Below are 72,089 nucleotides of genomic sequence, written 5' to 3'. Positions count from 1 at the left end.
TTAACTTGAAAGAAATTGCAGAAAAGAAAATGGACATAGGCAGATTCATAGTCAAATCAAAATGGTTCGAGTAATAAAAAGTAGTGGTTCTACAAGTGGTGTATCAAAATGGCATTTTTGTGCTAATTGGGTCTGGGCTGTGTCACTCAGACAACACCTCTACCACCATCACCACCCCGTATCGCCTACAGCACGAGGACATCCAAGACTAGCATGGTTTGAACAAGTTCTTATGGATCTGAGGACACTGGGTGTTAGAAGCTGGAGAACTGTTACCGAGAATCCAGATGCATGGAAACGAAACATGTCTGAAACTAAAGCTCACCCCGAGCTATAAAGCGGCCCGATGATGATGATTTTAAGTCGGTATATCCTTCTGTAAGAAATATGTTTAGACTTTGCGCGCATATGATACAAGAAAGACTTATTTATTGAGGATTTAAAGGGTTAAAATTTTACACAGAATTTTTTTTCCGTCCTTTTTACATAGAACTTCTGAACACATCATAAATCTAAAATGTGAAGATCTCAGAGTTTTGTATGCTGATTTACTATAAGAATGGTTTTTTTTTTTTTTTTTTTTTTTTTGTTTTTGTCGGGACAACCAGCAAGTGCAGCACTCAGACATTAATTGAGTACATTGTACTACACTTGGATTCCCTTTTAATTTTCTTTAAATCTACCTGAGTAGATCTTGTGGTGCCAAGGAGCCAAGATGGTCGCTTCTTAGCACATCAGTGCCAAAGATCTCAAACCTGATTCGAGCGAAGGCGGGGCAGACACACAGGAAGTGGTCCGCCGTCTCATCCTCCTCTTCCCAGGCTGGGCAGAGTACACTGTCTGAGATGCCCAACCTTTCCATGTGATTTGCCCACAGATAGTGGCCCGTCATCAGTCCAACCAGCCTTCTACACTCCCCTCTGCCTAATGACAGAAGGGTTTGCGACAGTCGATCGGACATGACAGGTAACATCAGTTTTGTCCATCTGCAGCCTCTCTCAGCCTGCCAAGCTCGCTTGTGGGTGGTAGTTACCCATTTGCTAACCGTGGCCGTGATGGCCGCAGAGGGGAGTGGCAAAACTATAAGAATGTACAGAACAGTGAAAACTTTGATCCCTGCAAAAATGAAACTCAGACGTAAACTTTCAAATAGCTGATACACGCATACATTTATTTTTTTGGGGAGTCCCTCTACCACAATCCATTGCTAGAAATTTTTACTAGGGAACAAGTTTGATTTTGTTGTTTAGTGTAATAACAAACAAAAGGAATTTCTAAAATTGTGTAATGACTTTCAACATTCCCTTCATTCATTACGATAAGGCTTTGAATTCAAATTTTCTAATTTTCCATCTGTCTAACTTGTGCAATGACAATCGATAAGGCATAATGGCAATAACGGAAAACTGCAAGAGTTTACATAGAACTCTCACATAAGTGTGACTGTTAGTTGAAGCATTACTATTCAATTTGGAATGATTGTAAGAATTCATGTTCATTGTTTCCACCAAAAGTTTTATAATCTCACTTCATAAATAATTATATGTACAAAAATGTACAAAATGCGTCTATTGGTGAAATTTTTAATTTTTAAATCAGCAAATGGGCCGTGTGTCATAGCTGAACGGTTGCTCTGTACAGTACAGTCCATGATCATAGCCATTGTCGATACTTCGGGTTAAAACTAGAAAGCATACATAAGACAAAAAGAAAGTATATCCCGTTTACCATCGAACACAAATTTATGATTTCAGATAAGCTTTGGAGTATACAGTAAACTCATCATTACATTGGAATTATTAAGGTACTAGGCTGGCGTAATATCATGAGACGTAATATTTTCGATTTTTATTTCACTTCTCTCTGTGTCACATTAATATACTTAAGCCTCAAATGACCTTCAAAGCCTCCAAACGGTTGAAGACGCAAAATGCCGGTAGATGTGACAATACGTCTGAAGCAGCAGCAGTAACAATCTGGAGCGTCAGATAACTTTCGCACTCGCCTTTCAGTGTGGGATACAGGATATGAATATTGTAGCCGGCAGCACTCCTTGCTTTCAACGGGCAATTACATATGTACATATATATAACTAGTCTATTGATAAAATTACTCCCATTTTTACTGCAGGGTAAATACTCGTACATATAGTATATATATATTTATATATATTTGTATATATTTATATATGCATACATTCCATATGCTTTAGTGCATTCATGGCTAGCTGGTCTGCAATGCAACAAGTAACCACAGGCTATACTAAGCTTAGGTGACCAAGAGGCCAATATTGAAATTGTCCTTAGTCAAGAATGACCTCCATCAACACTATCACACTCTAGCCTAGATCAAATCCTGCCTGTTGGGCCTTCATGAGTGTTAAATTGTGAGTAAGTGCATATGTATATAATCTGACGTTGTGTGATGTATGCTGTCAACAGGATTGTAAGGAGTAGCAAAGGTTACAAATGACTTAGAATGCATTTAATTTAAACGATTTCACTTGTGACTGCAAAATCATGAAATAATGCATACAACAAGCATGAGCAAGCGTGTATACATACATAAGTACATATGTATAGAGTGTATGATGTGCCAGTGGTAGGAGACACAAGAAAAATGTAGCAAAAAAGAATTAAGACTCTGGTGTATTTTCAGAAATAACATAACCTGACTAAGTTGATACAATAAGAAGATTTAGAAGTGTGAATTAATTCAATGCACAAACATTGCACGCATGTTATGTATGTATACAATAAAATATTGGGTTAATGATGGCTACTTTTGGAAATAACTAAGTAAGATGAATAAGCACTAAGTGGAACATTTGTAAATAGTTTAACTTTATTTTGTGAAAGTTATGAGTTTTCTTTTTAACACACTTTTATTAGCTCGGGTTGTATGTATGTATGTAACGGAATCTTTGAGCTTAATTTTCACTGGCTTCTAAAAATCTGATCAACTTGGAATTTTGCACACCTATCAAGGACCGATGACAATGCAATAATTTGATAAAAGTTTTCCATTATCCTTATTAGGATTGCTAGGATTAATATTTTCTTTTTTTACCTGTGGGCAAAAAGTAAGGTGAATTTGGTTGTAAAATGAAAAATCTTTATTTCTAATGAAATCCGTCTTTTATGCGTATTTAACCCCAACATCTACCGTTTCTACTAAAAGTGTCTTATATTACGTTCACATATAAGTAGATGATCTACTTTTCCGCGCTTAACTCAAAATCTGTAATTAAAAAGCGGGATTTCCCATACAAAATTTGTCTCCCAAAATCTGAGACTATAAAATAATCCTAGATAATAACGATATTTTTTGGCATACAACCCTGTGTTTACTGTGTTATCGATAATTATTATTACGAATGTAAGGAGAAACATCAAAATAAAAACTAAATGAAATCGATGCCGGGAAAGAAAGCAGGGATGCATTTTACTTCACTTTCATAACCTTCTGTACATAGGTAGTTGCCAATAGAATGATTGTAATATTTACTATATCAAGCATCCCACGCTTTTAACTCTAATTTGAATTATTCTATTTGTATCTTAATTTTTGTTATAATTCTGTTCTGAGGTAGTTGACTATGACTGATCGTTCGATTTGCTATTACTTCATTATAGGTCCCTTTGTCATTAAAATTTATTTTCTACTTTTTCGTTCGATTAGCAATAAAAGCGTGTTTTTTATATTAGTTTTTTTAAACTATTTTTTATTTCAATCAACAATAAAATAAAGATACTTACTGTTAGAACAAGACCAGAATTGGTATCTAGAGCAGCCAAGTGATTGTTACGGGTGTTTTTTTAGCTGCATGAAGTTCTCATCTCTCATCGATCTCGATAACTACAGGGTCCGGCACCCAAAGTGTACCCAAATTCAGACCACTCGCGCAGCTGATGCATGGGCATCAGTTCTCTGTTAGTTGGCTAAATGACAGACGAGAATATTGTTTACAAGCGCGCGGAAGCATTTTGATATAGATTTCAAACGTAATAGTGTGATTGCATTATATTTGACTGGAAAATCACAACCAGCGATTGTTCGTGAACTCGAGCACCTTAAAGTAAATAAAGTTTTTGATTATCGCACCATTACTCGTTGCAATGATACTGGTAGCATCGCGAACCCTCATGGAGGTTCAATGGATTCCAATGAATGTAATGGATGTTCTTGAATTGCTTCGGGTTGCTCTTCAACCCAGATATAGCAATTTTGCTTTCCAAAAAATTAAGCCAAAAATTAACCTCATCGCTGAACAAAATTCGGATACCAAAATGCGGATCTTCGGCGAATTTTTCAATAGCTCAACGGCAGAAATTATAATGCTTTGGAAGATCGGTTGGCTTCAAATCGTGGACTAGATCAGTATTTTATACTCTTTCAAATCAAAATATAATATTTGCGTAAAATGGCCCAATAATGTAAAATTATTCTCAATTTTGCTGCTGGTTTGCCGAATAGTGTGTTCGGGTGGAGAGCTATGTACACCATAAGTTGGCCTGACCGCACGAGAAATACGTTTCACAGATCGTCGATTTTCGTAATACAATTGTACGATTTTTAAACGATGTTGAGACGTAGTCTTTTCATGATGAAATGTCAATGAATACTGAAAAACTATGTATTTGTAAGTAGTTTGACAGTATTCACGCGTAATTTGTCAAAAAACCCTTATTAGTGAGAGTACCTCCAATCTGATTACCATTTATGTCATAGCTAAGACTATAAAACTTAACCACAATACCAACCACAATAAATAATAGTATATAATATATATATATATATGCCAAAAGTTTCAAAGTTTCAAGATATCGAGGGGGATGTCCTACAATGAGCCTCCTCTATTATGTCCTGTACTTTAGCGGGGGGATATCTTGACAGTATGTGCTATATTTGTTGACTTTAGCCAAATAGCTCCAGCTCCTTACTGATACCCACTGTAACCTTGTTTCTGCAATGAGAGTTGTTTTTAATAAGAATACAACCATTAGTCCTACCTTTTTCCCAAATTCAATTTTAATAAGAGGCTCTCGTTTACATAAAACTGTGTCTACTACTGTCATTTAGAAATTAAATAACTAACAAATTAAATTTATAACCAAAGTCAACTCTCATTGGTATAAAAGTGTTGCATACAACCTCGCCTAATAGAGAATTGAAAATTTTGTGCGCGCACCCCCCATTAAAGTTAGTTCTGCAATTCGTTGTGAAATTGATAAGCAGCGTTATAAAACTATTCAGTAACCAGAGGATAGGCTTGTTATCGCTTAAATCATTAAAACATTCAGCGATCGTTATCTCGAGTCAAAGTAGTTGAAACAAAGTAGCATTCGGTCTTTTCTACCTTAACGATAACAAATAAAACGTCACTGAGCTGTTCGTTAACATAAGACTAAAACACATTTTAGATATTCACATAGTCTCATAAAATGATAAGCCATAAGGCAGAGTCTTAAAAAATTAGCAAAGTGTTGAAAACTGCTCTAATTTTGTTTAGATAAATCAACTTCTGGAACTACACCTGCATAAGGAATTGTTTCACTACTCAGCAGAAAGGCATTGAATTGAAGTAAACAGCAAACCGTTACAACACAACACTCACAGTTGCAGTTTTTCGTGCCTTTTCCTGAGCAAGCGAGCAACAAATATTATATAAAATATAATATTATGATTTTACGACGTTACAGCGTATTACGATACTTGGGAATCTCCTAAATATGAATATGAGTCAAGGCCCTAGAAAGAATGTAGGACAGTTGCCAAGGAGCTGTTTTGACATCTACATACTAATCTAACGAATTTAAGGCATATTGCTTGCAAAATTAACAACAACAAATTACACTAACGAACTTTGTCACATTTGCGTATTTTACTGCAGTTTATGATGAAAGCTTCAATACTGCAAAAAAGGCGCAAACTGCTACTTTTAATTTCCACAGATTATTAGCCTAATGTGCAGAGATTATACTAATTCTAAAATTATAATCCGCACTCAGACGCGAAAAATGTACTCGTATGTCCATTTATATATGCAAAATACGATATTTTTAGCCTCCTTAACAAAGCACGATTAGAAATATTAACGCACCTATTTCTCAAATCAGTTGTGAACTAAACACACTTAACATACCTGAAGTTGAAGGTTCCATAATACTATTTACGATTTTCTTTGAAATCTGTGAAAAATTCCACTTTATGCATTAGTACAAATAAAATTAAGCTAAATTTTGTTGCATCCAAATATTGTCCTGCACTCATCCTATCTACAATAAACACCAAAGCGCTTATTCCTTTGCTGGATATGATCCCCACGCCAGGACTGAAAGTTTGCCAAAGTTTACTGTCGGTATAACATTCCGTTTTTATAGTGGTTTTAATGGCTGCCCCCACACATTAGTCTTCTCGCTGAATTTCACATAATCCCAATAGCTAAACACACGGACAAATTTTTAAGGGACAAAATTATTCACACAAATCAATTTCACAAATGAAATATGAAGTTCAATGAAATTTTAATATTTAGTAGGCATTCCTTTTTGCCTGATGAGTTCATTAAGCCTATTTGGCATAGAGTTGACTAATTTTTTAGGCACATTTGAACTAAAATTTCGCTATTCCTGTTGGGGTACCTCTTTCAGTAGGGTTTTTCTAGGCACACCTACCAAGTTCATCCCACAAATGTTCGATGGGATTCAAGTCTGGAAACTATGATGGTGTTGGAAGAATGTGAGGCTCATGATGCATGATCCACATATAGTACGCACATCGTAGGCAGAATGCTTCGGTTCATTATCTGGTTGAAAATAAAAGTTGAGAATAAAAGTTATTTTGCAAGTTTTCTTTCAAAATATTAAGGTCAAGTGATTTATCAATAGAAGCATCAATAAATATTACCCACGCTTGCCGTTGACATACATCCTCACACCATTACAACCGCACCACCATGTTTCACTGTATTTACTGAATTGCTTTTTTTTCAATTTTATCGCTGCCTGATGAGTGGTTTCCTTCGAGCTATTCGCAAGCCAATCCGGCACGTTTCAAGGTTCTGCGAACTGTTTTCGGATGGCCTTCTTTATTAATCTCTTCAAGTACTTCTGCTACCACATGTGTTAATATAATTTTTGGATTTCTTTTTATTTTTCTTAATATATGGCGTTCATCACTGAGGGTCAATTTGCAAGGTCTTCAGTATGAGGTCGGCTCTTAAAATTAGTTTCCCCTTTAAAACGCTTTATTATGCTATAAATATGATAGTAAAACGACTTCTATTAACCGTTTGAGCGATTTCTGCACATGATTTGCCTTCGTTATGCATCTGCAAAATTATTTTTCTTTCAGTTTCAATTGTGCCTGCTTGTCTCCGACCCATGATGTATAATATTAGGGCCTTCGCATACGGGTCGTATCGTCACTGTATTATTTTTTAATGAACACAATGCAACTAACTATCGTACACGTATTAGTTGTCAATATGTTGAGCAATGAAAAGTAATTTATTTTATTGTAAAGGGTTTTTCAATTGGCGCGGATCGATTTTGGCGCCCTGTGGCAGCCATTTTGTTTTGGTGACATCTGTCAAATCGTTTGTTTATTATTCAGTTGTTTGTGCCAAATCATCATGGCAAGTTACACGATTGAACAGCACGTTCAAATGATAAAACTTTATTATCAAAATGAGTATTCATTAACGCAAACGTTGCCCGCATTACGCCCATTTTTCGGTAAACGTGGTGGCCCATTTTCCAAGACGTGGTGGCCCAATTTCTTATGGCCCATATTGAACCATATGGACCTAGACGACAAGTGGTTCCAGCAGGACGGCGCTACGTGCCACACAGCAAACGCCATTTTATTCCATTTCAACATCTACCCGCCCTTATTGAAAAACCCTCTATTGACTTCTCCATCGGAGCAGAAATAAAAGGAAAAGGAGACACTGGGTGCTTCCGTACATTAGGACTAACTTAAACAGCAGATTATTCATTGCCACAAGGGAAATACAAGAGGATGATTACAAATCTCAGACCTTTGCTTACACAAATGATTACAATGATTATACATTTTAGACATTTTACAGGATGCTTGTAGAAATTTTGAAGCCGACTAAAACAAAATACTAACACTGAAAATTCAAAACAAACTACAGGCGTACAGAATATTTGGCGACTGTGCTGTACGATAAGCGTCATGCTGCATGCTTGCTGTAACGAGTGCTCATCTCTAAGCCCTCTACCAGGATTTCTTGTCCAACTCTGCGGGTTTGCGGGTACTTTTCTCAACAAAATATGTTCGGCGCGGTCAGAGTTTTACGTGGTTTTCCACATGCAGATTTTGACTCGAGCCTATTTTAGTTTTTTGCACGATTTATTATGTTATAAATAGTTTGCCGGGTTAAGTTAAACATTTCTGATAACTGTTGCACGCTTTGTTCTGTTGTATAATTGTAATAGACCGACTGAGTCAGGTCAAACAATGTCCGATTCAAAATCAGTGCACATTGTATTCGGTCTGAAAAAAACCATTTACAAGCCAGTCTACATAAACAGCGTAAATAAACCGTACGCTAACAAGGCCCTTGATTCCAAACTGCGTTGGAAGGCGCATGTCAAGAAAAAGCGTGAAAAGCTGGAATTAATGCTTTATCTTATTGGCAAACTCTCTATTCTGCAACGAACAACACAATACTGCTATATAATCAAATTCTTAAACCGGTCTGGACGTAGAATTCAGCTATGGGGATACTCAAGCGAATCTTGCTTGACTATATGAGAAATCTCGACCTCCATCGTGATCTTGGTATGCTGACGCATCCAGCCAAATACTCATCGTTGGCGCCTCAAGCGTAAAACAGTTTTATTCCAGATGGGCACCCAGTAGCAGTTGTACCTTATATATTTATACATTCATAATGAATTTATGAATATTGAGGCCTCTAAGTTTTCCTTTTTTTAATATACATATATGTTCAATAAAAATTGCTCGTTAGAATCTTGATTTTGTTGTACTAGTTGTAATTTCTAAACATTATTCTGTTTATACTTTAAGATGTGTTAATAAAAATAAAAACATATTTTTTGCTTTTGCAAAGTTTACTGTTAGGAAGTTCTGGTAACTATGCGAGTTAATGAAGTAATTTGAAAGGTTCTCCAAATTCAATAAGAAGTGATGGTTAAAGAAGTCCAAATGACTTGAGCATTTTAGTATCTTAAAAGATTTTCTTGATAAACTGTATTTGTATGCGGGTAATTTCTAAAGAAATTTTTATTTTAATTATAATATTACAATTAAAAAAAAATCAAAAATAGCACGAACGATCCCAATAATAAACTACCAGCAAATTTGTTTTTTTATTATTGTAAGCCGTTTTATTTGCTCTTCTACCGGTATTTTCTTCGAATACCCTATTTATTCGACACCAATATTAGACACTTTAACAACAAAGAAAATCCTTGCTTTTATTTAAGAGAAAATCAAACAAAACCGCAAACTTAGAAAAGACTGGCAAAGCTCCAAACACCCAGCCGATAAAACTAAACTAAACAAATCATCAAATGAACTCAGAAAAATTCTGACAATCAACTGAAGAAGTACCTTAGCACCCTCGGCTACCAACTATTCCCTATGGAAAGCATCTAAAAAACTTACTAAAACAACCATACACAAACCTCTAATAAAAACAAATTCCCCTATAAAAAAAATACGACAAAAGAAGAAATAAAATATTATATAAAGAAACTTAAAGACGAAGAGGCACCGGAATATGACCAAATAAGCGGAAAAATACTAAAGGAGCTGCCCGATACTATAATAAACTACATATGAGACCTCTTAAACGGAATAATTAGGCTACAATACTTTTCAAAAGCATGGACAGTTGCTCAAGTTATAGCGATCCCCAAGCCAAACAAGAACGCCACTGTTGCTAGCTCGTACAGACCAATTAGCTTGTTGCCCGAGCACTCCAAATTATTTGAGAAAATACTGCTTGACAGAATTGACCCGATTCTAAAACCAAAAGATCCTATCCCCGCACACCAGTTCGATTTCCGAAAACAACATTCAACTGTGCAACATATTGTCAGAGTAGTAAACAAAATTACAGACGACTTCGATAAGAAGAAATATTGCATTGCCGTGTATTTGGACATCGCGAAAGCTTTTGACAGAGTATGGCACAAAGGTCTTCTATACTATATAAGCTAAAAACATTTTACTACTTAACATATTTAATATCCTTAAAAGCTACATAACTAATAGACACTTCTTCATAAAATACGACGATGAGGCTCTGAAATCTTGACGGCGACAGCTGGAGTACCTCAAAGAAGCGTACTGCGCCCCTTATTATACTTAGTATACACAGCAGATATGACAATGCCAACTCGAGGATCAATGATAGCTACATTTGCAGGCGACACAGTTTTAATGCCAGCTGACAACAATGAAGACAACAAAATACTGCAAGATACGCTGTCAGCTACAAAATAATGGTTTGAAAAATGGGGCATTGAGGTCAATAAAGGCAAAACACAACATGTAATATACGCGAACATGCGAACAATGCAAATTAACAGAGAGGTCATAAAAATACACTCAAGTGCAAAATATTTAGGCATCACGATTGACTCAAAACTCACGAAAAAACCACGTACTGAACCAGAGAAACGAGATGAAAAACAAATTCCGACAACTCTACCCGCCCTATCGTGGTTGGTCTCCTTGCCGCGGGGATAGGGCTTAAATGAAGGCTAAATTCCTTCTTAGGAATTTAACCTGTCATGAACTAAGAGGGAAGCTCTGTATGAGGATTGGTAGAACACCCTTACACGCTACGGCGTGTGGGATGCTCGTCCAATCATCTATACAGAGAGTACCGTACCAACACATTCCCAAGTCAAGGTGTGCTTGGAATCGTGCCGAGGGCTGAATGGTGCAGGGAATTAAAACGTGTGCATCGCGAACGGAGTTTCCCTCTCGAATACCTGGCCGCCTTCGAGAGTAACTGTGGCCTTACCGCGGTAAGGGGCGCTGCCGCGGAGGACCCCATTACTTCCCCTAAATACTCGTTGGTTGTGGAGCTTGACGTAGTCAGGCGAAGCAACCGTAAGAAATAGATGAAAATGAACACACAACAAAATGAAAAAAACAAAAAATATGTGCCGCGCTGCGACACAATACCATCCTCCGAAGAGGATACCCTGCTGGCCTCTAGCCAAGATACGGCTGAGTCAGCAAAGAGTAAGGGAAGTACCAGCCATAGCACACCCTTACCAATCAAGCAACAACAACAACAAACAATTCTACCACAAGCATCGAAAAAGGCGGCAGACGGCACTCAGAGAGAGAGTCAGGTCGCTAAAAAGCACAAATCCGAGGGTGCTCTCATGAAATCTCGCTACACGAAGGCGAGGTTCATTCTAAGCAAGATTGCTAAAAATGAACTCGCTGGAGCGACTGACGAGCGCGACGCGGCTGACAAATTAAAATACCAGCAGGTGGTTAAGGAGTATGAAGACTTCTTATCCAAAAAACCTAAAGAAGACGACAGGAAAAAAGGCGATGCGTTGAAGAGAAACAGGTCACAGGACGTGATCGATCAGGCACCGAAGAGACCTAAGGTGTCCAGCAGCATCGAAGAAGCAAAACAACGACCGTTCAGTGAGGTGGTTAAGGATAACCTCCTCTATGCACTAATCGATGAAACCACAAACAGTGGCAAAGTGGTCCTGCAGAAGTGGGGGCAAGTGGAGGCCAAACTGTCCAAGCTCGTGCTAGACAAGCATGTGGTTGGAGCACAGGGCGGAACTCTCCCTTCCTTCGATTCTGCAGGAGTACTTCGCGGCTGCAGGGTCATCAAGTGCGACGACGACTTTTCAAGGGTTGTCTTAGAAAGGTGTGTTGCTGAGATCAGCAGCACACTGGAAGGCTTAAAACTTAAGCTAATTCCGGCCAAAGACATTCCTTGCCCTCCTCGCGCTCGCATTTGGCTACCAGTGATGGACTTGAGCGGTGCAGAAGTGCTGAAATACCTCAAGTCACACAACCCTGCGGTGCCGATGGACGACTGGGCAATCGTGAAGGCAGAAAAACCGCAAAAGAGCAGCATGTCGTTCGTTCTGCAGATCAACGACGAGTGTCTACCAATACTGAAACAACAAGACAACAAAATGCGGTTTGGTCTAAGAAAGGCCAAACTGAAGATTTTCAAAGCAGACAGCAATGAAAATGAGGAAGATCCAGACGAGGTCGACAACAACATACAGCTAGAAAGGCTAGAAAAGCTGGACCTAGCTGAAGACGACAATAAATCCGATGCCTAGAGCCATACAGGTGAATCTGCAGCACTCGAAATGTGCTACAGAGAACTTGGATGTCTTCCTCAGGGAAGGGGACATCGACATCGGTTTCATACAGGAGCCCTGGGTCAGAGACAACGAAATTAAGGGGTTCCAAAACAACAAGAGCATCAACATTTTCTACAACAAAGCAGACGGTAAGCCACGGTCATGCATAATCACCAAAAAACACCTAAAAGCTTTTCTGTGTTCTGATTTCAGTACTCCTGATTTTACGGTGGTGAAAGTGGAGCTGCAGAAATCGGCGATATACCTGGCATCGGTGTACATGCCACACGAGAAACCGGCGCCGCCAGACGAAGTGGCTCGTTTCCTGACAACACTAAGCAGCACTGACAAACTACTGATGGGCTGCGACGCAAACGCTAGAAATGAGCTCTGGGGCAGTTCAGAGACGAATGAAAGAGGTGAGTCACTTTTTGAATTCCTATTAAACACCAACCTAGACATATGTAATGTAGGGACCACCCCAACCTTCACTTTTCCGAGCTCGGCAAACTTTCCTGGCTGGGAAGAGGTCTTAGACGTTACCCTATGCACAAACAATAACTCCCAAATAGTCACAAATTGGAGGGTATCCGACAAGAGATCCTTCTCGGACCACAGCTGGATTCTCTTCGATATTAATCTCAAGCTTGAGAAACCTCTCCCATATAGAAATCCTAGAAGAACAAACTGGCACACATTCCGTAGAGTGGCCCAGTCTAAACTTCAACACTTAAACAGAACCATAACGTCAAAGGAAGACCTAGATGAGAAAGTAAGAGCTTTCGAAACTTCCTTGACGAAAGGACTTGAAGCTTCATGCCCTGCCACATATGGTAAAACAACTTATCCTACCTGGTGGAATGAAGATCTAAGTCAACTCAGGAAAATGACAAGAGAAATCTTCAACATCTGCTACAAACACAAATATTTCAAACCCTACAAAGACTGCCTTAGGGAGTACAAGAAAGCAATCAAAGAGGCTCGGACAGAGGCTTGGAGAGATTTTTGTAGTTCCATAGAATCAACCAAAGATACGGCCAGACTAGGCAAGCTTTTATCCAAGGAACACTCCTGCCCTTCCTTCTTGAAGAAAGACACCGGAGAGTGGACAAAATCATCGGCCGACACACTACAACATCTTATAAATACACACTTCCCAGGCAACACAGAATACATTGAGAACAATACTGACAGTGTTCAAACATCCAAAATACCACCCATTATCATCAACCACATCGTATCCCAAGATAGAATATTATGGGCGATAAAAAACTTTGAACCATATAAGGCAGCCGGTCCAGATGGGATATTCCCAGCCATGCTGTGGAACACTCGAGAAACGACGATTCCCTGGCTGGAGGTCTTTTTCAGGAAAAGCCTTATGCTAGGGCACATACCAAAGAGCTGGAGGAGGGTAAAAGTGATATTTATCCCTAAAGCTGGTAGACGCGGTCATGATACAGCGAAGGATTTCAGACCCATCAGCCTATCCTCCTTCATCCTCAAAACTCTCGAGCGACTGTTGGATGTATATCTCAGGGAAAAGATTACAGACTCAACGATTTCACCATCTCAACATGCCTATCTCAAAGGAAAATCCACAGAGACAGCTCTTCACGAGGTTGTAAGTGCGATTGAGAGGAGCATAGAATACAAGCAATACTCACTAGTCGCTTTTCTCGACATAGAGGGGGCCTTCAACAATGTCACCACAAGATCCATAATTGAGGCTCTTAACATGTTAGGCATAGACACAGGTCTCAACGAATGGATAGAGAACATGCTCAAAACTAGAATAATCATCGGTGAGGTAGGCAGCAGCACGATAAAACGCTCTGTCAACAGGGGAACCCCTCAGGGAGGAGTCTTATCCCCTCTACTGTGGTTACTAGTCGCCAACAACATCCTCACCAAATTTAACCAAAAGGGAATTAAAGTGGTGGCGTACGCGGACGACATAGTGCTTATGGTTTCAGGAATGTTTCCAACCACAATCAGTGAGATTATGGAAGGAGCTCTGGTATTACTCAGCAATTGGGCCACGGACTGTGGTTTAAGCGTAAACCCGAGAAAAACTGAACTGATGCTATTCACCAAGAAAACCAAGGTGCCAAACTTTAATCTCCCAAAACTAAACGGCGTCAGCCTCACGCTAACCAAACAGGCCAAATACCTAGGCGTTATCCTGGACCCCAAACTCAGCTGGAAGTCCAACGTAGAGTACAGGGTAAAGAAAGCGAACATAGCACTTTACACATGTAAGAGAATGTTGGGAAAAAAATGGGGTCTCCAACCAAAATTATCCAACTGGTCCTACACAGCCATTGTAAGGCCAATACTAACATATGCGGCACTAGTTTGGTGGCCTGCAACAGAAAGGAAATACAACAAAACTAAGCTGAACAAGATACAAAGAACAGCGTGTATCCTAACTACAGGAGCGCTTAGCACCAGTCCTACTGAAGCGCTCAATGTACTAACACATCTATTGCCATTAGATTTACACATTAAAACAATAGCTACTTGCAGCGCGGTGAGACTCAGAGACATAGGAAGCTGGACAAGAAGGCCGTACGGTCACAGCAAGATCCTCCTACAGGGACCCCCGCTGCTCAAAAACGGATCAGACTACACAGTCCCCGACCTAAACTTCAAGAAAGGCTTTATGGTACGCTTCCCACCGAGAGCCGAGTGGAGCAAAGGAGAGGTGATTGGAAGACACGATATCGAAATCTATACCGATGGTTCTAAGATGAACTGTGGTGTGGGAGCTGGCTTCCATTCGGAGCCACTCAACCTATCTCAATCAATTCGTCTTCCTGATTATGCCAGCGTGTTCCAGGCAGAACTTTTAGCGATCAGAGAAGCATGCAAATCCCTAGAACTCTACAAGGTAGTTGGTGCAAGAGTAGCTATCTTCTCAGACAGTCAAGCAGCTATCAAGGCCTTAGACTCCAACTACATTTCATCCAAACTGGTCCTACAGTGTAGAGAGAAGCTGAAACTGCTCAGCCATTGGCTTGAAATTACCCTGATATGGGTTCCCGGTCATAGGAACATACGAGGCAATGAGATAGCGGATGAGCTAGCAAGAAAGGGCTCAACACTAGACATAGCAGAGGCGGTGGCAGTTTCCACCCCACTGAACAAACTTAAAGCATCTATTGCTTCACACTATCATGCTTTAGCCGAAAGAAGATGGAAGCAAATACCTACATGTATCACAACAAAAAACACATGGCCGTCATATAAAATCCAAAGGACGAATGACCTGTTAGGATGTTCTCGGCCAAACATTTCACGTATCACTGCAACCCTTACAGGACATTGGAAAGTAGGGGATCACGCAGCTAGACTCAACCTACCCTTTAATCCTATCTGTAGAAGCTGTCAAACGGAAGGGGTGAAGGAAAGTCTGTTCCACTATTTATGTGAATGTCCGGGACTAGCCAGGGCACGACTCCGATCCTTCGGTAAGCCTTTCCTACAGCAAATTAAGGAGATCTCAGTCATCGAGATAAAGGATTTGCTTGGACCTCACTAAGTGGATCTGACCCGGAAACACCAAAAAAAAAAAAAAAAAAAAAAAAAAAATGCAACAACAACTCATCATTTCACGAGATAGTGGTATTAAAACGGTGCTGGTCACTAATTAGGAGCATTTCAGCTAAGAAATGTTCAACCACCTCAACAACAACAACAACAACTGGCTACTAGGAAAACAATCAACCCTAAGCTTATTTAATAAACAAATGATATGTATATCAATAATTAGACCGACATGAACCTACGGACTAGAAATTTGGGGGACTGCCGGAAAATCAAACCTACAAATTATACAGAGAAGATAGGACAGAGAAGATGCTAAGGACAATCACAAACGCAAATTGGTACATAAGAAAAGACGATATTCTCCGCGACCTCGGCATAGACACTGTCACTGAAACAGTAAAAAGAAGCAGCAGTAAGCATATCTTGCGACTATTAGAGCACAAAAACTATGAAATGAGACTGATACCGGAAATGGAAACTGTAAAGCTATTTACGTACATGTTTGGTTTCGATTCAGTTCAGGCATTTTTAATGTTAAAAATGTCGGTAAAATCACAGATATAACCGAAGTTGACCAGCATATGTATTAGTAGTCGTAACGTCGTTCACGAGCTAAAGATCGATCATAAAACAGTTTTAAACTATTTGCGCAAAAATTTTACGCAAAATAATGGATTTATTTTCCCACAAACCAATATTACATAATAAATAATTTTATAGGCCATGTGCACTCTGTTTTGAATGTCTGATTTGCCTTTAACACCCTGTGGATATAAAAGTTAAAGCATTACTTTTTTTTGTATCTCTGTAGCTGGTAATAAACTAAATTAGCTAAGTTATTTTCATTATTTTGTTCGCATCTACGAAAAGTTGAAATGTAGCAAGCACTACAGAAATTTGAATTACCATAAAGATAGCAAAGACACAAACCTATAACCACCATGCTACCAAAATTCGCCTACAGTAAGGGCAAAACACATTAGTACGAAACCTGCTGAAGTCATAATTTACAACGAGCTACGGAAAAATGGATTTCTTTTTCCCCAAACAATTATTTGCTTTCACGACAAGAGTATCTGTGTTCTTGTTTCTTCATTGTGGCACTAACGGTACTTTTTGCATGTCGCAACGGACCCACTGTGAGAGGCCTATAAATCAGACCGTTTTACTTTTCTTATTGCCCTTCTGGAATTGGTACACTCTCACGCCACCAGCGCTTATCTAAATTTATAATCTCAACTCTACCAGGCAGGCAGGCAGACGCACATCAGATCGGTGTTGTGGAGAGTCTAAAACCTCATCTAACGCTCTGTAAACTGCCTGTCGAGAGAAACGCGCTCAGTTGTGGTGTGTGATTCGATGTAAGCGTACACGAAATATTTATTTGTTAAAGAATTTTGATTTTCAAACAGGCAGACAAATCAAGGGCAGTGCAATACAAGCAACGCGACGTTTAATCGAGAAGGCAGAAATTAGAAAAAATTTTAAATTAAGTGAACTCTCACATACAATGCTTATCATGTATTAGAAATAAATCAAATACAAATTTTAAGTTCATATTAAAACAAAAAAAATCTTCTTAGAAAAAAAAATAAATATTAATCGCCTTTGCACTAAAAATATACAAAAATCAAACTAAATAAAAAATATTTCGAAGTGATTATCAAAATCGGATTCGTGAGCTCGTGAACGCGTAATTGAAAAAGTTTTAAAATCAATAAGGGCAGGAAACAATCGAAGTCGGATCGTATGACTTTAAAGGATTTAGAAATAGTAGTGAGCGATCTAGGGGTGTGTGACGGCTCATCCGGCAAAATGATGTCCAGAACTTTTAGGTGAGTCAGAAAAATTATCGGAAATTTATGCGCAAGCACGTGAACATGTATATGTACTTACATACATATGTATGTAGTTGTGTACGCACATATGTATGTGTAAGTAATCAGTTACGTATTTAAAGTGAGTAGCCAAGCAATTAACATGCGAATGATGAGCATTTTTTAACAATAATATTCTTTCGTTTCAAGGCACTTTGATTTATTAAAAATCATTATCCTGTTTCTTTAAACAATTTCGATATTCTGCATTAATCCTCCTTGTTTTCTATCATCACCTCTTATCGGAGGCGTCCCTTGAAGTGTTTGAGAGAAAGATTCTGGGGAGGGTTTTTGAACCTTTGCACGTTAGCGACGGCGAGAATTGCAGGCGATGAAACAATGAGCTGTATGAGCTTTACGACGCATAGCGCAGCGAATAAAGATCAAGCGGCTTCATTGGCTGCGTCATATCGTCCGAATGGATATAAACGCTGCGGCTTTCTAAGTACTCGATGCGGTACCAGCTGGTAGTAGCGGAGGAAGAGGAGGCTTCATTTGCGTTGGAAAGATCGATTAAAGAAGGTCTTAGCTTCACTTGGTGTGTCCAACTGGCGCCGGTTAGCACGAGAAAAAATTGACTGGCGCGCTTTGTTAAACTCGGCCAAAATCGCGGAAGCAGTTATCACGCCAATCAAGAAGAAGAAGTGTTAGGAATTAAAGCAATGATTTTAAATACTATCAGATACCCGCTATAGGTATGTGATCCGAAAAGTTTCCAGGGCATGTCAAAAGAGGTGAAAAAACACACTCGCGTAATTTCAAGACCCACTCATATTTCTAATTATTTATTATATGTTCATACATATATACGAATATGAATATTAAAAAAAAATAATTTTTAGGAATTACCTAATTTCTTTTTACCACGGTATTACTCATACATACTCGTGCCAACCAAAACGGTCGCATCGGATGCTAAGGAGCTTTGCTGTAACATGGAATCCATGGATTTTTTCTCACATATTACAAAATACTTACCTATGCTCTCAAGCAGTAGCTGGAATACGACCAAATAATAGTCTGTATTGGCGGCTAGATCTCTGTAACGAGATCATGATACACGAAAATGATGGAATCCCGCCTCGAAGGCAGTTTGGTTGACACTTGAGCGATTCCATGTCAAGTCAATTTTAGTTTCTTTACCACCTTCAGTAAAGTATTTGACATCATCTGTTTCTCACGGTTGCTTTTCCTGACGCACGTCAAGCTCCTCAACTGACAATTTAAAAATGGAAATGATGGTGTCCTCCGTGGCAGCGCCCCATACAACGGTAAGGTCACAGCTACTCTCGAAGGCGGCCAGGTACTCGAGAGGGAAGCTCTGTTAGCGATGCAAATGTTTTAATTCCCTGCACCATTCAGTCCTTGGCACGATTTCAAGCACACCTTGAATTTTGAATTAGTTGTGTTTTAGTTTTCGGAATCTTTCCAAGAACCTACCCAACACGGTTGAACCTGGCATGGCATAGCTCCTTGGTTCATTGACCCAACTTAAGCCCTTTCACCGCAGCAAGGTATACAACCGTCGAAAGGGCCGAGTAAAGTAAGAAGTAAACCGAAAAAAAATGTAAAACAATTTAATAATTTTGAGATATGTTTAATGTATTAATTGTTTTTTTTAAGTGAAATATTATATATTCCGTTCTTTCTAAAAAAATTTTAAATATAAATTTTGTTTTTAATTCTTTAGGGTAAAATATAGGGGAGATCGGGGGGTTATGAGACGGGTTTTGTTTTTTGACCATAAACATAATATAACCTATCCATTTTTCTGCACATTAAAATTTTTTAATTGTGATTAAGTATAACAACACTTTGACAAAAGATTAATTTCTTAAAATTATAGAAAAATCTCTAAGTTTTGCCTGCCTGCTCAAAAATCATTTTTTTCGGATTTTCGCATGTTCGGGGGGTTGTGAGACACAAATTTCATCAGAAAGAAAACGGCCTGATTTTATAAAAATTTTTTATTTCAATCGTTAAAAAGGCATATATTGGCTTCTACAATATAATTGATATGAACAATATGAATAATATACCTAATCAATCAAGTCAATGAATATCCGAAAAAGAAAATATTAGATTAATCAGATTCACAATGGATGCAGGTGTAATAGCCGGCTGTTAAATTTGCACATTTCAAGTGAACAGGTCTATCGCAAGTATTACAGTGAATCGAATTGTTTCGGTTTAATTTTTTGGGCATTACACCTTTGCAGATAATACAAAAGTCTTCATCTTCAGAGTCCGACATATTTTGAATCGTCATTACAACCGAAGATTTTCTAGGACGTCCGCGCTTCGATGGTAATGCTTTTGCTGCCTTGTTCTTCTGGTTTTCTTTATTCTGAGAATCTTTTGCTTTTTTTTCGTCAGATTTTCGGCGTAAATTGGCCACGTTAACTTCCGAAGTCAAAATAGTGCTGCCCATTGATTTTCGACCTCGATTAGATTTCTTGATCGGAGCGCTGTGTTTCAGAGGACCAACCTCTTGTAATATATGCTGAATTGGTGTAAATAAATAAATAATAGTGTAAATAACACTAAACGTAACACAGAAATGCGAGATACGGCTGTAGAATACTATTAAATGTTCCTAGATTACGGAAATAGCATGTCTCATGACCCCCCGAATACGCTGTCTCACGACCCCCCAATTGCTTTATTTTCAATGTGGCCACTGTTTTATGGATGCATTTAATATTTACGCAAAACTCTTGTTGTGGGTCAAAAGGCTACTCACCAAGGAAGGTTTTGATGCATGCACTTTTATAATTAGCTTGTTCAACAAAGTGTAAGAAACAACAAAAACGATTATCAGCAAAACTTTCAATCACACAAGTGGAGTCGCGGTATGAGGACACACAAATAACCTGCATGAACAAAATATTTGTCATGTAAATATTATGATTGAAAGCTAGCAAGAAGTTACGCAGATACCAGACAGATGCCGCGCTCTTCAGTTCAGGGCTGTGAGCGTGTCTCATGACCCCCCGTGTCTCACGACCCCCCGATCTCCCCTACTTTTTTATTTTTTTTTGGAAAAAAAAATTGTTTTTTTAGTTCATGAGAAACTTTTTTTTCTTGTTTGTTATTTTTGAAAAATACCCTTCGCAGATGTTTGTCTGTTTTTAATAGTTATGATTTATTCTAAAAAAAAGAAAATTTTTAAATATTGTAAAAAGAACGGAAGATATTTAATTTTAAAAATTCTATACCAAATCCCTTAATATCAAATAATTTTAGAAATTATTAAGTTTTTATTATATTCAAGTCTACTATACCAAATTTAGAAGAATTTATTTATTTAATTAATTAATAAAAATCTTTTAATACGACAATACCTAAAGTACCTCGATCACTTGTCATGGAATCGCTCACTTGTAAAATTGTATATTATATTATTACTTTCAACAGGTGATAAACGAAATGTGGGTGCACTTATGTGTACATACATATAAGTAAATAAATACCTTTGCACACACAAATGCACATTTGTGACGTTGCTATCGCGTGTTTTCTATTCAGCTAGACTCCAAAGTCTATTAGTGAACCACTTGAATTTTTGTTTCGATTTCTTTAACCACATTTTGAGCTCTGTGATGCATTCTTTTATTGCGTACTCATTCTGAGGTTATTACAGATACTTTTATAGTATTCAAGCACATTTTTGTGACGATATTTGGAATAATTTCTTTCTTTTGCATTTAAAAGTTTTAGGGGGATATTGTTATACGTTCTAATATCCTTTAACTGAGGGGTATGAAACTTTTATGATGTAACATTTTCCAGGCTCTGAAGCTATTAAAAGAAATATTCTTCGTTTTTAAACCTTTTAGAGTTACCTTTGGCCGATAGTCTTATTTATTTACATTATTTATTTTTTTATTAAAAAACTTTAAAAAACCGATTTTTAGAGTATCAAATTCAAAACCGCGCCATTTATCCATTTTTTTATTCTAGTACGGGTACGATAGTAGATTAATAATTTTTTTGGATTTTGTAGGGGAGAATGGGGAGTTGTGAGACGGGTTTTGTTTTTGGACCCGTATTACTCAAAATCTTAATATTCTGCATATGTCAACGATGGAATCTTTAGTCAATGAATACTGGAAGCTATTGGTATGGCCTATTTAACAAAACTACAATTTTCCTTAAAATTAAAATTGTATATAATAATATAAAATATAATAATATACAAAATACAAAATACAAAAATGTGGGGAGTTGTGAGACACCATGGTTTAAATCAATAAAAATGACTTATTTTAGTTGTTAATTCTTTATTAAGATGAAAAATAAAAAAGAAAAGACAATTGTTATAAAAAAGTGTATAAAAAATGCAATGCCATCAATCTGATGATTCGCAGTGAGAACATGTATAATAACCAGTTCGTAAATTGGCACACTTTACGTGCACAGCTCGATCGCATACATTGCAATGAAAAACAATAAAAACTCAAATTTATCCAAAAATTTCATGATATATGGCCTACCCTGTATATACAAACAATGCATGAATATTGCGAGGTACTTATGAAAGATGCGGTAAAACGTCGAAAAAAACGGTGTCTCACAACTCCCCACATTTGTTGTCTTACAACTCCCCGCGTAGTCATAAACACATCGAACGTTCATGCCCAAGTGAATGTGTAAATTCAAAGCTAATAGGACAATTAATAATTTGTATATATTAACATTTGCAATTTGCTTCAACAACTGATCGAATGTATCGCAAAACAAATGATGAAAAAAACTTACCGAGAAATTCCAAAACACAGTAACTGGAGAGACGCGCCGAATGCGTGTAAATATGACCAATGCTAGCTGAAAAGTGAGATCGCATTGAGAACACTTGTTGACACTTAAAATCGAATGTAAACAAATGAATAATGCCAAAAGGTAACAATGTCTCACAACTCCCTGTGTCTCACAACTCCCCATTTTCCCCTACTCATACTGAAAAAGTTACGTACTAAGGTGAATCTCGACATCCAGATTACGTTAAAATATCTTGAAATTCCTGAATACAAATTTTCCGTTAATATTGGTATCCGTAACAATCACGCATATACTCGCATATACCTGTCTCGTAGTTTGGGTTGCAATAAACACTAAGTACTGAGCGGAGCCATTTATTTTTTAACTGCATGCAGAGTTCAAAGTTCCCGCTGCGATAGTGCCTTTTGTCAAACTATGCTTGTATGCATGTGGCAGTGCAGTAAATATTATAAATATCAAGTCGAGTCAAACGTTCTCCAACACATGTGTACGAGTATGCGCCTAAAATCCTTATCAGTAATATATTTATATTTTTTTCATAATTTTTTGGTTGTTTGTTCTGTTTGAAGCATTTTGTGCTTGGCTACAGAAGTATGCGCATTTATTATTGTACAAGCATAATTGCAGACACTTTTTCCATTGATTATTTACGCTCATTTATCTCTCTCTCTTTCTCTCCCAATCACATGTTTTCCAGATACTTCAAACTGATGTATATTGTGGCGGGTATTTTAATGAGTAACGAAAAAGTTTGCCAATCTGTCGACCAAATGCAAATCACGCCTCGTGTCGAAGTGAAGAAGATTCTCAAGCCACAGAAAGTATATAAGGGAGTCGAAAATGTATCCAGAAATTGGTTCCGTAGTTCCTATTGTTTCATAGTGAGCCGAATTAAACGGCGAGTTTCGCCATTATTAAGCATCTTCAACATATGGACCATACCCAAATACTTGGTGGACTGCTCGACAAATTACATCAACAAACAATTCATTGGCAACGATTGTGATATGATTTATAATAAATAATTTATCTAAGGAAAAATTAATATTTAATTATTTAATTAAACAAAAAATTGGTACACCTCTTGATTACTAAAGGGATATATCAAATCTAATTTTTATATATTTTTCCTATCATATACTTACTTGTGAAAATTTTACTTTTAAAACACTATACAAATATGCATGATAAGCATAGGAAGTTAATTAAATTTAAATTTAAATTAAGTATAAATTATTAAGAACCCGTAGACGATTGGAATGCTAACTTTTCTCATATACTTTAAGATTTATTTTCTCCAACATTAAAACATTTCCAATTTGTATGTGTGTGTAGTTTAATTTTATTATTGCCAAACTATTACATAAAGACGGAAATTTTTTAATAAATTCTTCTATACATACATACATCCATTTACTGAGTAATTTTTATTATCAAATAAAATTTCTCTACGAGTAATAGGTATGATTTTTATTTTTGTTTTTCTTTTCGTTTTTAAATTTTAGTGCTTTCCCTAAGAATTTGTCCATATTCAAACATACATACTTTCATCGTGATCCATCGTTGCAGCCATTTTCGCATAACATTTAACGTCCTCTATTCACCTACCGAGTGCTGCGAGTTATCTGAATTATCTGGACTTACATTGGAGCTGCACGGAGTTCTGTCACCACGCACATTTAGCGTTGTCTGCAGCATATTAGCAATGCTATCTACGTCCAATTGTTCGTCGTTTGCCGAAATCTTACGCATAGCTTGACAAACCAAGCTCAAATCGCCCTTGAGCTCACTTACAAACGCAGTGATCTTCTGCGCATTCGATAGTACCTCCACCTCTTGAGTATATGGATTATAGCGCACGCCGAAAGGACGCTGGATGCTGTCGGCAAAGTTTCTGCAATACATAAAATTCGTGTAGTTAAGTAAAACTCTGAACTGTTTAATGATGGTTTTTCATTGCGTCATCTATTTAACAACAACACAAAAAAACACACACGAAATTCTAACGTTTTGTATCACCATACCTCATCTGCTCTTTGGCCTCCTCGAATGAATCTGTGTAGTAGTAAGCATTTTGATAGGATGTTATAATGCACTCCTCTTGACAAGTAGTATCCGGATCGAATTTTTTTATTTTATCTTTAGCAGTTATAGCATGTTGTAGTTCAGCCACAGAGCTCAATAGACCAGCGCCATATACCTTGAAAGTATTATCCTGTTGCTTACACAGTCCAAATTCAACCGTGAAGAAATATAACTGGTCGAGAGCACATAAAAGGGAAATAAACATCTTAATGAAAGTGCACACTTTGAAGCGCAAAAATAAAAGAAAGTAATATTGATGATAGTAAGCCAAATAATTACAAGCATTAAAGGCCCAGCTCATTCAATGAATTAAGTAAATTTATAATTAAAAAAAAAACTAAAAAAATGTACATAAGTAGTTATTATAAAGCTTTTGTTTTGTGGAATTAACTTACTACCACCACCAAAGCCTCTAGTATTTACTTCAATCAAAGGCAGATGTACGAGCAGACTGACTAAGCACATCATCGTTATTTTCAGGGACACAAAAAGATTTTAGACAAGGTTCCCGGAATTTGTCGGTGAGCAAAGAGCGACCATGAAAAATTACATTCTACCAGTTATTTAGATTGCTGAAAGAAGGCGTTTGCTCGCCGTATAATGATTTTAGTGCATCGATTAATTCTTGTTTTGTTAAGCCATGTCGAAAATTGTAAAAAATAATCGGGCGAAAATGGTCACGGTTCAATTCCATTTTTTGCATGATGAGTTTTTAAAAACACTGTAAACAACTCTAATAGGGACTACACAACAGAAAGTTTTGAGTGCGTTTATGGTAAATTATGTCAAACTTTCGGATGAAAATGTCGTATGGCGCTTGAAAACACCAGAAGGCCAAAAATATAAATAGCGACCATCGCATTAAATATGTATTTTTTAACACTTCAGAATAGGATATCAATTTCGTACTCAATCATAACGCAATTATTTAATTTGTATCGCGTATGAATTACGTTGTCGATCGCATTGGTATTGAATTGGAGTTTTCAAAATATTTGTGGAAGATATGGTTGTCTGTAAAAACTCCAATAGATTTGGCCCACAGGAGTGTTTTTTAATGTTTCTTAAGTAAGCTTCTTATTAAATACATTTAACTCGGCGCAATTATTCTAACAATTTTTCATAAAATTTTGTATTTTCGGGCATTATTCATTTTTTTTATTCAACCAAATCGCGCTGTAGTATAATTTTTCTAAATATTGGGTGTTTTTTAGCTGCATGAGAACTATCGATATCGACAACTATGGTTTGACAGCTGAGAATGGCAAACTGCGTTGGCATTTCGATTCAGTAAAGTTTGGCAGATCGTCATAAATCGTTTAACGCCAGAACAAAGCTTTCAAATTGTGCAAATTTTGTTTGTAAAAAAAAACATAATAAATCCTAATTTTTTTCGAAATGAAGAAGGAGCTGTCGCTACGGTGAATGGCAAGCGCTATCGAGCTGTACCGACTAAATTTGTATTTCCAAAAATGAATCAGCTAAACATCGACGACATTTGGTATCAACAAGACAGCGAAACTTGCCATATAATGGGTCTTCCAATAACAGGTGTTAGATGTTAAACAGGAGAGATGATTAACGATTTTTGGCCGGTATTGGATGGTATTGAACTGGACAACGTTTATTTGCACAAAACGGTGCTACGTGCCATACAAGTTACGAAACAATTGATCTTTTACGGGAAAAGTTTCCGGACCGTGTTATCTCTCGAAGAGGTGATCACAATTGTCCACCGAGATCTTGTGATTTAACACTTTGTGACTTTTTTCTTTGGGGTCACGTAAAAAAGAAGGTCTACGCCAACAGCCCAGGGTCGATTCAATACCTCAAAGATGGAATTCGTGAGGCTATCGAGGGCATAGGGCAGCCACTTTGCAATTCGGTTATGGGATATTTCATGAAAAGGATATTGTCCTGTAAGCGTGGTCGTGGTGGTCAATTGCCTGATGTTATTTTCCACTATTAACGGCATAGATACCTCCCTCTTTATAATGAAATAAACATCCCTTCATCAAAAATTGAGCCGATCGAATGGTCCCTGTAACTTGTAGTCGCGACGGACATATGCCGGATATCCAAAATAAATGTCACGAAATTATCAACTAGATTATAATAAAAACATTTTATCAGGACAATAGTTCTGGTTTGTACTATCATTTTAAGTTCTCAATCTCTTTAAAAAACACCCGATATCTCGAGCCCATCGTCCCATAGCGAATTCCAACGAAATCGTAAACTTTCACGGGGTCTTATCGCTCTATTTTCACGTACATATTATATATTGCTTATTAATAAAAAGAAAAAAAAAACAACTGCACTTTGAAAAATAGAAAATAGAATGCCATTTAAGTTTCGATCTCCTCTTGAAACACATTGCAAATAAATTTAATCTTTTAATCAGCAATAAATATGAATGCAAGTTTGTTTTCTAAATTAATTATAATAGACGTAAACGTAGACGGGAATTGAAATTTAGCACGACCGCTTGAAATTTAGCACGACCGCTTCGAATGGCACATGGAAAGATTAATTGAATTATGAAATGATTTGTGATATATGAAAAGTTTAATTGAATTACATATGTAATATATTCGGTTCTTCTTCTTAAGCGTGATATATCAAATTTTGTTCATAATTGACGATTCATGACGATTTTATATTTTATTTTATTTTACAACGTTTGTTTGCTTGTGGCAAAGGGTAGGTACTCATTCGATAGAGCTCTGTTAATTGTATTTTTTAGTTATTCAATTTTTTATTAGTTTTGAGGCTTAGAAGTGGAATACCCAGAAGGCAAAATATTTTATAAATTTTCCACCACTGCTTTTCTTTGCTTTTCATCGAGGTCAAAAAGCTGCCGAAGCAGCCCGGGGCATTTGCGACGTATATGGAGAAGGTGTCATAGGCGAGTCTACAGCACGGAAATGGTTTGCAAAAGACCAAAAATGACGGAAGGCCTTGAATTTGATGAAGAAGGTTCGAAATCACTCTTGAACAAGAGTCGCGAATTGGAGGAAATGAACTGCGATCATAAAATGATTCTCAATCACCTTCATTCAACGGAAAAAAGAAAGTCGCCTTTAATTTGCTTCTCAGCATCTCTCCCGCCTTCGAACAACATGCAGTCAAAAACAATGCCTTTTGTACCGAATCGTCAAAAAAAGGAGTGGGTGGCTCCAAGAGATACGCCGAAGGCGAGAATCAATCCGGATTTCCATCCAAAGAAGATCATGGTATGTGTTTGGTGGGACTGGAAGGGCATGGCGCGCTGGGAAATGCTCGAAAAGAATGCATTTGTCAATAAGGAGCTCTGCATTGCCCGGCTAAAACGCATGAATGAGGCTATTCGACTGAAAAAAACGTGATCGATATGATCAAACCATACTGCTTCACGACAACGCCAGACCTCATGTTGCACAAATCGTCAAAGCCGCACTTCAAGAGCTCGAAGACCATCCGACGATTACCATCTGTTCCGCTCCCTCTCATACCATACAAAATGCGTTACCTTCGATAACAAAGATGTCCTTGAACTGAAAACTGGCTCAACAACTTCTTGACACCAAACTAGGCGATTTTTGGCGGAACGGCATCAACAAATTGATCCAGAAGTGTAAAAGTATCTCGATTATAAGCATTTCCCGTTTGCAAGCACCGAAATATTGGTCATCTTCCTGCATACAGCACTAAAATTTAATTTTGCAAGTAAATTTATGCTTGAGATTGATAACAATGAGCAGTACTATTTCGGCTGCATTCAGTCGGAGATTACAGTATTTTTAAAACTTCTAACTGTCGAAAGATTGGAGGTAATTTTTCGAATGAAAATCGACGCTCTGCGAAAAGAATTCATTGCGCGCTCAGGCCAACTTATGGTGTACATAACCGTCTACTCAATACGTCTGGCTACGTCAATAAGCAAAATTTCCCTAATTAGACTGAAGAGCAACCCAAAGCCATTCAAAAGCAGCCCTTAAAACGGATTTACTGCATCGTCGTTTCGAACGAAACTTTTAGGCATTTATCACGGCCAGCGATGTTTATTTTCAAAAATTTATACCGTCATAAATTTTAAAATTTTTTAGAAAATATTCTGACTCACGCTTATGTTAATTATTTTTACAAATTTTCTATTTGCATAAACACCTGTTACACTGTGCCAGGTTCAGCACTTGCTTTTTGTAATAAAGGTGAAATTTGTATAGGAAAGCATTTGTTAATTAAAATTAAATGGCAACTACCAACCGTTGCCAACTTTTCAATATCTGCATCCGCAGCCCCTAGTGAGGCCAGCCCAATTTCCTGTGAGAATTGTGCAAAACTGGGATTAGCGAGCAATGGCATATGACCCAAAAGTTCATGACAGCAATCCCTAAAACGAAGATATTTAGTAATAAACACATCCCATGGTTTCTTCTTGATAACAACAAATTTATATTACTCACGGCTCAGGCGTATAGAAGGGATCCGAAGAATGTCTAATATACTGTGTGCAATGGAAAACACGAAAAGCCAATCCGGACAAAAAGTCACGTGGAGATAAATAGCCAGCTACGGGACGTAGTTGAAACCCGGTCTTACGTTTCAAGTAGTTACTAACATCTTCCAACTGCGGCACATTGTCCTCACGGTAACCACAATACTTAACCAATTCCGGCCAATTTTCCATATACTCACGCACTGCATGCTTGACGTAGAGACGATGCAGTTCACGAAAGACGATGCCCCTGAAAAGTAGCAATTTAGCACCAATAAAATTCAACAATAAACTTCTGAATCAACAATAACTATTCAGATACGCATATTTATTTGTATATTTGTCAGTACGTGTGCGTGCCGTTAATTGGTTTAGCTTTAACTTTTATCTGTTGTGGTTAGTAAAAAACACTGCTGCAAAGACACTTACCAAGTTTTTATCTCATCCGGTGTGTAGGTTACACGTGGTATTGCATGCCCGCTATTGATTTTGTAAGAAATTGGGTGAGAAAGTTTTATGAAGAATGGTTGGCATATCAAAGTAAACTTTTTATTATTGCATACATATTTGCACACTTACTGTTTGTAATTGTTGGCAATAGATGTAAATGTCTCACGCCGCTTACGATAGACAGGATCTTTAAAGCCTGGATGGTCAGCATCCAGCTCTGAGCCATACATGAGTACATTTTGTGCCTTATCTAAATCAGACATTTTGCGTGGAAACCAAACCATCTCACCAAAGTCTGACAAGAAACATTTTAAGTTTAGATTAGTAAAGGGATTGCTTTTTTTTTGTGTAAATAAACACGCATTTAAAGAGTTACCAAAACTTGAGCACGCTGATAAGGATGGCGCTCGAGACATTGGACGTACAGCAGTGTAATTTACGGACTGCACCTCACGATTAAGCACCTGCAGTACTTTATCTAACCGTCGGGCATCACATTCTACATCGACCAGTACATCAGCCTTCAGCAAAAAAAAAAAACAAAAACACAAAGTTAATAAGTTTTGTAAGTAAATAAAGGTGTAAATTCAAAAAAGACATGCAGGTTTAACAGAAAAATCCTCATAAACAGTTAAGGATACTATTTTTAGGTCCTATTTGAAAAATTTGGTTATACCATTTTTAAAATACTCGATTTTAAAGATTATTTAAACACTTTTTTTTGCTTGTGCACTATGCAAAATAGCTTCATGAGACTTACAAAATTCATAATTTTTCTTCAACCAAGCTGCATAATATAATATTCGCCTGAGTTGCCTTATAATGTATTATTCATTATTATTATTATTATTTATTATTCAGTATAGTCTCATTTACTCTTGTTCCAACGAGGTTCTATTGGGTATAGGAATAAGTTTCCGTCCTTTCACCACCAGATACACAATATAACCTTTGAAGCATGAATATTTTCTTTCGCTGTCGATGTACCTGGTTCACCTGGCAGGCTCCAACATTTTCGGCGCTTAGGGTTGTCATAATAGATCCATTTTTCATCGCCATGCAGAAAACCTTTTCTTTTCTGCCGTTCCAAAAGCATCTCACACGTCACCAAACGTCTCTCGATATCCCTCTACTTCAATTGATGTGGCACCTTGTTACTTGCTTTCTGGACCATTCTCATCGCGTACAAAAAGTGTTCGACATGCGTCTTCATCCAATAATTGTTGTAGTTGAGTATCTTTGAATTTTTTCGGTGCCTCTTCGCGAACTTTATCACTCACTTCGAAATTGCCACTTTGGAAGCGTCGAAACCACTCTGGAGAAGTTGTTTTTGGTGGGGCGTGATTACCGTAAATACTGTTCAATATATGGCACGTTTCAGCTGCACTTTTCTTTAAAAGGTAATAATGAAGCATGTCTTCCCGCAAATACTGTTTTTTCGGGACGAACATAGACATTTTTGACGTCAGATAAAAAGGGATTTTTACGCCTCAAACGAATGTCAACTACTGCGATCGAGACCTCACATATAAACCTTTGAATCACCAGTATATTACTAGAGCGAACATAAAAATAGTATCAGCAGCGACACCACTTTCACGAGAACAGAATTTTATTCCCATACCCAATAATTTATGAGTTCCATCCCTGAAGTGAGAATCTGGGACAGCTGCAAAATACGGTTCATCATTTGGTGAAAAACACTTTGCACACATGATTTTTTTTTTTCGTCAAGCAAAGGGAAATCGCTAGGGACCAAATCTGGTGAATGCGGTGAATGCTTCCACAATTCGAACTTTAATTCACGGGTTTTAGCCTTTGTTAAAATGCTCTTGTGACACGATGCATTGCCCTGATGAAAAAGTATTATGTTATTTTGCGAATTTGGATTTTTTTTACGATTTTTTTTTTTCTTCAGGTGGTCTAAGTGGTTACAATAATATTCAGGATTAATTGTTTTACCAGTTTGCAAGTAATCCACAAACACAAGTCCTTTTACACTTAACACTTTCAAAATTCGTTCATAAATTTCATTTGCTTTTAAACCTTCCAAAAATAATAATTCAACCACTACACGAAACTTAATTTTTTCCATTGTAGAAAATACTGTGACACGTCGATACTAAATAGTTGGTAATCAAAGAATGAATTGGCAGATTAAAATGATACTTCACATACGTTTATATGAAAAGTGTACCAACATAACACAAAAAAATTGGCTAGTAGCAACGCCCTCTCTTATCGAACCGCAAAACTTTTTGAACAGATGTAAGAAATAAGATAGCTGGCTGTCAATAAAAACATCAGCCCCAACCAAATTAGGTGTGAACTTTCTCTTAATGTCATGAAAAGAAGAATACAGAAAATTTTGAGTGAATATTCGATTTTACGGCGGCCGCCGTGGCCGAATAGGATGGTGTGTGATTCCCATTCGGAGTTCAGAGGGAATGTAGATTCGAACCTCGGTAAAAAAAATTATGGAAAAAGTTTTTTCTAAGAGCGGTCACCCCTCGGCAGGCAGTGGCAAACCTCCGAGTATATTTCTGCCATGAAAAAGCTCCTCATAAAAAATATCTGCCGTTCGGAGTCGGCTTAAACTGCCGGTCCCTCCATTTGTTGAAAAACATCAATACGCACACCACAAATAGGAGGAGGAGCTTCGGCCAAACGCCAAAAAGGGGGTACGCGCCAATTATATATATTCGAATTTAAAATATTAAAATAGACTGGCTTTACAGAAGCTTTTACCATTTTAGCGATGAAAAAAAATGTATCCCGATGGGGCTGATGGCTGTCAGAAGTATTGGAGAGATATTTACGAGCCATGCCAAACGCGTCACTCGAGAAACTTCCACGGAGGTTCTCTTATGGCCTGCTTTTAGCTACCGTGTCAAGAAAATTACGGAGAGGTCTTGAGTAATGTTGTATTGAATTTCATTGAAGAATTTCACGGTGGGGAATGCTCCAACTCACAGCGCTAAGCGTACAAAGATGTTTTTCGCTTCAAAAATATGTCTGTGCTGTAGTGGTCCACATTTAGTCCACATCTAAATCCAATGGAGAACCTCTGGAACACTATTGCACCTTAAAAAAACTATTCAAGAGAAATTGGCAAACAGCAAACTTAGTGCCCTTCAGTCACTCATCTGCCACACATTTTTGTGTATTAAAAAGACATATACACTTTACATAGTCGAAGTTTTTTGTTTTCATCTTGTAATAATGATGTAATATCATTTTAACTCAGTTTTCAATTCCTTTGAAATCTTCAAAGGTGTACCAACCCCAGAGCAAAATTAGAAATATTTTTATTAGCTTTTGCAAATTGTATAATTGTAAAGCTTAGAGTACTGATATAATTAAATTGAAAGACAATTTTACAGTCTTTATTTATTTGTCGGAAAGCAAAACCGCCTTCAAAATGGTCCCATGCAAGAAAACCAAACGAGTGCCAAACTTTTTTGGCAAATCTCAAAACGATTTTTAAACTTTATTTCCTTAACGGCCTTCAGTTAACGCGACGATTTACCTTGAGTTTCTACTACGAGTATAGACTCGAAATGGGGTCTCCGGTGAGGTCTTTTAAATTTGAAATTTGAATAGTTAGAAATCCTGCAGAGCTAAGCTGTATCCTAAACTGACCTTTTATTGCAAAACTGATAAAATGTTGGCGCAAAATTAATCACTCTATCAAGAGGTTTATAATTTTTGCAAGTGGCGTCGTACGCCAATCATATTTGACACTGCAGAAATAGATAGCTGCAGTACACAAACAAAAAATGATAGAAAATTTTTTATGTTCAATTTTTGCCTAAATTTTTCATATTTCAAAGCTTGGGAACCAAGTACATATTGCGAAAATTTATGTTCTACCAATACCGAATGTATGTAAAAACAAAGCCCATAACAATTTTTTGCCACTTTTTATACCAGCGCACACTTGTACACACACTTGTTTGTTCACATAACATAAATCTAAGCAGTGAACCAAAACGAAACTAGGACACTAAAATTCAAAAAAATCAAATTACATAAATGAATTATTCAAAGATCACTGCGTTACAAAAACGAACTTTTTTTCTGTCCTATGAACCAAATATACAATACTTTTTCGGAAAGGGGAGAAAAAATAAAAATACACCGGCATCGGCGATTTTCATGTACACGTCAGAATTTTTTTTATGTATAAAATATAGAGCTCGCAGTCCGCCTGTGTAAAAAACTTTGGATCAATTTTTAACCCTTTTTCCGTGATCCAATCGCGCTGAATTTCTGCAGGCAGACTCGTGGAAATGTTTTTATTATGTAAAATTAAAAAAAAAAAATTGTATCAATTCTCAGATTTTCTTGAATTTTTTTTTTTCTGACAGTTGCGCTACTAGGAGACGTATACTTTGACAATTGTTTTAAGTTCTGTGGCTTATTCGCACCAAGTAAAAATTTTAAAAATATTACGAAAACAGTGGTTAATTCGTTTCAGAAAATATTCAAGACTGCTTTTGTTCCTTACTTGTGATATATTCCGGAAGTCGTGTGCGACTATTGCTATAGAAATTTATACAAGTTGATGGAAGGTCAACAATAAAGTACTCTGTACCAACAATTTGGCTGCCACGTACGGAGCACTGCAGCGAACTGTGCTACTTTTGCGTAACTTTTACTCAAACTAAAGCGTACCAATACTTAAAAAACTGGATCGTGAGGGCGAGGCGATTGCAAGTTTGTGCAACATTTTTCCGAAACTGAGCGGCGCAAAGATTCATGCAGGTATTTTTTTGACGAAGGCTTTTAGTAACTTTATTTTTTTAATGATGTGTATAATTTAAAGTGTTTTCAGTTTTTCAGATAAAAAAAATAGTTGCAAGTTATGAATTTTCATCAAAATTGAATGCTATCGAACAACGTGCATGGAAAGGCACAGTTGCCGTTATTGAGCGGTTTCTTGGCAACAAACGAGCTGACAATTATAAAAATATTGTTGCAGAAATGATTTCGGCATATGGCGAAATGGGCATATTAATGTCGCTAAAAATCCATTTCCTTCACAATCATTTAGATTGTTTCCATGGTGATTTAGGAGCTTGTAGCGATGAACATGGCGAAAGGTTGAATCAGGACATTGCGGCTATTGAAAAGCGCTTTAAAGTACAAGACATTACGCATATGCTTGGCGAATACTGTTGGTCTATTTGTCGCGATACTGACACAAATGCTTACAAACGCAAAAATAAAAGGCCTAAGTTTTTTTAAAAGCATTAAAGTTTTTAATGTAACAATTTTTAATTTTAATATAATAAAATTAATAAAAAAATTCGGGGTTTCATATCTCTATTGTAATACAGAGTGAAATACCTTTCTTTTGATACCCACATCGGCATATCTCATGCAATTCTTTTTTAATTTCGAACAGGTGGCAACCCTGTGAAACATTGTCAGTGGCAACACCTAGGTGAAAAGTCTAGAAATGTGATACACTATCTGTGTATTTTTTAGCAAATCTAAGTAAACTATTTGTATTCCAGAACTGCACAAGTTTTATTTTTCACATATTGCCATTGGCGTTGGAAGTTTTTAAAATTGAAGATGAATAAGCAAACATCGAGGGATTTAAAAAGAACTTATTGCGAAATACAATTCCAAAGGGTGCATCACACGCGGAAATTTTGAAAGAACCTAATTCGATAGTATTTAATATATTAAAAAACTATAATCAAAACCATTATTTTCTTAGAAAGAGTGATGCTGGAAGAGTTTCTAAAATTAACTGAAATGTGACGTTTAATAAAAGAGAACACGAAAATTTCTGCACAACATTTTAACATTACTAAATCACTCCAAAACTCCGCAATTGTGAACGTAAATTATCAGAAATTTTGCGTACAGTAACGAATACAGAGCGTGAACTCCTAGAAAAAATCACCTTCTGCAAGTAAAGGGTTAAACTAGGCTAAAGAATAAGTTTGAAAGCCGAATAAATTTTGGAGCAACGTTATTTTCACCGCCGAATCGAAATTCAACTTATCTGGGTCGGATAGCCGCAGTTTTGTCTGGATAAGGAAAGCAACAGCGCCCAATCCATCTAATGTGGTTGGTACTGCGAAACATGGTGGAGGTCACGTAATGGTTTGGGGAGCACTGACGGCAAATGGAGTGCCCCCATTTTGTTTTATTGAAAGCACTATGACTAAAATAAGTTTTCTAGAAATATTGAAGGAGCATATTTCCAAAACTGTGGAAAAATTACAGTTACCAGCAATTGCGCTGATTGCAAGGGAATGGTTACTTTCCCTCAAAACTCTCACTCAGAACTCAAATCTCAATCACATTGAGAACAGATTAATGGTGAAAATTTCATAAGACTGAAATTCCAACAATTGAAGAGATATGTCATATTATTCCAAGAGAGATGTCATCAAAACTCTTGTAGACTTCATGCAATAAAATGAAGTTATTGTTTTGTTACTGAAAAACTTCCAAGTAATTTAAATATTTTATTATTTTCGTTTTATATAATAAAAGACTGAATTGAATACTTTAAATTGGCTTTTGCTTTTTGAAAATTGATAGAAACGTTCTCAAATTATAAAGGATTGAAGTCAGAACAAATATGTAAATGCCCCATTTGTACTTCTCTGTATATCGAAATGCTCAGAATGAGGCGAGAAGTCAATTTGTCCATGTCTGCCCATGCGCTAGATAACTCGAGCAAAAATTAATATATTTCAATAAAATTTGGGATACATATTACTTTTTCTCCGGGATAAGTATGTATTGAAAATGGGAGAAAACGGTCTATACCTATGCTCACTTCCCATATAATGATAATTGTCTCTTTCATCTCTGTTAAAGCAAAATTACTTCCATCCGACAGCCGCCGTAGCCGAATGGGTTGGTGCGTGACTATAATTCGGAATCTAGAGAGAACGTAGGTTCAAATGTCGTGAAGCAATAAAATGAAGAAAAAGTGTTTTTCAAATAGCGGTCGTCCGTCGGCAGGCAATGGCAAGCCTCAGAGTGTATTATACCCTTCTGCCCTTCGGAATCGGCTTGAAACTGGAATTTGTGGAATAACATCAATACGCACACCACAAATAGGAGGAGGATTTCGGCCAAACACCCAAAACGGGTGTACGCGCGAATTACATATAAAATTACTTCCATTTGGTGAAATGATGAAAAATAAACGCGACGCAAATTAAAGGTATCATGCTCTCTTTCGATTAAATGCGTATATCTCGAGAACAACTTAATAAAACTCACCCAACCCATACGCGTGTGAATATTTTTGGGATCAAATAAAAGTCATGAACACTCCTTATATGTTAAGTTCTTACGTACACCCGTATGTCGATTAAATCCATCCATGTAATATTATGCTATAAATCTCATTGCCTATGAGTTTGTTTGAATCCAAAAGTTTACTTGTTTAAAATTAACTTCAAACCTTACGCATCCTTCTTAAGGCTTCTTTCCAATTGCATTGTTTCACACTCACCTGATTAGTGATTTTCTCCAAAGGTGATAATTCCAAATGTAGAACATTGATGCCTAATTCCTGGAAAACTTGCAGTGCTCTAGCCAAATTTCCAACTTGATTTTTCAAAGTAAAAATTATAGACACGCGATCAGCAGGCGAGCTTTGGCGATTTAAATCGGCCAGTTCAAGACTACCCTTTTCTGTACCACTATCAGAATTCGATGTATCCTACATTATATTCAAAAACAAAAAAAAAACGGGTATCACTAAACGGACTTTTTCGCGATAAATTTTTAAAAACGCTTACAAGACTGTGATGCACCTTACGTAGCGTATGCAGTGGACTGCCTTGCTTTACAGCCCATTCTTGCTCACCGCTACGGTAGAGCCAAAGACCTAGTAAACTTTTGCCAGAAGCGCTCATTTTATGTCGATTTTATAGTTATAGTTCACAAGATTTAAAATTTTCAGTAAACTTTTTTCACAGCAACTTCAACTTCTGCTGCAACTCTTATAGAATGCGAACACGCGCTTTCAGGTCAACTCGACGGGCCGATTTCCGAAAGGATACTGCAAGATCCAAATGGTGTGCAACACGCTTTTATAGCCTACATCTAGGCAGCAAATAATGATAAAATATCTCCCCTAACCTTTCTCATTCTACATTGATTGCAAACATTTGCTGCCATTCAACTACCAGCATTATCATCAAATTATTCAGTTTGCCTCTCACCATCATCATACTCATGCATAAGTAGTGGTAGCAGTAGTAGTATGTGTGTATATATGTTTGTAAATGTATCAACGAATATAAATTTACAAGGATATGAAAGCTGCAACTGATATTTGTACAGCGCGGGTTCTTAGCACATCTCTACCTCTTTGGAAGTGAACTGTAGCAACAAGTGAATGTCTACAAAGACAACTGTGCTACAAGTGGCAAGTTGGCGTGCTCAAGTTTACGCTGCTTATTCACACACTACTAACTCCACCTACGCAATGGATGGCGTCGCACAATGGTTATACATATAGGTTACTCGTTTGTTGGCTTTGATTGGCCAAATCATCGAATAGTCAGAACAGCATACACGATTTGCTACAAGGCGCAGTGCTAAGAGTAAATCTAGAAGCACTTCGAGATGATACCATCAATTGGTGGATGACGTAAAATTGTTCGGCTTAAGCATGAGTTGACTGAAAAAAATGGTCTCGACTCATTTCACTACAACGAAAAGGAAACTTTATCATTTCAAAACCGTTTTGTTGTTTTGTTTTGCCTTTATTTTTTGGCTTTAAGTGAACTTTCATATCTGACTTTTATAAAGTAGTTCAAGTTTGCAACCATTTTCCATGCATACATACATACATACATACATGCATACATTCAAAGTTATACTGGTTTTTGTAATGATGTATACTTGTATATGTGACCATCTATTTAAACGCTAGAGAAATAGTTTTTTTAAACTAGAAATTTATATGAATTCTTTTTAAATTTAAATATTTGTGATGTATTTTTAGATTAGCCGCTGATGGTTTAAACTCCTATACCTACATCTTTTTTGCCAAGAAAAAAAATATGTTTAATTACTTCAAAAAAAAATTGGTACGATTTATTCTATATATAATTGGCCTCACACCTTTTTTCGGAGTTGGGCTGAGCTCCTCTTCCTATTTGTGGTATACGTCTTAATGCTTTTCACAAATGGAGTTACCTACAGTTTTATGCCGTCTCCGAACGAGACGGTTTCTTATGAGGGAAGTTTTCCAGGCAGATATACACTCGAAGACTTACCATCGTCTACCGCTATTGAAAACACGTTATTTTATTAATTGATATTTAACGCCTGAAGTTTCGAACCTGTGCACTTCAAAATGGTAATCATGCATCAACCCATCCTGCTACGACGACAATATATGTGTAGAAGAGGTGAAATTAACTTCAAACTAATACTGGAAATAGCATCTTCTTGGTATACGTGTACATTTCTAAAAAATTGAAAAAGTCTGTTTTTGTCGAATACTGTAAGACCCGTTTTATGCGGTGGATACGTTCTACAGAAAAACGCATATAAAAAAATCCCATTAAAAAAGACTTTACTTGCCTTGAAAAATAGGGATACGTTCCGTAATTTTCCAAAATCGCATAAAGCCAAAACCACGAGCTAAAATTAACATAAAACCGCATAAAAAAGTTTGCGGAAATTAAAAGAAATAGGCTGCTTAAGAAATTACTTTAAATTTCTGAAAGAAATTCATATGAAAGCTTAAAATAAACTGTTATTCAAACTTAATTCATTTTATTTTATTGAAAAGTAAGAAAGGATTTACATTTTTAATCATTATTATAATCTGATAACGGTTTGCACCGTTTGCGAAGTGGTTCCAAATCTCCTTCATCATCAGAAGAGACCGTCACTGCGAAAGATATTTGCATTAATGGATGAATAAATAAAAAATGTATGAGCTTTTTGTGATCCACGATTTTTAGAGACTGCGTGGGCTTCCTAAACAAACCTATAAATATGTTGCCCAAGAAATTTTTGGTTGAAAGACAAACCGCACAACTTCAAAATCGCACAAAAATAATCCACATAAAGCGAGACATTACAGTACTAATTTTAGACACGTATCAAAAAATAGTTCTAACAGTTTCTCCCCCTTAGCTATTGAAGTGTAGATGGATGGAATCGATTATCGATTGGGCTCTACTCCAGTTGATTGATTAAGACTCCCTGAAAAATATTATCATTCCTAATCGGATTTTCTTTGCAAAGAGGAACATTTTCTATTACTCATTTATTATTTTTATTTTCTAGCGCTATAATCTTATCTTAAAGTTGCTTGCATTCCATTTAATTGCGGCGATTTAATAAGAACATTTATTTTTTCCTATAATTATAACTTAGCCGCACCTTGCAGCAGGTTATTCCGGTCATACATTTATTTTCCTTTTTTAGTAAAATTTTCAGTTCGTGCTTATTTTGTAATATTAACTGTCACATTATCCTAAAATATAGTGATTTTGTTCTGGTTCTAATGATTTGAAAGTCAAATATCTCAAAGTGATTCGGTACACCTTAATCGTTTTGAAATTATTATCAAATATCAATATTTCCGAAACATTTTTGGGACTCTATTTTGGGTAAAGCCAGAGCCATCCTCGATTTTTCCTTAACTTCTTTTCGGTTTTTAAAACGCGTCGATCAAACAGAAAAAAATCGCAGGAGGCCATATCAGATGAATTCGATGTTGTTGGTTGTTGGACGTGTGGAACGAGTCGTTTTTAGTCTCAAATTCACGGATAATGGTGACACTATGTGATGGTGCGTTATCATGGTGCAAAATTCACGAGTTCCTTTCCTACAAATCATTTCTTTTTTGGCGAATTACTTCACGTAAACGTCTCATAACGCCCAAATAATAGTCCTTATTAACGTCTGACCTTTTGATATAAAAACTGTAAACATCACTTTCTTTTTTGGCAGAAAACGAAGTAATTTTTTTGGTATTGACCAAAATTGGTTCATTCGGAGCTCTCCACTCACTCCCGTCATACTCATAAACTCACGTCTCTTCTCCAGAATGTTCAGCCTTGGAAATCATGTCTTTGCCGATATCAACGCGGTCTCTTATTTGCAAATTCAAATCCTTTGGAACCAACTTTCAATGGGACCATCAGTAACTACAATGTAAGGTGCTACAACAATAATGTCCTAAACGGATCCATAAGCAACGTTCAAGCCTTCTGTAAGTTCTTAATTTGCGGTTATTGATGAACTTTTCTTTCACTTCATTGGTTTTTTCATCAGTTTTCGTTGTCGACGATCTGCCACTACGTTCGCCTTCCTCGATGGGCTCACGATCTCTTCTGAAGCGTTCATGCCACTCCTAAATGGTTGTTTTCTTTAGAGTATCATAAGATTTTCGCACCATTGAATCCATTTTTAACGCAAAATTTAATGCAAACTCGGGGTTGCAAATTCAAACCTATTTTTAAAACTGTAAAAAATCGAAAACACGTGTAGAAGTAGATTTACTCAAGACGGCGTAACTTTTGCAAATGTCAAGTTATGGTGATAAAATTTGGATATTTGGATAATTCGGATGTTAATTACAAAACTTAATTTAGTTGACATAGAGCGTCACCTAGCAGCTGCTCCGATAACTATTTGATCAAGGTGGTAAATATGTGCTTAAAAGCATATGTATATTTTTAATAATTTTACTTCTATACTGATCATCTCATTTAATAAATGGATTAGTTCAATAAGTACTATCTTAATCCAAATGACTTTAGCAAGTTATTGCATGAAAAAGCACGAAATTCCGCAAATGGAAACCATATTCTTAAAAGCATTTTAGGGATGAGATTTTGTGTATATTGCAGGATCCGGCACTCAAAGTGTAACCAATTAAAAAGGCCATAAATTTAGTTTGGAAAATTACTTTTATTCAATTCAAAGTAAAAAAATGTGTGAAAATAATACAAAACTAAGAATCAATTTACTTTTGCTCGATATGACCACCTTTTGCCTTGACTATGGCCTTGGGACGGTTCAGAAACGAATCGCAAGCTGTCCGAATGTGACTTGCATGTAATCCACCGCAACCGCGTCTGGTGAATTTGACAACCATGGTGTGGACATTATGAAGTTCGCAACGTTGTTTTTTAGCCATTCTTGGTTCACTCGAGCTTTGTAAGACGGTGCGGAGTCCTGTTGAAACGCCCATGGTATACCACCGAAATGCTTGCCTGCCCACGAATTCAAAGCAACATCCAGAATACTTTCCCGAAAATATTTTACATTTACCTTGACGCCACACTCAATGAAAACGTTAAATCAATCATATCTATAAAGGTTTCGAATGTAATGAGTCTGGAATGTTTATATTATATAATCGTGTTAGTACTATATTTCCAAAGTTCTGTGGCCTTCCCTGTAAGAGCAAAAAATTTAGAATGTGGATTTTAAATTCTCACTAAGTGAAAATTTATAGAACATTGTATATGGTTTGCTTTTTAAAACCCTTGTCCAACATATCTTCAACCAATTTACTTCTGCACCACTGCTATTTTTCCGATTTTTCTTAAAATCGTATCTTCTAAGGCTTTTGTATATTTTCGACGTTATTTTATGGTAGTATCGAATAATAGTCTTTAGCGACATAAAATTAATTTTTTTTTTCTTATAATACTCTCGATACTTCCAAAATAGGTATCATCGCTAGATAACAGTACCTAGTATAAAAATTTATAGTCGATTATTTCTACGCCGTTCTTGAGGTACTGAACAACTTTTCAAATTTCAAATTTCTACAATATTTTGTCTGGTCCACATATCGCTCTAGCGGCAGGCTAATCACCTACCTTGACAGAAAAGTAAAATAGATTAACGAAAAAACCGCCTGACTGATGTCTTGTCAAGGCCTTATGCTCCGGTGGAGTTAACAAGGAAAAAAAAACAAAAAACATATCGCTGTGGATTATTACATGTTGTTAACCACGCAACTAAATGCTTCAGCCAACCAGAGCAATTTGGGTACCCCTGGTTGACTTTATATTCTATAATAAACGGGGTAAAACCGAAATGCCGGGGATATATTTAGTTTCCCGTTTATGTCATTTACAATATGCCCACAAATATAAAAATATTGTTTTGAGCTAAATTCTAATTTTGTAGTATAATTTCGAACTAAATTGTAGTATGTATTTAAGAAAATTGGATTTACACCATTCTCAAAGTAATTATATTTGAAATTTCATTAGCCAAAACAATGTTTAATGATAAAAGCAATGAAAATTTTAACAGATTTAACATTCGCTTATCGGCACTTCCAACTTGCTAAAGAATCTGTCCACCGGTGTAGAACTGACTTGTTCACTAGTCACACTCGATGAAGAATCAGATATTATTTCAATGCAATTAAAAATAAATGTGGTTTTTGATACGAACATTCCAAAAAATTTACAAAACCTAATGGTAATTAAAATGTTACTTACGAGGGGTGCCTTTTATATTTCGGGATTAGAGAACAAAAACAAATTTTAATCATCGAAAATCACTTTATTGTTTTTCAAAATATTCTCCATGAAGATCTATACACTTTTGCATGCGTTTGAACCAATTGTCGAAGCACTGTTGCCACTCTGAATGAGGTACCTCCAAAACATGCATTCTGAATGCCGCAACCGCTTCTTCAGGTGTCGAAAAACGTTGACCTCGCAGTTTGTTTTTTACGTACGGGAATAAAAAGAAGTCATTCGGTGCCAAGTCAGGAATATACGGCGGATGACCCACTAACTCGATGTTTTGGGTGCTCAGTTGTTTGAGCCGATGTGTGAGAGCTCGCATTGTCCTGGTGAAGAGTGATCCGTCTTTGGCGATTGGTTTTCCTAATTTCTTGGAAGACAACTGGCAAACAAATGGTTGTGTACCACTCAGAACTTACTGTTCTGCGTTGTTCTAGTGGTACAGTTGCGACATGTCCAGTTTTTCCGAAAAAACAGGCGACCATTTGCTTGGAAGTGCTTCGTGCGCGAACAACTTTTGTTGGATTTGGCTCATCTTGAAGCACTCATACAGTCGACTGCTGTTTACTTTCGGGCTCATACGCGTAAATCCATGATTCATCACCTGTCACGATGTCATAGACGTGTTTCGAAGTCCCGCGATTGTATTTTTTGAGCATTTCCTTCGACCAATCGACACGAGCCTTTTTTTGAGCGATTGACAAATTGTGTGGGATCCAACGCGAACAAATTTTTTTGACAGTCAAATGTTTATGCAATATTGAATGTATGCTGGTCACACTAATGCCTAAGATTGTCTCAATCTCACGATAGGTTACATGACGATCTTGCAATATCAGTTCGCGCACAGCATGCATGGTTTTCGGAACAACAACTGATTTTGGACGACCTTCACGAAATTCGTCTTGGAGTGAACTACGATCACGATTGAATTAACCATACCATCGATAAACACTGGTCCTTGATGGAGCTTCATCGCCAAAAAATGAATTAAGTTCATCCATGCAATGTTGCTGAGTTAATCCACGTCGAAAGTTGTAAAAAATAATCGCACGAAAATGTTCACGATTTAATTCCATTTTTGGACCGAGATGAATCTTTTAAGTTACTGTAAACAACACAAATAGGACTGGTATTTCAAAACGTTCTGAGTACGTAAAAGCCAAAAAATGTCAAACTTTGCGATACAGCTGTCAGTTGCCTGATTGCAACACCAGGGTTGCCAAATCCCGAAATATAAAAGGCACCCCTCGTATTAGAGCTCTCGATTTTGCTTGCATATTTTCGAACAGCCCAGGAAAATGACCACGGAGTATTCACGAAACTTTTCGAGCATGAGCTCGGGTATACCGATATACAAAAGTATATACTTTTACTTTTTACTAGCACTTTTTTTAGTTCTAAGAATTATTTTGCAGTGCTAAAAACTGAAAACTTATGGCTAAGTACTAACGCTTCTGCCATCTTTAATGGAAAAATCTTTCTAGCTTTAATTAGCAAATAGCCAAATGTATCCTTATTAAACCGTGCGAAACAGTTAGTACACACTTAACAGTGCTTTTCCATTTCCTTTTTCACAAAATACACGTAATAAATCGTTTATAATAGTCAAAGTGCTTTTATTTGTTAAACGACTCAAGATGTTTACTTTCCCCGATCTCCGGTGAAATGCGCCTCTTTCAAGTTCACAATCAAAGTAGAGTGAAAGTAAATGTTGCTAGCGCATACCCTTCAATTTCCGACGCCATCGTGGCTATACTCATAGTATCTACGAATGTAGGTGGGAAATCAATTGTGTAAAAGTGTTTGAAGATGTAAAAATAAAACTAACTACTTACTATTAAAATATGCGCATACGAAACGGTGGGCGGTGCAATTGTTGTACTATACTCGTAGATGGATGAAAGCGGTTGGTACTACAAACTATGCGCTATTGACAGACTGCCTTAATAAATGGCCGACTAAATGATAGACTGACAGTTTTCTCTTGCCCTCGTATATTTAGCGAATCGAAAAATATTTTTACTTCTTCTATTTATTTGCTGTCCTTCCGGTCTTTTTAGTCTGATTTGTCTTTGGTATTCTATTGACTTCGCTACTTAATTTTCTCTAAGGAGCTGATGGTACAGAATTTTTTTTTCTTTTTTAATATTATCATGATTTCTTTTCCTTGTTCTGTTTTTGTTTTTGTGTGATTTAATTTTTGTTTGCCTTTTCAATAGTCAATTCAATGATTGGAAGTAATTGTGTGTCAGTGAATAAAACGCTTATTTGCACAACAAACCATTTATGCACGCGCTCTAGAGGATTTATGTTATTTGATTTTGTTAAAAGCACCTACATATAGTACATACTCGTACAAGCATACGAGCGTGCAAAGAAGCAGTGATGCAAGTATCAAATAAAGTATGTAAGTATCTTAAGCAGTATATGTAAAAAAAAAGTAGTTGTAGGTATGTGCGTATGTATGTATGTATGTATATGAGATAAATGCTCAGACCATCACTCCTTATTTATCAATCCCAAAAACGTCGGCACCAGTATTCGCCTTTTCCTGTTTTAGTTGCCCTCGTCAGTCTTAATGAAATGCATTCATAGATTTTTATACCCATGCAAGCTTGTGCACAAGGGTATTATAATTTTTTTCACATAACGGTTGTGCGAACATCATAAATGAATCAAGGTAGATATATACATACCCTTATTTATCAAAATGCTCAGAATGAGCACAATAACTGGAATAAAAATTAATATAATAATACATGGGCTGAAAAGTCCCTGACCTAACAAAGAACACACAACATTATTGTTCAAAATTAGCTTTATTCATCAACGTAGTGTATCAAGAAGCAGTGTAAAATTAAAACACGAAATTCTTTTTGATCCATGCTTTTGAAAATAAAAAGGTAGCGCCACTCTTAGCACTATAACTCACGAACTCATGAATAGAATATCATGAAATTTTAGCAGCTATGTTTTTAAGGTTAGTACTAATTGAAAAAAATTGCATGAAATAAAACTAGTTCCATATATGTGTTAGGCCCGGGACTTTTCAGCCCTTGTGTCATTTCGATGAAAAGACACAATAAAACTCATTTAACACTGCACTTAGCTGTGGGAAGCTATATATCCGACATAAATACAAGTATTTTTGAAATTTGCTAAAATCACGCCCACTTTTTATAATTTAAGGCATAATTTTCGTGTGTCCCTCTGATATTGCAAGCCATGACGCGCATTGCCTATGAGTTTTTTTGATTCCAAAAATGAAAAAACAGCCTATTTTGAATTTTACTGATATATGAGCGCGTATAGAAATGTCCGTTCCGGACCGCATTTAGCCCTGCCTTACTTGTTTGTTTTTGACTTTGTTAGAGTAAATGAATAATGATATTATATATATCATGAATATGTATCATACAATGAATTCAAAAATATAATATCTGCGTATCAACTAAGGACCCGCATATCTACCATGGCCAATTATGAATGAAATATGGCTTAATGAATGACATACTTATGGATGGTATGTTCGTTTATTCGCTCGCTACTTAGTCTTAGATAATAAAATTAAAAGTTTCTGTGGATTCATAGTTCTGTGCATGTTTGATTCAGATAGCTACATATATATTCATATGTCGATGCATACATATACATTTTTATTCGTGAAAATACAATTTAATACAATGTAACCTCCTAACGAACACCTCGATTGAGAGGGAATTTCTTACTCTACTAAATCTTATGTATCGAAAGAAGCTATCCACTTTTGTGTGGGCACCTCTCTTGGAGGGACGAAGCCTGGCTGACGTCAAAAGGCTTCACCCAAGAAAGGTGTCACTGTTTTGTAATAAGGATGATTGTCTTATGACCCCGATTAGCGCGTTTTGAGTTATTTTCTTAGGTCAGTCAAAATAATTGACTTTGCCTAGTGGGTTAGAAAATGTAAAGATAGTAGCTTTCCTATTTGTAAAATCTTCTTGCTCTTCTGCTTCTTCTTCTTCTTTAATAAAGCGCGTCAGTCGTTTATTTCTTGGGCTAACCGGCACCAAATGAAGCCAAGTCCTTCTCCACCTCACATTTTCCAACGCAAATGAAGCCTCCTTTTCCTCTGCTACCACCAGCTGGTACCGCGAATACTTTCCGAGCCGGAGTGTTTGTGTCCATACGGACAATATGACCTAGCCAGCGGAACCGCTGCATCTTTATTTGCTGCACTATGTCTATCTCATTATGGAGCTCATACAGCTCATCGCCTATAGTTGTCGTCGCCTCCATCATTCAAAAATCCAAAAATCTTTCGCAGAATCTTTCTCTAAAACACTCCAAGGCACTCCTGATCGGATATTGCCATCGTCCATTCTTCTGCGCCACACAACAGGACGGGCATAATGAGAAACATATAAAGTGTTAGTTTTGTTCATCGAGAGAGGACTTTACTACTCAATTATCTTATTCTAAAGAAGCACTTGTTGGCAATAGAGATTATGCGTTATATTTCAAGTCTGCCATTATTATCGGTGTTAATACTGGTTTCTAGAAAAACGAAGTCTCTTACAACCTTAAAATCATAACGTGACGTCGGTGCAATACGCGAATACGCTGTTTTGATGGCAGGAGGTTCTTCGTCTTGTCCTTGCTCATCACCAGACTCATACGCTTTGCTTCTTTATCCAGCTTAAAAAAAGCTGCTGTTAAGATGTATGATGCAAATATCGTCGGCATGCGTCCGCTTGTATATTCTCTTTTAATAAATGGTACCTAAGCGTGTTTAAGAATCAGTTTAAAGAAGTCACTCGATACAGGGTCATGGGGTCTGAAACCTCGTTTGGTATTAAACCGCTCGGAGAGCTGCTGATATTAGTTTTGCGGGGTACCAAATTCAGACAGTGCGGATTATAGGTAACTCCTTTCCGTGCTGTTGAATGCAGCTTTAAAATCGATTTTTCTGATATAGCTCGCTCCTCGGCAGGAAATGACAAACCTCCAAGTATATTTCTGCCATGGAAAAGCTACTCATAAAAAATATCTGCCATTCGTAGTCGGCTTAAAACTGTAGGTCCCTCCATTTGTGGAACAACATCAAGACGCCAGCCATAAATAGGAAAAGGAGCTCGGCCAAACACCCAAAAAGGGTGTACGCGCCAATTATACTCGTATCTATATACATATATATATACATAAGTGATAATTGTTTTCATCTCGAAAATGAGTAATCTAATTTTCAAGATATTGCTAAATAAAATTTATTCGCCTGAGAAGGAAAGTCCTACTTATAATTTTTGCATTGACTACATATATCTACTTTAGTAAAGTTTAGCAAGTGGCTAACATATCGCACTTGTTACGTTAAAGCGTAACAACTCAAAATTTCCAAATTTTAGTTTTTTGCAAGAAAACAATGTACAGTGGTCATCTCTACACACTGTAAAAATCGTTCAGTGGTTTGTCTAGTCTTTCGTTAAAAAAACCGTTATGACTCTCTTTTTGTTTTCAGAAAGACTTTTTTGTCTCAACTAAAGAGTTACATTTTTAGTTGTCTCCAAGTGTTTGAACAAATTTGTGTCACATAAACTGTAACATTTTGAATTGTGCCTGTTTACAACCAAACGGTTTGTTTAAAATATACCACTAAGTGTATAAAAAAATTTCAGGAAAAGAGTAACAACTCAAAAATGTGTTATTTTAGCGCAACTACTAAACAAATAAGAACGAAACAACCGTTATATTCTTTTCAATGATATTTTCGTGCAATTACATATTTTTTCCTTGTAATATATTATATTATTAATATTTACGGAAACAGTTTTTCGTCTCTACTGAAAATGTTCAGATTTTGAGTTGTTACGCTTTAACGTAACAAGTGCGATATGATCGTTTTTTGTGGTATTGTTGGTTTTCCGGATCAAATAATTACTTAGGATTTTCGAACTCAGCCACCTATTTTGCAGAGGAATTAGTATGGGTTTTATAGCTGTGGATTTGTAGTATACTGAAAAAAATAGTACTACTTAGTACTCCATAAATATCTGGTAAACATCACAATAATTGATTTACTGGCCAATTATTCAAGAAATTCACGCATTTAAAAATTGGTTGCTCCTGTATTTTGGTCATAATACCAATGAGTCTAGCCTGAAGCTCGTCTTCGGCTACTGACTGAGATGTCAAAATGTATGCATAACTTCTCGTAGTAAATAGCAAATTTCAATAGTATTTATTGTGATGAACTTGAAAATCAGACAGACGAAAACTATAAATTTAGCTAATTGCACCCGTATATCCCCAATGCATTTTATAACTCAAAAGTTCATATCAAATCGAAAGTCACGGAGAAGCATTTTCATTTTGTATGGATTTGTATGAATATATGTAGATTAATACACTAAGCTGTTAATTTAATTTGAATGAAACTGAAATTTCCACATAAAAATGAATATCCACTGCGCATATTCCTTTATCGACACAATTTGCCAATTTTCACTCTCTGCCTTGATGCGCTCCTCTCATTCGTCTTTGTTGTAAACATAACACAATTATTACATGACCTGGCTTCCTTACTTACTTTAGTTATACTGTTGTACTCCCCTAAAACTGACAGTTAAATTTCCCAAAGCAACCCCAAGACAACCCTTATAGCTTAAAGCATGCCACATATGCGGCGGGGGATATTACACGGTCATTGTTGTAAACAAACAGCAGCTCAAACAAATGACACATAACTGTAGGAATATGTAATTGTGCCTCCTCTCTGCCTCAATCCCTGCATTCAACAAAAACTCAACGGATGACAGTTAAATTTCCCTGTGCTCTGAGTACAGAACTGCAAAAGTGTGTCCACCAGCCGTTAACACTGCGACGCCCCTTTCGTTTTAGCCATCAAAGTCATTTTCAAGGCGCTCACCGTCTCTGCCATGGACATTTTCTACGACCCAAACGAAGTAGAAGGCAAATCAACCGAACAACCAGCCAACAAAGCGAAAAGGAAATTATCGATCGAAGAGTGAAAAAGTCATTCGACGCCTGATTTGCTTTGGCAAAGAGGGCACACAAATTGCTTTTTCGGAAAAATTTTATTTCAGCATTTCAAGAATAGTAGAACATAGAAGTTAAAAGTTGAAAAATTATTATAATAACAACGATACGCAAGTGCTAATCCGGCTGGAGTGTGGTGTGTTTAAGCCCTTTGCAAGTTTTTCAAGTTTCAAGTGTAAAATATTTATTGAATTGCTTCAGCTGGTATTCTACAAAGACATATCACGCAAAAAGCACATAAAACTCCCAGTACCCATACCCATCGTCGAAGAGCAGCGTCATAGTATCAAAACATCATGGCTGACAGCGAATTTGAAGAATTCCATAGGCCCATCTTTGAACCACATCAGCTTCAAACATACATGAGCCCTGGCCAAAAGAAAAATAATGCCCACACGTTCTATTCGTAAGTACATACAAATATCAATTTACTAAAAGAGTGTAAATACGCAAAGAAAGTATGCAAGTCTAAATGCAAGCGGATATGCGAATCAAGGCATACCGACGCACATAAAAACTCCTCCGAAGTGCAGCTAAAATAGCTCACCTCGCAGCAGCCGTGTGTATGTGTATATGTGTACATGTGTTTTGGCATATTTTGTGCCGTCCAATTCATAGGTGTACGTACTATATTTGCGAGCATGTGTGTCAGTGCGTGTTTTATGAGGGTCTTCCGTATGTGAAAAATCAATTTTGCTGCATAATTTCTTACACAAAACTCTGAAATAAGCCGGCTTTAAATAAATAAAATATATTAGAAGTATCGTTTAAATTTCAATACGCACTTGTATTTCGTTTATCGAATCTTTAGCCTCATTCCCAATGACGATCTTGAGGATTCGCCATCTTCAAAAAGTGATGCCTCCGATCAGGAAGATGCTGGCGGTGGAGAACTCTGCTGTGAGTCGACGAAACTTCAACGTCAAGTGGAAGATGATGAAATTGGTGATGGTCTGAAAGTGGTATCACTCTCTTCGGATGGTTCGCTGGACACAAACGACTCTTTCAATTCACATCGTCATCATCCATTGAATCATCAGGACGCAATAGGTGGTATAGTTGGTACTGGTATAGGCGCCGGCACTGGTAATACAATCAGCAGCGATTGCCTTGTCAGTCCCCAATTATTGCTCTCGCCAAATACAGCTGCTGCCACTGGCGCAATTCAGCTGCAACAACGACGTAGACGAAAATTACCGGAAATACCCAAAAACAAGAAATGTAAGTTGGTTGGTGCATTATGTGGTTAGTTGTCATGGCCATGAAAATTATTTCATGTTACAACTTGTGACGTCTGTTTTGTTATAAATTTACTTATTTTTATTAATTTGTAGATTAAATTTAGTTAGTGGGCATGATGTAAAAAATCACAATACATATACACGTATGGGTACACTAACAATTGTGCAATCGCAATCAAGCGTCGTATATAAAATAGACTGTTGAGAAATTATTGTAGCACAAATGAGGGTATAAAAAGAATTAATTTATTTTTGTCGTAAAATTTCTTACTCGATTTTTATTAGAAAAACGGACCTATACTCTAACTTTTGTTCTTTATATGTTCATTAATAAAATCTTTCAAAAGTTTAATTCTTTTTTAACTACGTCAAACTTCTTTTTCTGAATTACAAATAAAGAGCTCGTAAAAAAAGTCTTGTGCTCCGCCCTCAGACCGCACATCTGCCCTTAAATCTTAAGGCGTTAGGCATATATGTATACATATATGCAGTTCTGAGTACTCGAGTATTAAAGACAGCTTCTTTTAAAATTTGTGGTGCTCGAAATGCATTTCAAACTAAACTTGAATGGACTTTGTTTTCTTCTTTAATTGTTCCATACAAATTAACCCAGTTTCATTTGGATATAAATCTATATTTATGAATTTGATAGTAAAGAAACAAAAGTATCACCTCACATCTTCGCCTAAATTGAAATATTTCGAAAATTACTGGTTCGATTTTTACCTACAGAACTTAGTTTTTGTATATAATGAGTCCATTGATAAAATTTTATTTACAAATTATCTGGTTTCATTACGAATACTCGTATATACTAAAAGAAATTTTTTGACATATTTTGAATAAAATTATAAATTTATGTTCAATTATTTGTCATACCCAGATACGTTTTATATATACCTTTTTACACCCTAACCCTAACCCATAGTCATATTTCGTTTTTCATAGTTCATTTCCTTGCAACAAAATTTGCATCAAATATCATTTGCACCAATTGGAGAAGTTTCTTATTTGTAGTGAGTTTTTAATGTGCTCCCCGAACATATTCGTTGCAGCTTCCATTCTGCATCTTTTAGGTGGTGGATATGGTCAAACTTCGTTGGCTGATGAAATGAATAATGGACGCAATCAATTAAATGAAAACAGCAACGCTATCATAGGCCATACAATTATCAGTAATACGAATTCCATTAATAATGGAACTGTGCGAAATAATCAACGCTCATTTTTGACACTTAAATGTGGTTATTTACTTGATGAGGACTCTAGTCCCGATTCGGAGCGTTTACAGAGTTTGGGTGATGTGGATAGCGGTCATAGCACTGCGCATTCACCGAATGACTTCAAAAGCATGTCCCCACAAATCACTTCACCCACTTCACAATCACCATTTCCTCAACCATTAGGCGGTGTGCCCTTCTCTCAATTGGAAATGCTTGAAGCTACACATCGTGGCTTACACAAATTCATACCGCGTCATCATGATGAGATCGAAGTTGAAATCGGCGATGCTATTTACGTACAAAAAGAGGCTGATGATCTTTGGTGCGAGGGTGTAAACTTGCGCACTGGTAGGCAGGGTATTTTCCCATCGGCCTATGCAGTTGATTTGGACTACAATGAGTTCGATCCCACAGTACAACAGGTGAAGAAAGAGCGCTATTTACTCGGTTATTTAGGTTCGGTAGAGACATTGGCTCACAAGGGTACAGGTGTTGTATGCCAAGCTGTACGAAAAATTGTTGGCGAATATGGAAATTCACCAACCGGACAAGTGTGCATACTGGAGGTGTCGGATCAGGGACTACGAATGGTGGATCGTTCTGGCCCGAATGTAAGTCGACTGTGTTGGGCTCTACTGTTACATCAAAATTTAATTAATATAAATATAATTTTTTGTATGGGTTTTCTTTAAGAAGAAGGACAAGAAACCCTGCATCGATTACTTCTACTCGTTAAAGAATGTGTCATTCTGCGCATTTCATCCACGTGATCATCGTTTCATTGGCTTCATAACGAAACATCCAACGGTGCAACGTTTTGCATGCCATGTCTTCAAAGGCTCGGAATCTACGCGACCTGTAGCTGAAGCGGTTGGGTAAGTTAATACACAGTGCTTTTACTAACCATGCACCAGGGACTTATTGACAAGTTTTGATAGTTCATTTGTTTCTTATATAACTTTCACAATTTTTTTTATTAAAGTATAGCTAATTTTTCTACAAAAACCATATAAACCCGAGTTCACACTTTGTACAAATTTTTAACTTTTTAATTAGAATTTTCAGAAAAATTTCAAGTCTGTTATTTTCCAACCCCTTTGGGCTTTTAAATGAAGTGCCTCAAATTAGCGTTGATTTATAACAATTTTTTTTTGCTGACTGTCTTGAAACTTACGTTCTCATTACAAAAAGTTTTTTGGAGTTTTGAAGTTTTTTTTCCAATTTGGTCTCATGGTTTTTTTTTTAAATTAACTGCATTTTCATAAAAATGTTAGTAAAATTTAATAAGAAACAAATAAATTGTCATAACTTGTCAAAAAGTCCCTGTTGTGCTGTATTTTTATTACCAAATTTTTATACGCTCTTTTTCCTTTGCCTCTCTTATAGTCGTGCATTTCAACGTTTCTACCAGAAATTCATAGAAACTGCATATCCGATCGAAGATATATATATAGAGTAAGCAGATTGGACGAAATGGAGTCGCTGGTTGACAAAATGGATACCTTGTACTACTACATAGATATTGTTAGTGCTGGTTTGTGGTTTACGCTTATTTTTTCCAAAAACATGAACACAATTAAAAGAAAATTGTTGTCTTCAACAATTTCAAAATGAATGAAAAGAAAAATAAGAAAATACTAAAATAATTAAAAAATTTTGAATTGTTCCATATTAATGAATAACAACAATTTTCATAGGAGACCTCTATATTGGTACACACCCGATTTATAGAAATGCATTAACTACAAATGAAAAGAAAGCTCAAGCAGAAACTTATTGGAAATATGAAAAGCTCGATTTTGAGAAGTATGCATAGGCTTGTGCATAGGTCCCACAAATTATAGATTTTTTATTACCAGGACAACTTGATGGCTCAATTAATAATACAAACACCTGGGACTCACTGTTAACTAACTGTCAATGAAAATTCAGTTCGGTTTTGAGAAATTTGATGTAGGTATTTCGGTAAATCGAATCTATGCATTTTGTTAATTTATTTCCAGGGACGAGAAATCATTATATGTACATAAATACTTAAAATACAGCGTGAAGAAATGTAAAAGAGAGTTTAAGAACGGGCAAAATCGAACTTCGTACTCCTCGTGCGCGTTTTAACTTTGTGTTAAATAAATCGCCTATTGATGTACTATAAGAAATATACAAATGCAATGTGCATGTTACAGCTTGAAAATAGTATCAAAGATAGAAGTAGGTGATGCACTGCCCATTTTCCAATTTTTTTTATCGTATTCCTTTCTTTAATATGAATTAGTATTGCTAGTAAAGCATTTCAACAATTTTTGTTTCCTTAGTTACAGAAATACAGAATTTTTGAGAACCTTGAGGAATGGCCATCGGTTTTCAACTATGTACTAGGGTAGAACGATTTTTTTTTTTTTTTTTTTTTTAAACCACTTTTGGCATACCTACAAAAATTGTATTCCTTTCACAGAAATAATTAAACTATGCATGCTGTTGCTATGCCACTACAAAAACTACAAATAAAATTATGCCTATATACTATCGCTCCACCTTAATGGGTATGTGTCGGTAAGTTAACTCTAATTCTACTTGAGTTTTTCGCTGCACATACAGCCGAGCTAGAGTTGAGTTATTGAATTAACTGCCATCACAAAAACGGTAACCCAGACTCTTTTTTAAAAAACATTTATGTATCTCAGTAACTCAGTTAATATATAAGTAAGTAGGTAAGAAAAAATATTTAGTATTTTGCCTATTTTTAAACTGACAAAGCAAGCGCATGCCATCGTTGGAATGGCGAACGAATCGATCGCGATTAATTATGTTGATGAGTTCGAGCGACTACTTTTGTACGATCGTTCGTTTGCCAATATAAAGAACCCCAACTTTTACGAGTACATTCGTTTGCTCGAGCATTTATCGCGTTTTAAGTACTAACACTTAGTAGTCCATTAGACTAAATGACCTAACTAAATGTGAAACGTGATGGAGGAAAATCGGTGAAGCAATGTCGATTCCATTAAACCTCTTCAGTCTTCCAAAACTTTTTCTCAAATCTGAAATCCCTTGTTTATGTACAGTGGCAGCCAATGATAAAACTAAACTCATCGATTGTGCATAATTATCAGTACTACTACAGTTCCGCAATTTATTTCTTCTCCGTTTAAATGTTTCGAAAATGAGCTTTATTAAGTCGAACACTACTTATACAGTGTTTCCATGATCGCAAATTTTTCAAGTGTGCTTCATTTTACAACAAAGTTCGACACCAACTTACTTACATTCAACGCTCCTTAATGCAACTTTACTGTATCTGTAAACTGGCGACTTTAATTATTTAATTTTTTTTATTTATTAATTACGACCAAAGAGCTTATAAACTTGGGAAATTGGCGTAATACTGAAGGGTATTGTCATCCTTTCATGGGACTGAAGAATTTTTTTTTTGCGATGGCCGATTTGATACTCACTGTCTCTACAGTCTTTTTTAGTAACTCTTATTTGCTCAATAAAAAAAGATACTATGCCCAAAGATAATTCCATTTAGTGGCTAGTTTAGGTTAGTTTACATGAATTACCACTATTTTTGACCCCTTTTTCCTCTTTACTGTTCGAGCATTCAAAGGGTCAATAGGTCATAAATACAAAGTGTATATACAAATAGCTCCCATTAAAACTTCTATTGCGCTTTAAATTAAAAGCAATTAGAACCCATATGGCGACCGCCGTAGCCGAATGGGTTGGTGCGTGAGTACCATTCGGAATCCGGAGAAAACGTAGGTTCTAGTCCCGGAGAAACAACAACAAGAAAAAATTTTTTCTAATAACGGTCGCCCCTCGACAGACTATGACAAACCTCCGAGTGCATTTCTGCCGTGAAAAAGCTTCTCATAAAAAATGTCTCCCGTTCGAAGTCGGCTTAAAACTGTAGGTCGCTCCATTTGTGGAACAACCCTCAAGCCGCACGCCACAAGTGGGAGGAAAAGCTCTTTAAAACTCCCAAAAAGGGTGTACGCGCCATTTATATCCTATGCACATATGTATATATAGAACTCATAATTGATCGTAATTTTGGTTTCAAGCAAACTCGCTTTAAGTAATTCAACTAAAAGCCAGAAAATTTGAATTATAGGTGGTTTTCGGTCTATAAAGGTCAAAAAAGAAATGTGTAAAAAAATTTCCCTGGAAAATTATTTTAATTTATTAACGTAATTATTTTTGTAATTTTTAATTTTATTTTTATATTTGTTTTTACAACTAAAATAAAAAAATAAGATCGGTAACAAAATAGTGGCTTCTAGAGCTTTGAGAAAAGCACTTTGCACACACTCTGGCACGTCTTTACAAATATGCGAGAATATTTATCGGATTGGCGTGAAATACAATAAGTATTTAAGTCCCATTAAAAAAAGAGATGTTTGCTTTCTTCGTATAACCTCATGGCAATTAAGTTTCATAAAATTATCAACTTTGTGCAACCAAAATAGCTAAAAATTGAGCATTTCTCTTAAGTTGTTCTTCTCGTTTATAATGATTGCCGTCCCTTTTTATTGCCAAAAATTGATCAGCAACTAAATATAAAATTTGCTATTTTACTTAAATTTAAATTAGTTTATAAATAGTGTAAAATATATTCATACTAAATATGTGTGCTAAGGTTTGATGCAAGTATTTTTGAGTAATATACTTTAATTAGTTGTAACATTAGTTAAATTTCTATTAATATTAGTTAAATATAAGTTTATATTTTGCAATATAAAATTAAATGAAAATCGAAATGTTTTTTACTATCAAGAAATTTCTTTCTACCTAAAAATGTATATGTAAGACAAGTTTGGGTTTTGCCAAAACAAGAGATTAAGAATACATATTGACATTCATGAAACCAGCACATTGCTTTTGAAATTATGCATTCAAATGTAAATAGTTTAGACAATATGAAGCGAACTTGATGAAGAGATGTGCCAGGCTAAGCCATTTGAACGCGAGAGGATAGTGAGAGGTACTGCAGCCAAAAATAAAACACTAATTTAACTAAATTTAGCTTTGAAGAATGTAAAACAAGGAAACGGAACTTGTGAAAAAGACATGTTAAAAATCTATTTTTTTAAGCAAGCCAATGAGTTAAACTCTAAAATATTATTTTAGAAAACTCCTTTGTACCAATATCATAAAATTCCTCGTGTTTTCAAATACTTAATGAACACCAAACAATAGCAATCGGCATTATAAAGTGAAGTAACTATCGATATTATTACAAAAATAAAAATATATATAGAAAATATAAGAAAAAATATGTTTAGTAGAAGTATAGAAATTAAAAGATGCTTATATAGTAGGCGGGTCAACTTATTTACGGAAAAAGAGCGAAAGTGGTCGCATACCACAAATATATATGTACAAGGACATACATATGCATACCGTACATTTTGAGAGAGTTACCCCAATATCTTTGCTGTTTCTCTTCCTTTGTTTTGTCTCTTTTTGTTTTTCTTTTTTGAATGTGCGTAAAGTAGGTATTGAATCACCTAAGCTCGACCAAAATGGAAACTATAAATACCCTAAGCACGTTTTCAAAAAATTTAATTTGTTTATTGGTTTTTAATAGTTTAACAAAACAATACCAACGTAAGCTAGATTTTCTAACATTTTTTTACAGGGTGACGCAGAGTCAATCAATGAAAACTTTAAATATAAAGCTTTCAATTAATTTATGTGTATATTGCTTTTTAATAGTTTTTGTATGTTACAAGGTAGCGCAAAATTAATCATTTTGTTTTTGAATAACTTTTTTACTAAGTAAAATAAATGATTTTGTGAGATGAAAATCTTTATTTTGCTTTTCTGTTTGTAGTATGTGCTGTCTAGTTCACAAGATTGACTTACGACGCCATTGGCAAGAATTATAAATCTTCTTTGCACAAACTCGTTTCTCCTTTTAAAATCACTTCCAATAACAATATCAGAGATTCATTATATATTCTTCACAAATTTCATCAAAATGGACTTCATTGATCATTTCTTTGCTTTATAGTTCAATTATATTACTTGTACACATACATATACATATACATATTGTATCTACATTCTTATATTTGCATACATTAGTTTGGAGAAATTTTCGCGTACAATTTTGCGCTAATGGTTTAAAGCTGTCTAAGTTTTCCTCCTGGATTTCTTTTTCCCAAACATATGTATATTTTATTCAAAATCATCTTTGATTTGGAGGTGACATAAAATAATTGAGCTGACTATCAAAGCGTACACCTCAAACTCGAGAAACTCAGCCCAAACTACGACCCATTTTATCGTATGCTTCGGTAGTCTGGTGGAAAGCTTTAGGCAGAGATTACAACACCAAATTACTCGGCAGAATACAAAGATCAGCCTGTACAATAACAATCGGTGCAATCACATCGTGTCCTAGAGAATGCATTTAGGTTAAATAAAGCGGGTCGCTGCAAAAAACCTTATTGTCATGCAAGTCTATTTCTGCGACAAGCTCAGTTAACCTCAGAGTGGACTGACTACGGTAATTTCAATAGGAATTTTGGCACTCTCTTTTCATCTAAGGGATTCTCTCTAAACAATTTCGACACTACGGTCTATACAGATGGCTCTAAATTGGATTGGTGTTACATAGACTTATAATTGAAAAATTATCATCCTAATACATGCAGTGTCTTCCAGGCGGAAGTATCGGCAGTAGGAGCAGTTGGTAGGCTACTAATAGGAGATTTCTCTTTTAAGGGCAATATCGCTATTCTTTCGGATCGCCAAGCTGCAATGGATTCGGCTACAACAACCTCTAAAGTGGTAGAGCAAAGTAAATATAGCCTTACCACCTTGAGTGAAAACCATAAAGTTTCCTTAATCTGGGTCCGAAATTTGTTTTGTCGTCGTTTGATAGATGGCAGCAGACGATGCTTATAGCAATTTCCCTCAGGAACGGCCTCTGTCATCAAACACGGGTGCTTATTGAACCGCCCTCGTACTTTATTCGTGCACACGGAGTAGATGGTTTTATAAAGATATACATAGTTTTGTCTTCTACTTCAATTTCATTTCCATTCATGTCAACTGACTATGAAATAAAATATCGGCGCGCCTTAATATATACGTATATGGATGTACTTACTAGACGTGCAAATGAATTTCATATATTTAGTATGATCATCATCAAACGGTTTCTTTTTAAATCTATATATAGTACTTACGTATGAATGTTAGTTATAATAGAGTCAACGAATGTATGTCTTTGAACATCTTAGTGTAGATGTAAGTGGATGGTGTGTACCTTCCAATTATTGAGGAAGTGCATCTCAAATGTACATATATCACAAATATGTAGCCACTAGGAGAATCTCTGAAGATTTTGAATTTTAAAAGCCGGATTCATTTGTGTTTTGTTCACTTAACAAATACATACACGTCTGTACAGAGGTTTAATAATAACAAATAGCAGGTTTTTGGATGCCCATTTAGAATTTCAAACGGCCAATTAAACGTTTACCATATTTAATGGGTGAAAGGTCGTTTATGTGAAGGATTGTCTAGTATGCCGTGCTATTCTATTGAAACCCAAATATCTGCCAGTAATTTCGGCCTCAAAAAACTGCCATCAAATGAAACTGCTAGGTGACCAAAAATGTATTGTACATAAATACATATATACATACATAAATTTGTAAGTAGTGTATATATGTACTTGTATGTCAATGAAGTAAGATCGAACCCGAAATTTAGGTACTTTTTAAAAAATTAAAAAAATATGTAAGAATTTTTTGAATCTTGTCAATTTTATTTACTTTCCGTTAAAAGACACTTCTTTGCATTGATCTTGTTGAATCGGGATGACACTTTCTCACATTCATTCTCGAAATCCTTTAAATATAAATTACCTATTCTGGAAGTTATCTTCTCTGACTATATTTTTGATTAAAACCCTACATACCTACATATGTACATACAAATTTTATATCGAAATTCCATGCTGTCAAGGTATAAACTGCACAAACTTCTACACACAAAATCCAGAGGAAAACAAACAATCGTAAAATTTTTGGATGTTACATACATAAATACATACAAACACATGTAATTAAATGCAAAAATAGCTGTTGAAAGATTATAGAAATATGGAATCATATGGAATTTGGAAGTTATAGCAAGAAGAATGAAATGTAATACCTATAATAAAAAATTACTAAATTTAAAAATTATTTAAAATTGTATAGATACATAAATACATATTTCAAATTAAGTAAAAAAGAAAACAAAAACAAAGAACAAATTAAATGAAACGAAAATTTCTTTTGTCAAAAACAATAAAGACCAAAACAATAACACATTCATACTTACATCTATACTTACATATAGTACATACTTACGATTATACCACACTCACAGTTTCGATAAATATAAATCAATTAGTACGTACATATGTACGTAAGTATTATTATTACATTAAATACATACTAAATACTATCTAATAAATATATATACAATATACAAATAAATATTGTAAAAGTAAATTAAAAAATTAAATGAAAATGATATATGAATAAATGTACATACATACAAACATATACAATTCTGTATTTGGTGCCGAAATTTTTATTGAGTAAAAGAAGAAGTAAATAAAACAGCTTCAGCTTAGTGTTAGGTGGCGTAAAATTAACCACCTCACCGTAAAATGTAAAAGTTTTGCACACGGCGTCGCACGGCCATCATATTTATAGCACTTATGACAGCTGCAGTATACCAAAAAACAAACAACAGGGATGGTGCTGAATTATCACTTTATGCCAAAACATCCCTCTTTCTATATAAAGGGTGAACAGGTACTTTTTCCGATAGAGTTTTTTGACAGATCACACGTGACTACTGTCAATCTAAATATATCCTCTTTTTCGACATTCATTGGCATTTCATCATGGAAAGCTTACGCCTCGACAACCTTTACAAACCGTACAATTGTAATGTAAAAATCGGCGTACTGTGAAAAAAGTTCATCGTGCGCTCAAGGACCCGAATTTTGTTCAGCGATGAGGCCCATTTTTGTTTTAATGGCTACGTCAATCATAAGCAAAATACCGTATTTGGACTGAAAAGCAACCCGGGGCCATTCAAGAACAACCATTACATTTATTGAAAACAACCGTTTGGGGCGACTTATGGCCTGAAGAACTATCAAGCCATGATAAACGACATTTTGATGCTGGAAATCGAAGCTCGTGATCTCCACAACATTTGGTTCCAACAAGATGGCCATTTAGGCTACTTCCCATACAGCCCGTAAGCAATGGATTGACTGCGTCGGTGACTCGTTTCGGTGAGCAATTTTTCTCTGTGATATCACACCTTTGAGCTTTCATTTGTGAGCGTATGTAAAGTCCAAATGCTTTGTGGATAAACCAGTTTCGATTGAGGCATTAGAAACCAACATTACTAAAGTTATTCACGAGATACCGACCGAAGCTCTCCATCGAGTCAACCAAAATTGACGTTTACGGATGACCGAATTACAGCGCAGTCGCCACATTTGAAACGAATTATCTTTGAAAAATAAATGTAATAAATGGTTCTACACAAAAGTTATAAAGATTGTCCAATCAATTTGAATTTCCATTGTTTTATTTCAATTTAAAATCCGATACCTCTAAATTGGTCACCCCTTCTTAACAAACTCAATGATTACCAACATTTGTCTTAGGAAGTTATTTAGATATCAGTTTCGTCCTTTCCTCAAAAAACTCATTTACATGCAAGTAGTAACAGTTAGAGCTGGACATGAGGAACTCTTTTATGACTCGGAGATGTGCCAATACTTGCCGAGGAGCGACCGTTATTCACGAATTACCTATCAGTTTTATGTTTCGTGGGTTTTGAGCCCGGACACTACTGAATGGTAGTAATGCCCCAAACCATACCGTCTACGACGGCTGCTCCCTCAGTTACTATCCTAACAGTACGAATTACTCTCCTTACAGTCCATTTTCAGTGACAGTAGGGTTCCTCTGCCAATTGTATAACTTCTTGCATATTTGTATTATATTATCTTTTCGGAGCCCGGATTATAATTACATCGTTAAGCTACTTTCGAAAAAGCACTCATAAGTATACTCACAATCTGTCAGGATAGGATTCAGTCCGTTCTTGAGAAATATATAAGATTTTCAATGAAAACATAGAATAAAAGGTAAGCAATTTGCGCGACCAATAAATACACGTAGGTAAAATATTTTTATATATTACTAAATTTAGATTTAAGTCGCTTTTATAAAGTTGTGCGATTCTTTAAAAGCCAAAGTGTCTCGTCTTTTTAAAATCCGTACTTTTTCAGTTTTCCAGTATATAAGTATTATAATCAAAGATCGCGCGAATATCATTGCCTATAGCTTGGCATACTTCACAAAGGTTTGTATTTCAAATTTTAATTCAATGTGAATACATATTTAGATGATCTTTTTCGTATGTATGATCAGCTATAGAACATAAAGGGATCAAGATAGATTTAGACATATATTAACCTAACATACTCAGAATGATTAAACGAGTCGACTTAGACATAATATATCAACCTGAACGTCCATCTGTTTGCACGATAACTCGCAAATTTATTATATTTCCATGAAACTTGATAGTGCTCTTTAGTTTTATATTGGAAATGGGCGAAATTGGGCAATTACCATTAATATTACAAAAAAAAATGGGAGTTATGATTCCCACTTTTGGGTAAATGCGCGTGTTTAAATAAAAAACTATTCAAACTCTCAAAAGCTTAGTACATTTATTGCTTCCCACCTCGGTTGAATCGGATGAAAATAATATCTTATAGAAATCGATTAAAAACCACCACTAAAGAGAGAGAGTTTAAAGGTCTGCCCTCATTGGAATCAGTGAGGCTACTCGGATCATTTCTACTCTAGGGCTTAATGCTGAATGCGGTAAAACTGCCGCTGCACGTAATATTCTACGAGGACCGAAACCACTCGAGGAGACTTTTAAGGCAAACAAAGCCGCAGCTCTCGAATTTTGTGGTCATGCTTGGAGTCCTTTTTGCAGCAGATATCTGGAGGATGAGATGGAATCATCTCAATACCTTCTTTTCAGTTTTTCTGCTTGCGTTAGACTGAATTTCAGACATCTTGGCTTTCACTTATTTTTTACACCTGCGGATATAGAGGGTTTGGATATCACTTTTGAATAATTTCATCAGCAGCCTATTATTTGATCATCATCCTCTTCTCACCCAAAGCCCTCCTTCCTTTTCCCCTCTGTTCAGCTGTTTCCCATCTACTTTCCTCAACGAAAAATTGACCCAAGGTATAATCTCTAGTTCAAATGTATCGCTTCCAGTTAATTATTCATTTCTAAAACTTAAAAGGAGCTTCGATGAAGAAAATTTACTGCCTCTTTTGAACGCTTACAATAAAATTTGTATACTTGTATATTCGAAAGGAATGACAGATTTTGAAAGTGTAAGACTAATAAGAATAAGAATATAATCAACCTATTTTATAAAATCTATTATAACAGTGTATTTCTGCCATGAAACAGCTCCTCACAAAAATATCTGCCGTTCGGAGTCGGCTTGAAACTGTAGGTCCCTCCATTTGTGGAACAACATCAAGACGCACACCACAAATAGGAGGAGGAGCTCGGCCAAACACCTAAACAGAAGTGTACGCGCCAATTATTTATTTTTTTATTTATTTATTATAACAGTGCAATACGAAAACTCTAAAAAGTAAGAACGAATGTACGTAACAGTAACGCCAAACTCATACAGTTTGAAACATAAGTTGGTATCATTCTAAAATTTGCAAAAATCATTCGATTAAATTTAATTTCAAATTAATTAAAAATTAAATTTATTACACTAGGAAACACACAATCAACACTTTCACACAGTAAGTAGGTACTTAAACAGATTTCGATAAAACTATTGTATTTCCAGGAAAGTTTAACGATCATCGTAGTCAAACTTTTCAAAAAAAATTATAAATAAACGTCCTATTTTAAAATTGTATTGATATCAATTTATTTCGAGTAAACATTTAAATGAATATAATTTTATATTTGTATATCTGATATAGTATAAATAAGTATATAGTAGATGCACATACCTGAAGCTTTATGCCACATCCATCCAATTTTCAGATTAGATCAATTGGTTTGTATAGGATGAATTACACTGAGCGGTATAGCAATTATGAAAGAGAAAGAGCTGTAGAATATTGGACTGCCTCCCGTTGCGTGAAATTATTTTTTATTTGTTTCAAGTCGATGAAAAACAAAAAACGAAAAATTTAATATAATCGCGTTTTTCTCGAAATACGTTTTTTTCCGCGCTGTCAAATGGAACTCAAAAAGTAACCAAGATATAAATTTAAATTTTACAGGGTTATTATTTACCAATATGTTAGGTATGTTTATGTAAGCCTTTGCATGCACCTCAAATTTTATATTACTTATCACTAAAAATATTGCATTGATCAATTTGCTTATAAAAAAAGTGGGGGAGTCAATATTTCTTACCCGTTATTTTTTAAATTCTTAAAATATTAAACTTTTAAGGTCGATGGAGTGTTAAAATGCTCAACGAAAATTGTCTCCGAAAACTTTCATTAGGGGTCTTCTCAGACGAAAACGATAGGTCTGCTCATGAAACTACTAATATACAGGGTCTGGCACTCGAAATGTAACCAATTTCAGACCGTTCTCGCAGCTGATGCACGGGAATCAGCTGTCTGTTAATTGCCTAATGACAGTCCAGAGTATTGTTTACAAACGCGCGAAAGTATTTTGCCGAGACGAAACGCGAAAAGAAAAAATCAGTAATGGATTTCAAACGTAATAGTGTGATTGCATTATATTATATTTGGCTTGAAAATCACAACCAGCGATTGTTCGTGAGCTTGAGCACCTTAAGGTAAAAAAAGTTTTTATTTATCGCACCATTATTATACTGGTGAGGCATCGTGAAACGTCATGGAGATGGTCATCAAAAGACTTCAACGTCACGTGAAATGGTTCAAAAAGTGAAGAAATGGCGAAAGAACTGAAAATATCTGACCATAGCATCCGCCGCATACTGAAAAATGATCTCAAAGTCAAGCCTTACAAGATCCAAACGGTGCATGATCTCACACCAAAGCAGCAACAAGTCAGACTTGAGAGAGCGAAGGAGTTGCTTTGCTTGGCCAAAAGCTGCCAATTTCCGAACATTGTGTTTTCTGACGAAAAAATTTTTCGAATTGAGCAGGGGAGCACGTAGAGTTTATTTGATCGACCGTTCATACTAGAATTTAAATCATCGATTGGCCACCATGAGGCAGCAACCGGCACAGGTAATGGATGGGGCCGCTGTAATCGTAAATGGGCGCTCTCTAATCGTTTTCATCGAGCCAGGCGTCAAGGTAAATGTGAAATATCATATTGTCAGAAAAGTATTCTGGAGGTCGCTTTGAAGCCGTGGGCTGACAAACATTTCGGTGGCACACCATGGACGTTTCACCGTCTCACAAAGCGCGAGTGAACCACGAATGGCTAAAACACAACGCTCCGCACTTCATAACGTCCACACAATGGCTCTCAATTCACTAGATGCGAGTCCGATGGATTATTCTCTTTGGGCCATTTTGGAGAACAAGGTCCGAACTAAAACATTCACCAAAAGCCATTGTCCGCGAGTGGGTCAAAATACCGGCAAGTCACATTCGGGGAGCTTGCGATTCGTTTCTGAAACGTCTCAAGGCCATAGTCAAAGCAAAAGGTGGTCATATCGAGCAAAAATAAATTGATTCTTAATTTTGTTTATATTATTTTCACACATTTTAGTAATTTTCCAAACTAAATTTATGGCCTTCGAGTGCCGGACCCTATATAACAATTTTTACAAGCTCTCAAGTTTTGGTGTATCCAAAAAACTTGCAAAGAAGGAGAAAGTGAAAGAGCGAAATGACATTTCATTTTGAAGGGAAGTTACAAGTTTTTACTGGATAAATTTTTACTTTTAAGATATTTCAGGTGAGAAAAAACAACTGATTGTAAATGTCAGTAAATATGTTTTAGATAAAATTGTTAAAGCTTTAAATAAGCTATATATATATAATATTAAATAGGAATCGACCAATGATGTAGATGTATGTATATTACTTCTGAACCACAGCCCCCAGTCAACGCTACTGCATTTTCCGAAACACAAATCGAAAGCATTGAAGGTAACTATGTAAATATAATAGTTTGGCAATATACGTATATACGAAAGCAAAAAAAATATGAAGAAAATTTATATGGCCACAATAATACAATTGCTAATGGAATGGTATTCATCTGACAGCCATGAAGAAATGGAACAAATTATTGTGAACGAAATAAAATAATGTAATGCTCGTTTTTTTGCATTTTATTTTCTCTTTTTTTATATTTATTTTTTTTTTTTTGTAATTTAATACGAGGTAGTTCTACTAATTTTTTTTTTAATTTTCTGATTTCCCCCCCAAACAATTTAACCAACTGTTCGTAAAACTTGCAAATTGTGCCTGGTTTTGCGTTCTTTGAGAGGGAATTCTCGGAAATTAAGTTACTGGCAAGATACTGGATAATTTTTACATGAACAGACCTAATAACTCGATTAAAAATTAATATATTTGAATGAAACTTGATCCATATAGGTATTACTCTTCTGCCAGGGTAGGTTGGTATTGAAAAAACCTCAACAATAGAGAGAACGTTTTTCAATTGAATTTTGTTTATATTTATGCAGTTGTACAAAAATTACAGCTTTACTACTGCAGCTGCAACAAATTGAAGTAAATCTATCAATTCCATTATATTCAATATATCTATTTTATTTTATTAAATATCCAATTTGTGGGCGCGTTGAATATTTATTTTTCTATTCTCATATAAAATATTCACAGGGCGTGTGGCAATATGTATTTTCGTAATGTCGACATATTATAAGGTGAAATTGTTTGCAAGAAAAGACTCTTATATTTGGAATGATGAACCCAAAAAACAAAAAAATACGACGGAAGTAAAATTAAAAAAGGCAGTACTGCGCTCATTTTAAGGTAAGTAAATAAAACTCATCCAAACTTGGTACACGCATTGTTTCTAACCTTATTTACTAGGTTGTTCTATAAGTTATGCGGATCGATAAGAAAAACACAATGCTACACATATGGTTTGAAATACACTTTATTATTCAGTATGGTCTCACTTAAATTTGTTCCAACGGGATTCCAATTTATGAACTCCATCCCTGAAGTGAGAATTTGGAAGGGCTGCAAAATACGGTTCCTGATCATTATTATAATTGGTATACATTTTTTATAGGTCTGGAAATAGATGGAAGTCACTAGGGCCAAAATTTGATGGGTCCGGTGGGTGCTTTAACAATTCGAACTTTAATTCGCGGATTTTAGCCATTGTCAAAATTCCCTTGTGACACGGTGCATAGTCTTGATGAAAAAGAATTATTTTATTTTGAGAACTGGGGGTTTTTTCACGAATTTCTTCCTTCAGCTGGTTTAAAAGATTACAATAATATTCAGAATTTATTGTTTTACCAATTTGCAAGTAGTTCACAAACAAAATTCCTTTCGCATCCCAAAAAACTGATGATAACATCGATTGGTGGCCGACTTCTAGACACGAACTCGTTTCGGAGCCGAAGAACCAGGTTTACACAACTCTTTAGCAACTAGTTTTGAATTAGGATCATGGTGATAGACTCACGTCTCATCCATACTGATGAATCGATGCACAAAAAACACTTCATCCTTTCGACAATGCTCTAAATAATAGTGAAAGTCGCATTCGCATGTGTTTTTGTTCCATTATCGCGGCACCTATTGTGCTCAAAGCTTTCTGAAACCCAATAATTCCGTAAAAATATTGCTTACACCGCCCAAAGAGATGCCTAGGGCTTCTACTAAATCTCTTTTAGTCACCCGTCGATTTTTCAATACGATATCCTGTATATTTTCTACAATTTCTGGAGTTGCTATTTTTGGATCATCTTCAAGACATGTACGGCAGCCCATCTTTCTACAGGACTAATTGATGACGAAATGTTCTTGCAGATCCGGCACTCGAAGTGTAACCAACTTCAGATCGCTCGCGCATCTGATGCAAGGGCATCAGCTATCTGTTAGAACCAAGAAAATTTAAAAAACAACGTTCCGAACTTCATACCGTCCACACAATAGCTCTCAAATTCATCAGACGCGAATCCGATGGAGAGGCAGAAGGTGGTCATATCGAGCAAAAGTAAATTGATGCTATCCAAACTAAATATAATATATGGCCTTTTTAATTGGTTACACTTCGAGTGCCGGACCCTGTATAAACTTTCAACATTCGTTCATAAATTTCCTTTGCTTTTAAACGTTCCAAAAATAAAACTTTAATGACTGCACGATACTTGATTTTTTCCCCTTTTCGAAAATACTGTGACAACAAAGTGTGAATTGGCAGATTAAAATAAAACTTCACATACGTTCATATGAAAAGAGTACCTACCGACATAACAAAACAAAAAAAGTAAGCTAGTAGCAACGTCGTCTCTTATCGAACCCCAAAAGCTATTGAACAACCTAGTAGGTCCGAGCAAAATGTTACTAAGATCGATCAATAACCACGCCCACTTTTTATATGTTACGACTAAATTTCCTTTCGTCTCCTGATGTTATGAGTTAAAACTTTAATTTTTTATGAGTTTGTTTGATTCTGAAAATGAACTGTTCAACCGGACAGAATTTAGCGCTTCCTTACTTAACTTTTGTTTTAAATTAAAAACGCTATTTATATAAGATTTAAACATAATTCATTCTATTTTCTATTTATAATACAAGTCATATTTACATATATACATACTAGATTACATTCATTCTTTCCTTTATTCTTTTCCATTTTATTTCGGTTTCCCTTAGACTTACATATAAGTCTATGTACTATTTTAATACCAATATTATATTTATCTATATATTTTAATTAGTTTAATATATTTTTAATACTAATTCAATATTTTTCAGTTGTTCTCTATACCCTTCGATATTAACATGAATAATTATTAGTGCTAACTGGATTTATGTTTATTCTTTTTTCCATAAACTTATGCATACATACATATTAATATATATACTATTTAGTTTAAATAAATACTTACTGAAAACATATCTCTTTTAAAATTGTTTACTTATCCAATGACTGTCATTAGTTATATTATATCATTACATTATTAATTTTTATTTATTTTTTTTTTTGCTGTTCTTTTTTTGTTTTTTTTTTTTAATTTTTTTGGTTATTTTTTGTTTACTACTAAGTTGTAATTTTATACAAATTTCTTTGAGTGTATAAAAGTTATTTCACTGCAACGTCTATGTTTAGTGTTCATTTAATTTTCCATTTATCCATGCCCAGAAGGAGCACATCAGTGGTGATCACTACTCATTCAGACAGGCTTTAAAGACGAGTATTTACGTATATGAATGTATAAATACTTATTTCTGTATTCTAAGCATAATTGCGGAAACATATTTATGTAGCAATTTTTGCTTTCCAATACAGAAGTTTATATTTTTGGAAATATGTTAGAATGGATTAAAATGAGTACTAATTAATTTACAATTTTTAAAAATAAATGCTCTATATACATTTTTGTTTTGTATTATTGTATATATAATAGTATTTTCCTGTTTTACTTAATTTTAATAATTTTTCATGTTTCATAAAACACAAATTAAAATTATGCATACTTCACTGTAAAAATTGCTTTTTATTTTTTAGGCATATTTTAGAGGTTATTCGATCAACTTTATGATCAGATATTAGTACTTGCTAGTGTTTTGGTAATGGGACCATAAATACATAATTAATTTCTAAATGTTTTGTTTGTTTTTTGTCTCAGGGCTGATCTACCCACACGGGTATAGATTCTTGCTGCTTTCTTCGAACCGCTAGTCCCCTTTTTTGAATTTGAGTATATTTATTTATTTGTATTATTGAAGACATACATATATGTACATGTTTACAGCTTGCACTTACATATATTTATTTACACACCCTGTTTACTGCATTCCGCTCTGTTTTCCAGACCAAAACGGACAGGCAGAAAATATATAATTTGCGCCATTTCAACTTTTTTTCGAAATTATACAGCTATTTTTTTTTAATTTTATTTTATCCGCAACTATAAAAATTTAGACATATTGTAAAAAAAAAAAAAACAAAATATATATATATAAAAATCAATTTAAAAAAATATTAAGATAATATGAAAAAAACTTTATCAAAAAATTAAAATTAAAAAACAAATTCTGGACAGCACCAGAAATGTCTAACCTTCCAACTACTCAACCCAACACCGAGGAAAACCGAAATTTTCAAAAACTCGTCTTAATTTAAATAATTTCTTCTTTAGGTTGGTATGTCCATCTGTCGGTTATTTATTTGTCTGTCACATTGCAGACACCTGTGCGTAATAGCTTTGTAAACTTCTAATTCTTTTGAAAAGATTGAATAACCCTTGCTGTAATTATTCAGGTGCTGATAGTTTTCAGTAAGCAACATTTTAGTTAATCGTTTAATTATCTGAACAATTGATTGCTAAATTCGCTCGACTAGTCGAATAATTGAATGCCTCGTCGTTCCTTAAATGTTGTTTATGGAATATATAAACCAAATGAAATTCGAATAAAACTATTAGTGCGTGCCTAAGAAGTGAAATTTCGCTTACTATGTATCATATATCGTGTTAATTGATTAACCATAGAATGGCTGACGAAGACCATCGTTCTATGAGCGAATTAACTACGGCACATTGAATTGAAAGTGTTTGATAATAATAAACAATATTTAAAACGAGCAATACTTTCCTTGTGACATTTTGTGTTGGAACGAAATGGCAGATAAATTAGTCTGGAAGGGCACCTTCCCCACTTATAGGCCCAGACCCATTTTGTGGCCTAGAAAAGGGTAATTCCTCTCTTATTCAGGAAGTAGAGGAGAGGTAAAGGAGGTATTACTGGAACAATCCACCGAGCTTATCGCAACAAAAATCAATGATAGGTATTTTTAATCTAAGCCGATTCAAATATTATGTAAAATTAAAAAATTATAATTTTAGAATCAACACAGGAATTCTAACAGGGAATTCTAGATTGAGTCATCATCTTACTAACCCGAAAATATAGAGGGGAAGAAGATGAAACCGTCAAATATGTGCCAGCAGTTACCAGCACTGCGGGACATGCATAAGCGAGACAAACACCTGGGTAAAATAAGACAAATATTAAAATTGTCAAATGCATTGAAATTTACACATAAGACGATATAAGATGTAATATATAGCTCTGAAGCTTGAAACAGCACAAAAACTTCTGTTCGCTTATTTGATCAGTAGACTTAAGGCAAGGAACGCCTTAAGTGTATTTTTTACTATTGCATTACACAAAAACCAGATTGAACTGTTAAAAATTAATCATAAGTAAATTA

The 72,089-nt window shown here is 35.7% G+C and overlaps 3 protein-coding genes across 3 annotated transcripts; 2 read left to right on the top strand and 1 right to left on the bottom strand.

The window, feature by feature from the left end:
- Window positions 1-17,258: 17,258 nt before the first annotated feature.
- On the top strand, window positions 17,259-23,899 carry LOC129241821 (uncharacterized). Its single transcript, XM_054878344.1, has 2 exons — window positions 17,259-17,749; window positions 23,271-23,899. The coding sequence occupies exons 1-2, from the start codon at window positions 17,664-17,666 to the stop codon at window positions 23,596-23,598; spliced, it is 414 nt and encodes a 137-aa protein (XP_054734319.1). The 5' UTR covers window positions 17,259-17,663; the 3' UTR covers window positions 23,599-23,899.
- Window positions 23,900-23,913: 14 nt separating this feature from the next.
- LOC129241820 (tryptophan 5-hydroxylase 1-like) lies at window positions 23,914-37,494 on the bottom strand. Its single transcript, XM_054878342.1, has 9 exons — window positions 37,373-37,494; window positions 37,084-37,293; window positions 29,965-30,109; window positions 29,718-29,883; window positions 29,568-29,618; window positions 29,107-29,388; window positions 28,907-29,033; window positions 24,598-24,830; window positions 23,914-24,467 (listed from the first exon to the last, which is right to left on the bottom strand). The coding sequence occupies exons 1-9, from the start codon at window positions 37,487-37,489 to the stop codon at window positions 24,170-24,172; spliced, it is 1,629 nt and encodes a 542-aa protein (XP_054734317.1). The 5' UTR covers window positions 37,490-37,494; the 3' UTR covers window positions 23,914-24,169.
- A 12,936-nt stretch (window positions 37,495-50,430) lies between these two features.
- Window positions 50,431-54,211, top strand: LOC129241740 (JNK-interacting protein 1-like). The gene is made up of 5 exons (XM_054878231.1): window positions 50,431-50,540; window positions 50,946-51,355; window positions 52,431-53,209; window positions 53,292-53,473; window positions 53,985-54,211. Exons 1-5 carry the CDS (start codon window positions 50,431-50,433, stop codon window positions 54,055-54,057), a joined length of 1,554 nt encoding a protein of 517 aa, XP_054734206.1. The 3' UTR covers window positions 54,058-54,211.
- The last annotated feature ends 17,878 nt before the right edge of the window (window positions 54,212-72,089 follow it).

This window comes from Anastrepha obliqua, chromosome 3 (genome assembly GCF_027943255.1).
Source record: "Anastrepha obliqua isolate idAnaObli1 chromosome 3, idAnaObli1_1.0, whole genome shotgun sequence".
NCBI classification, from domain to species: Eukaryota; Metazoa; Arthropoda; class Insecta; order Diptera; family Tephritidae; genus Anastrepha; species Anastrepha obliqua.
Note: the sequence above shows the minus strand (reverse complement) of the source record. Positions and strands in the feature narration are given on the sequence as shown.

What these genes read in the sequence shown, in the direction of transcription:
- LOC129241821 (XM_054878344.1), top strand. Translation starts at nt 17,664, where the DNA reads ATGACTTTAAAGGATTTAGAAATAGTAGTGAGCGATCTAGGGGTGTGT. An exon ending in ATGATGTCCAGAACTTTTAG is followed by an intron (nt 17,750 to 23,270) that starts GTGAGTCAGAAA and finishes CATGTTTTCCAG; the next exon opens with ATACTTCAAACTGATGTATA.
- LOC129241820 (XM_054878342.1), bottom strand. Translation starts at nt 37,489, where the DNA reads ATGAGCGCTTCTGGCAAAAGTTTACTAGGTCTTTGGCTCTACCGTAGC. An exon ending in ATTGCCAACAATTACAAACA is followed by an intron (nt 29,619 to 29,717) that starts GTAAGTGTGCAA and finishes CAAAATCAATAG; the next exon opens with CGGGCATGCAATACCACGTG. An exon ending in CCGGATGAGATAAAAACTTG is followed by an intron (nt 29,389 to 29,567) that starts GTAAGTGTCTTT and finishes GCTACTTTTCAG; the next exon opens with GGGCATCGTCTTTCGTGAAC.
- LOC129241740 (XM_054878231.1), top strand. Translation starts at nt 50,431, where the DNA reads ATGGCTGACAGCGAATTTGAAGAATTCCATAGGCCCATCTTTGAACCA. An exon ending in AATACCCAAAAACAAGAAAT is followed by an intron (nt 51,356 to 52,430) that starts GTAAGTTGGTTG and finishes TATTCGTTGCAG; the next exon opens with CTTCCATTCTGCATCTTTTA. An exon ending in TGGATCGTTCTGGCCCGAAT is followed by an intron (nt 53,210 to 53,291) that starts GTAAGTCGACTG and finishes GTTTTCTTTAAG; the next exon opens with AAGAAGGACAAGAAACCCTG.